The sequence below is a fragment of the Phaethon aethereus genome (assembly GCF_964289735.1).
Source record: "Phaethon aethereus genome assembly, chromosome: 10".
Taxonomy (NCBI): Eukaryota; Metazoa; Chordata; class Aves; order Phaethontiformes; family Phaethontidae; genus Phaethon; species Phaethon aethereus.
This window is the reverse complement of record NC_138586.1, coordinates 8,646,791-8,717,794: the sequence shown is the minus strand read 5'-3', so window position 1 is coordinate 8,717,794 and position 71,004 is coordinate 8,646,791. Positions and strand designations below refer to the sequence as shown.

The following is a 71,004-nucleotide window of genomic DNA, read 5'->3' as shown; positions in this document are numbered from 1 at the left end:
GAGCTTGGCTTTGAATTAACTGCTAGTGAGCTGAGCCCCTGTTGATAGTGTTAGCAAATAAGAACTAGAGCTGACACCTCTTTGTCTTCGTTATATTGGAAAACTATTGAGTTGCAGGGCTTGATTAAGGTCTTGGACCTTACGGTGTGCTACCCAGTCCTGCTCTGCAAATTCCTAAAATACAGCATGCCTCAGGGGTGCTGTTCAATACAATCCTAGTGCAGGACTCTGGGGACTCAAATTTGGATGTTGCAGATGTAGTGATGGTGTTTCTTCCCCCAGTGCTCTGCCATTGAGAAATACCATAGTGTGGATATATATAAATAGCACATGATTCCTCCCCGTCCTGGTTTTTGTGTTCTGAGATGTCATCTCAAATGTGGGGAACTGCTTAATGTCACCCAGCTCCATTTTTTTGATAGAATACCCTCTGACTGCTCTTTTTCTCTGCTTTGAAATGCTTGTGGTGTTTCAGAGCAGACATTTCTGCTTTGGGCTGTGGCACAGCTAAAACTTCTAGTTCGACTTTAGTCCCAAGCCAAGCGCAGTAAGTATGTCTCTTATTAACTCCATTATATGTAGGGAAGCGTATTGATAAAATAGATTTGGGGAAAGGGAGGGATGAGGAGAGGCTCCTTCTTGTGTGAACTGGACAGAGCTGACTGCGAGATCGTTTGTGTTCCCAAAACGCAAGATGGAATTTGTTGCATCCCCCCGCTGAAGTCGGGCTGTGAGGATGAGGGGCTCGGTTAAGAAGGGCTGGTGCCGGTGCCGCAGCTGTTGAAGCCTGCTCGCTGCTCTGGGGAGGCAGAGGAGGGCTGGGCTGGGCGGGGTGGGGTGGCAGAGGTGTGAGAGCTTTCACTCAAGGGAAAGCATCTGCTGGTGCTGATGGGGGGCAGATGCTGGGTGTGGGGCAGAGATGGGTGGAGGCAGGCAGGGTGCTGCCCGGCAGTACTGACCCATACCATGGAGGTCATTTCCCATGGTTGGTACCGTTCACTTTGCACTCAGGACTATATGTAGCCTTGAGAACACGGTCGCTACCAAAATGCACCGCATCCCCCCAAAATCAAGCCCACGGGGAGGGTGATGGGGTGAGCAGGGCTGCCGAGGGGCTCTGTGCAGGCCAGCTTGCTGCTGCTGAAAATGAGCCCGGCAGCCTGTTAGCACGACCTGGGGAGGCAGAGGAGCGATGCTCTCCTGCTGCGCTGTAGCCTGTACATGTCTAAGCTCAGCTGAAAGGTGGTGAATGTGAGCCCTTCGACTAGAGGGGGGGGCTCTGAGAAAGGGACTGCATCGCGAAGGCCCCGCTGCTGGTGTGGGGTTATCTCCCCACGAGCAGTCGCAAGGAAAACTGCGCTGCAGGACAGTTTCCTACTGCTCGTGTCGGTATTCTAATGCATCTGTGGGGAAGCAGTGCATTAATTTTTCTGTAATAAAATTAATTAAAAATCCTAGTCCAAATGCATATTGAATCAATTAGCAGTGAACGGCTGCAGCTCAAACAGAGGTCCATGGGAAGGTGGGAGTCTGCTTTGGGGATCGTACTGGGGATACCGGCAGAGTTGAGACACCTCTCTTATCTGCTCCCTTTGAACAGCTGATTTTTATATAGTTTTATTCACTCCTAATAAACCCTGCAGGAGCAGCAGCAAGGTGCGAGGGCTTCTGTTAGCTCTGGCTCCGGCGGTGGCAGGTGAACGACTTTTCGCTTCCAGCCTCCAGCACAATTCTGGCGGCCGCCTTGAGTTTATGTTTTCCTTCTGCTCGCTCAGGCTGTTGTCCCAAGTAAGCTGTCTTCTGATGAGGGTTTTGGGGAGCAGGGCTCGGACCAGAGAAGCGGCTGGGATGGGACCTCCCCCCGGCTTTGCTGGGGTGAGAGCAGGACGCTGCATTTACGGCTGTGCTGCCGTTCGCTTTCTGGCAAGCCCCATGCTCCCCTCTATGAACATGAGCCCGAGCTCGCCCTCCTCTAAGGGATGATGGGAGGAACTGTGACAAGTGACACATTTATTTATTTCTGCTAGGGCTGCACCAGATTTTAATGCAATAAATGGAATTGAAGTTACACCTGTGCTGCAAAGCAAAGTGTGCTGGAGACCCTGTTACCAGTTGATTGCTCTCTAAACACGTTTCATCTTGCAGTGGAGAACAGACCGGGTAACCCCATGCCTGATGGGGTTTCATGCCTTTTGAGGTGTCTTCATCCCTTTTGGGAGGCTGGGCTCTGGTGGGAGCACGGTGTGTGCCTGCCCCTGCTTGGGCAATGTTTGGCAACCTGTGTCTGAAGCGCTCTGCAAACATCTCATCCTTCTGGTAGGCCTGATGCATACATGCTAAAGCAGGATGTGGATGAGGCTCCTTGCCTGTGCTAAAGACCTTGATTGGAATTGTCTGCTGCTAAAAGCTTTTCCCCGAGTACCCTCCTGCACCTGCATCCCTAAATGAGGCAGGAGACAACAGCTACAGCCCTACTAAAGCTGAGGGCTATGTCTCCTGGGTGGTGAGCACCTGCTTCTCTTGTACCTGGGTGTGATATGGCCTCACAGAAACACCTATGAAGTAGTGAAACCAGGGTTAGCCTTTCTGTGAAGCCAGGGCGGAGAGGACAAGTGACCTGCCCGGGACTAGGGAGCCTGGGTGCTGTGTGGAGCAGCAGTCCCGGTGCTGCGGTGGGGCTGAGAGCTTTGGAGGCTGGGGTGCATGAAAGCACATCCTTGTCTCATTGATGTTAAGAGGTGGAACTGCATTAACTGCGGTAAGGAGATGCCTGTCCTGTAACTGTGTCCCCTGGCACGGGTGACTTTATGTCCCTGACTGAATCTGTCAGCCAAGAAAATCACAGCTGGGAACTGAGCCTTGCTGTGGGACTGTGTGTTTTGATGGTGTTTGCTGTCTTGACTTTTGGGTCCCTGAAGTGCAGTGCTGCTGCTCTGCTCCTGGACCTGCCACCTCATCTTGCTTCTGCCTGGCTGCTCCGCACCAAGACACCCGAGGAGCAGGAGCAGCCCCTCTGCATGAGTGTCGCACGCCTGTGCACGCCGCTGTGGTTGAGCTGTGTAAGCAGAGAGGCAGGTAGGATGCTACGAGTGATAGAGTTGCTTTTTCTTCCCGACATCTCCCCTTGTAAAGCTCTTTTGGGTATTTCAAGTCAGAAAAATGCTCTTTTTTCAAAAATATTTATCAGACGTGGCCTGGCTTTGTATTAGTAAGAGCTTATTACTTGCAAATGTTATTAACTGCTTCTTTGTGAAGCTTAATATTTGTTTTATGTTAGTTTAAAAAATTAATATGTGTAGAAGGGTGAAGTGGTTGGAGGGATTGCTTGAGACTAATGTCTTGCCTGTTACTGATTACTGTGTGATTGCTCTTTTACTACATGTTAGTTGGGATGTACCAGCAATAATTCATGCAAAAGAGGCTTGAGAAGGTGGGAGCGGGGGCAATTTGGTCTCCAGTTTTCTTAAAAAATATGTTGGTCAAGTTTTGTTCTCTTTAGCTTTGGAGTTCATGCTGGGGATCTTCCCTGGGTTTGGCTTCTGCAGTTGTTTAAGGTACTGCTACCTGCAGCTCCTGGCGAAGGTCGCTCCCCGGTAGCAGAGAGAGCAAAAGAAAACGTGCTGGGTCATCTATTGCTTTATTTCATTGCTTCATATAATAACTTAATTTTTGCAAGCTGCTGGGGGGGGTTTCAAACCAAGCTCAAAGATCGAGGTGTCAGTAAAAGTTTTAAAGAGAACGCTCTCTTCCAAGGGCTTGTCTGGAAGTGGAATAAACCCTGACCAAATAGCATTAAACTAATTAAAGATCTCTTGCTCCTCACTGTCACTCGTGTTTTATTCGTTGGTGATTCCCTACCAGAGAGAGCTTGCAAAAAAATCGGCTAGAGCAGACCTGGTATTTTGAACCTTGAGGGTGACTTGCAAAAGGTCTTTGATGGTTTCGAACGTAGGAGGACTTGGCCTCGTCTGTGTTCTTCTATTCCCCGTGCGTCTCCGCAGTGTGTGGCCGTCTCCTGAGCACTTTGCCTGGGGAGAAAGCGAAGGCGACTCCCTTACAGGCTCAGGCCTTTGCCATGAACGTGTGATTGCTCATCTGTGGGCAGCACCCAGAAATTCTCCTGCAGACCCAGGGAAGAGAGCCCCTGATGGTCCTCATTTACTGGAAGGTGACATCTTAAAAAAACAACTCTTCAGCAGCGGTTCAGGCCAATCTTTCCAAGTGTGAGGTATAAAAAAGCCCCCAAACCCTCCAAATAAAAGACCCACCAATGCTTATTTCCAGGTGCCATTTCACAGATCTCTCAGCTTTTCAAGACCCGTTTCTTCCCATTTCATGTCCTTCTCTCATCCTGTTCCCTGCCCCAGCTCTCCTGCTGCCCAGCGAGATGATGGCCGCAGTCAGCAAACTGGACCCAACGGCTTCTTTGAGGTGGTCTAACTCCTGAATTTCGAGAGTGGGCTCGGCCTGTGCTTTCGGGAACGTCTTCAGCTGGTGTGGGCTGTTGCTCTGTGTCCGCTCGGGCCACCCGCCGGCGCTGTTCCCCGGAGGTTTTGTGCTCATGCCAGCATCGGGGCGAGGGCGGACGCCATCACGATGCCTGAGCCGCTGCCGGCTGGGAGCACGCCGGACCGGCCGGTGTGCATGGAGCCCTGCGGTCACGGCGGAGGTGGGGAATGGGAGCGGGAGGCAGCTGAGGGGTGCGGGTCTCGGGGTCTTGAGCAGACGGCATCCAGCCCGCAGGGTCTCTCTCTGTGCCGGGCGCCATATGGTGCTGTGTTTCGCGGGCGTCCCTGTGCGAGAAGGTTCGGCAGCTAGTACAGATGAAAGGGAGCGGGTGGTCTCAAAAACGTTTGCTGTTACTTGTGCTCAGGCCTCTCGTGGAGACGCTTACGGCTGACGTTCGTTAGGCTGTACCGTGGCCGTGCTGGGTTTCTGTAGCGTGCTTGTCGGGCTGGGAACACCTTCTCACGGCAGGGAGCAGAAATAGGCTGCTGCGGGGTGAGATAAGGTGTTAATTAACGTGGGGAGGGGAAGCATCTTCGCATGTGTTCTCGTCCTGCTGACGATGAGTTTCTTTCCCCTCAGAGGTGCTCTGGTAGGGCTTCTTCGCCGCTTACCCCCCCGCAGGCCGCGCTCGGGCCCCGGCTCCCGCAGGAGGAGCGGGGCTGTGCCGGAGCACGTTGCAGAGCTGCAGGCGACGGCCTCTCCCAAAGCAGAGCCGCAAATCCCCGCGAGCCTCCGGCTGCTCAACGCGGGTGCTCAGGCGGCCCTGGGGAGGGTCCCGTGGGGGCAGCCCAGCCTGACCGGGGCTCTGGGTGTCCGTGGCAGGAGAGGGGATCCTGCCGGAGGAGCTGCCGGTTCGCTGGGAGCTGTCTCCTAAATAAATAATCACATCCGTATTTATTTGCTTGCTCTGGAATCTTTGCATTTTCCCCCTAATCCTGGAGGAAAATCAGCGGCGCTCTGCGTGCATGTGACATGGCTGCGCACAAACTCCCTTTGTGACTTCTTTCTTTCACGGGGGAGAAACGCACTCAGGAAAAAGCAGGGCGCTGACAACAGGAATCAAGTGTTTCTAAATATGGACATCCCTTTTTGGACTAAAAAGTCTTTTTTGTAGCATGCATATTTCCCCTGTTAATCATTTCCTTTTGTTCCTCGCAAACTTTGGTCCTCCAATGTTATAGAAGGAATTATAGCCGCTCTGTTTGTAAACTTGCCGTTAGAATACATGAACTGGCTTGTATGTTAGACGAGTTTGCTGGGTTTTCTTTTTAATGCGGTTGGAAAGGCCAGCACTCTGGTTACTCACTCCTCCCTTTTTTTTTTTTTTTTTAATAAAACCAGTCATATTTGGCCTCAGCCCATCCCCAAATATTGGGGATTTTACAGGCCATTGAGCTTTGCTTGGTCCTATTCACTGCTTTTGTGTTACACTAATTGGCTTGATAAAGAAGGGCCTGGGCTCTGTAAAGTGCTTCTCCTCCAAGGTGAAATGTGAGATGGAGTGGGGAAAATATTCAGATGTTCACTAGCAGTTATGCTTGCTGGATAATCTGAATGCATCAGAAATCAGTTAGAGCTCAGACAAAGTAGGGGATTAGGAGTCTGAGATGGGTGAGCGGGGTGGACATCTGGAAGCCTGCTGTTTAGCTTGTCTGCTGGGGTGGGTTGTGTCTTCATTATATGGGTTATACGCGCCGAAAACGACCGGCGCGCTGGGGTCGCGTTTGCTCTCTGCAGATAGATACATTCTGAAATAACAAATTCTGCCAATTTACGGAGCACCCCGCCCTGCCCAGCAGAGCTGTGTGCTTTCAGCGCAAACCCGACCACCAGTGCAAGCAGAGCAGGAGAAGACCACCCGCTGAAGCTGGAGGGACACGCTCGGGTTCCGTGGCACTGTTTGCACGCACCACCTCTGCCTGCTGCTTCGAGGTTTTGGGGAGAATCATCCCACGTGCTCGCGGCCGGTGTTACGCAGGTGGCGGATGCTCGGGCCCTCCCGGGCACGGTGCTCCCTGCGTTTTTGGGTTGGTGCAGCTCTGCAGAACCCAATAGAAAAGCGAATGCGTGGGAGAGGAGGAGAGAAACCATGCTCGGGGCTTCTGAACCCCTCCTGTGTGCAGTGCCTGGCTCTCCTAAAGTTGAGCCCATCGTTACAGCACAGGGCTGCTTCTGCTGCTGCCGGCATCTGCCATGGGCAGCACCGTCTGTCTGGGGTCGGCTTCATCTGCCCTGTCCCACTGCCACCTCGTCCTGTCCCCCTGCGGGCATGAGGACGGGGCTCAGGGCACAGAGCTGTGGGTGCAGCGGGGACGGATGTGTGGGGTTTTTTTTTGTTTGATGATGAAATATGAGTTGAAAAATGCTTTTGCCCTTTTGAAAACACAATATTGGAGAAGGAATTCCAAATATGTTGTGAACAGAAATAGCCAAATTGTGGTTTGTTTTGCTTTTGTTTTTTCCCCAAAAGTCATTTATTTACCAGCCTCTTGGCATGTGCTCCATTTCTCTTCCTCAGTCTCCAACGCTTTGCTTTGCTCGTGTTTCTGTCCCCTTCGTGGACAACCTGTCTTTAAAGGTTCAATTTTGGCCACAGCTGTAACCTGCCAAAACATGGCCGTGTGCCGCTGGAGCCTTGCAGCACTCCCACCAAATACCTGCTGCTGCCCGAGCAGCATCACGCCTGCTCCTGGGTGGGGAATGTCATGCCAAGCAAGCTGGCACTGAGAGTTTTGGGATGGGTGCCTTGTTTGGGTGGGCAGTGTAATTCCCACCTTGCCCCATCTCTGGCAAAGCCAAAGCGAAGCGGTTTAGGGGGAGATAAAGAGGGGACCTCCAGCCACAAATGCATCACCCTAAAGCCGATGCAGGAGCTCGGCGGTACTTTGGGTCATGCCGGGGATGATAAAAGCAAGGAGATTTTTAATTAAAAAAATAATCAATGCTGCAGGAGAGAGGCAGGGACCCCGGCAGGGCATTAATAGAGGATGGTCAAAGGACATGTGCCAGTAGCTGCCGGACACGATGCCCCAGGGAATTAAAAGCGCGACTGAGGAGGGAGCCTGATGCAGCCATGTGGCAGCATCTGCTGACTCGGTGGAACGTGCCTGTGTCATGTCAAAGAAGTGCAAAATTTAGGGAGAGAAGGAAAGGATCAAGCTTCCATTTTTTGTATGTTGTGTGGGATGTTCTTGTTTTACCTGTTAGCTATGCACATGCTAATCCAGCCCGTGGGCCTCAGTGCGGTACCGGTGGCCAGCAGCTCCTGCTGCGCTGCCTTGTTCTATCATCTATTTTTGTCAAAATTGCTTTTTCTTTTTCTGGGGTGACCTGATGGGGGAGCAGAGCTGAGTCCTGGCAGGTACTGGCAGTGTTTTTACTTTTTGGCTGCCTTTGTGCCCTGCTGGGCTTGAAACGATGTCCTTATGTTTTCTCTGTGTGAGCTGAGGGAGCTGCTGCTGAGGGTGGCTTGTGAGCGCTGGGCAGCGTGCGGACACTCAGGTAAGCCGGCTCCTTTGCTCGGTGCCGGCGTACTGGAGAGCCTGCGTCTTGGTTTGTATTAGCAGCAGTTTTTGGCTGGAGAGGAGGAGGTCTGGAGAAGTGGTACAACTCCCCTGGGTCACCTGTGGGCCCTCTGGTTGCCAAACCTCTGGAAGCTGGATACAAAATCCACCTTTTCCTCCAGGGTGGGAGGAGCGCGTTTCTCCCTAAAAGCAAGGCCAGAAAAGCATTTGCGCTCTGTGGAGGGATGCTGGGTCAGGAGACGTGTGTGATTTTACACAGAGCAAGTGCAGTTAAGCATTATGGCCCCAATTCTTGCTCCATTTTAATGTCATTTTCCAGAAGCACTGTCAGCGCAGTGTGTTGGAACTGCCCCATGCTGGGGTGAGAGCCTGAGAGGCTACCCGGGGGCTTTAGGAGACCCCATGGCAGGGACAGGGCACACTGCAGCTCCTTGCTGCCCTTCTGGGCTGCCAAAGCCTTTTCTGCGAGGTAGAGGAGTCCCGGCTTGGGGGAGGCAGCCCTGAGCCCTGGGTCAGTCCTGATGGCTTCAGCAGGGGATGCTCCTGCAAACAGGAGCCACTGCAAGTTTGCATTCCCCTTGGCCTCAGCCTCGAAGAAAGCCTAAAGCCTTGGTCAATAATAAGCTTATAAGACAGTAAATCTTGGTAATGAGGAAAACCAGAAGATGGCATCTGCTCAACATGATGGTACTGTGTATGGTCTGGTAAACAGCTACTGAAATGAGTTGCCCGTTATTGCAGGGGTTACAGCTGAAAAGCCCAATTTCCCTGCAGGATCAGCAGGTTTCACTGCCCCCAGCCCTTTGGAGCAGCTGCTGGAATTCCGCTGAGGCTAAGCATGGGGAGAGGTGACCCGTTGCCCGCAAAGGACGGGTGCTTGCCCACAGGAATGGCAGCCCCCGCCGTGAAACCAGTGGCGAGCTGCTGTCGTCCTGCGTGTGTGGAGCCCAAGACGGGCCATGAGGCGGGACCACCACAGCACTTGTCTTCTCCTGTGCCCCCTCCAACACCTCCTTGCAACAGCCACGCTCAGAGTTGTATGTGCCTTGGAGGGTGTTCTGCAGCAAATGGCGGTTGGGGTAAAAATGGGAAAACAGTTTCTTCTGTATCATAGTTTCAGAGGTGCCGTAATTAGATGGGCTGATGGGTGACAGGCACTTGGGAATAAGTGAGTTGTGCAGGGGGGCAGAAGGAAGAGGAAGGTGCTGGATCCTCATCTGACATCCACTTGGATGAGCCTGGTGCCCATGGGGTGGGAGCTGGCAGCGGTCCCGGTCCCGCTTAAACTGTGTGAAGCTGGGTCTGCAAAATGGGGAGGAAGAGGAGGGGAGAGTTCAGCGGAAGGAATCTGCATATGGTGTGGAATGCTTTTATGAATTGGGTCTTTAATAATTTACATTACCAGTTTAATACTTTGAATACAAATTATCTTGCCCATATGCTGTGCTGACAAACATAAAAATGGAGTAATCAAAGCTGTAATAGCACTACAGCAAAAAGACATAAAATGCCACTAGAAGGCTTAGGATAAATTATTGCATGCACACACTAGCTCTATGGCTCCCTGGTGCCAAAGGATGCATTGCAATTTCTTCCTCAGACTTTGCATTTGGGCTTGAGGACTGGTGCAGTACCAGCACTACTGCTCGATATTCTGTGAGACAGGCAGCGTTTAACAAAGAGGAGGAAAGAAAAAAGGCGCAGACCTGTTTGATAAACACCGCAATTTAAATTCTGCTCTGGCATTACATGGGCTGCCAAGAAAATATAGCCCTCTTATTTATAGGGAGCCCCTTTCTTCCTCCAGCGGGGCTATTTGCATGTATTATAAACTGCAGTGTTGGCTTGCCATCTTCAGGCAGCCGCCACGCACTGCACAGCATCCCTGTGCGTCCCTGTGCACCCCTCCGCTGGCTGGAGGTGCCAGGTCCAGCCTGGGTGCCGCAGGGGATGCCCCAGGAAGGATGCTCGCCGCAGCCTGGCACTGGCTGACCCAGGCAAGGGGCAGCACCAGTCCAGGGAAAACACGAGTTTCGCCTCATCCCCCTTCATACCTGTGCTTGCTCCCCGCTACGGCCTGAGCTGGGGGACTGGGGGAGGTGGGAGAGGATGAAACAGCCCCAAACCCTTGGTGCTCCCTCCTGGCTGCCCTCAGGCCGCAGTTTAGGTCCGAGGGAACAGTGTGAGGGGGCCGGGGAGCTCGTGGGTGCTGCAGGTGACCTGGCTGTTTGCTTTGAGCAGCCTGGCATCTCCTGGTGCCTGTGTGCTGGTAAACTGGGCAGCCTGAAGGGCATGGGGCGAAACGGGCGGCTTTGCAGAGCGGAGTCGCAAGCTGTGCTCGCAGGGAAAGCTGCTGTTTGTAGATGTCTGCAGACCGTGTCTTGTGGCTTGTGGCAAAGTCCCTGCTTTTAAATGCCAGTCTGTTCACTGGTGCCATATCACAAAGATATCCCCCCTACAAGCTAATCTTTCATAGAATGAGCCATTTAAGGCTCACATTTGCATACACTGAATTTCTCAGCTATCAAGGTTACTCCATGCTGTAAACCATTCAGTGCTTCTGGTATGATCCATGAAAAATGAGGCTTCTTCCCAAATAAATCATGAACAATGGAGGGAATAGTGCTTTTGTGGAAGGTGTGAGGCTCTGGCGATAGCAACGTCTTTTCCAAAAGGCAGAGGAAGCAGGGTGGGCTTGTTCTGTGCTGCTGTGCTGCCTGAACCTGTTGCCAGTCGCCCCGAGACCCAAACCCCTTGTACATGAATGCGTTTTTCCTGCCTTTGCCCCTCCCAGGCTCTGCTGCTGGCTGTGTCCTCAGGCTGCGGTGCCAGCAGCTGGGGCGCAGTGCACCCCGAGGGCGAGGGTCACCCATCTGTGGCTGGTCCACTAACGCCCGTATCGGTGCACACACACATCTCTAAGGGGCTGAGGGGTGAGGAGCGGCTGCCAGTGTTTGGGATCCCGTGTCCTGGGGAGTCGGGGCATGCAGGGCTGCAGAAGGAGAGCACCCTGCTCCTGCCCACCCTGCCTGTCCCTGTGTTCCACCTTGCTCCTCTCCTCATGCACCCTGAACCCAGCTCCCTGGGCTCATGACCGAACCCCCTGAAGCCTGGTTTTGCCTGTGAACAGAGGGTTTTGGAGGAGCCTCAGGTGCTGTAGCTCTGCTCCATCCTCTGGCCCCAGGGAGCAGCCATGGGGCAGAGCGACCTTGTTCCTGCAGCCGGACGTCCCAAACCCTCCGTGCAAAGAGGTACCCAGAACCTCTCCTGCCAGGGGCACTGGGAGCTGCCTGGGTGAGCGAAGGCGAGACCTGCGCAAGCTGGGGTGCGGAGGCACGAGCCCATGTCCAGCCCCCGCTGCAAGAACTTTTCCCATTGCCAGATCTTCAGGAGAATAAGGCCCTAACTGATCCTTTGGCTTGGCAAATAAATTGAGTGGATCAAGACCACAATGAGAAATATCCCCATCCTCATCCAGAGAGGAATTTTCAGCATAAAAGGCTTTATATGACTCATAAGCTATAACATTTATTTCTGCACGCGAGGTAAATATTTCCCCCTCCGAACGTCTAAGCAATGCAATTTTGTTTGAAGCCTCCATTTGTTTAAGTCTGGAGGTGACAATAATTTCCCTTCCCACGATTCCCCAAGTAATGGCGTAAGCCAAAACAGAGCAAGCTCAGCTCCGGCTGTTTGTTGCTTGCCAGCTCCCTCCTTCAAATACGCTCAGATGAGCTTTGTCCTGGAGTTTATGTTCGGGCACCTTTTGATCTCTAGCTGTTGGTAAATGGCCCCATGTTTTCCTGTTTAGAGGAAGAAATACAGCACACCTGTATGCAGCCGCTGCCAGGGCAGGCAGGGAAGAGCGACATAACTTAATTTAACTCCAGATAAATCATGATTTCACAGCGATTTGCCTGCCACAGGCAGTTGAGAGTCCCATCTCCTTGGCACTGTAACAATACTTGTCACTCAGTGTCCCAAAGAGACCCGCTCACGGCCAGAGATCACAGATGACTGAGAAGATGCCTGAAGTTGTAAACACCATCAATCTGGAGAAAACAAACGCACCCGGGAGCCGATGTCAGGTGAGGATGTTCGAAGGCGGCGCTTGCCTCTGCAGCGCGTGGGACGTGTCCGCACACCGCGTGGGTCCCCAACCTCGCACCTCCCCTGGGTCTGTCGCCGCCCGAAGCTCCGGCAAACCCAGGGTGGCAAAGCACTGCCTCCCCTCTTCCCCTGGGAGGGCTCAGGTCCCCGGCTTTGGGAGGCCGGTAGTGCCCTGTGCAGCCCCAGCCCCTCTCAGGAGCGGGGGAACCCAGGTAGGGGTTCGCTGCCGTGAGCAGCGGCGTCGGGGTAGCCTTGATGCACCACCTGCTTCTGCTCCTTGAGGGAGACGAAAGAAGGATGCTCCTATGTCGCCGTTAGGTGCGGCTGCCGGGTGCTTTCTGCTGGGGATTTTCACTACCGCCGTGAAGCTGTTCAGCTCCTGCTGAGGGGCCGGAGAGCTCCGGACATGGCCACGTCGACGCTTAAAGATGTCTTGTGTGAGCGCAATGGGTGGTCGCGTGCCCCAAGCGCGGCCGTGCTGTTCTCCGGCGGCGTGGCTGTGTGGAGCTGGTGGGGGTGCAGCCAGCATCTGCGCTGGGTGTCCCCTCGCCACCCCCCGATGCGCTGGGCTCCTACAGGAGAGGGGGGCTGTTTTGAGCAAAGTGTTTGAATTTTGGCTTTAGTTCCCTGCCGGGCAGGTGGAGACCCTTGTCCTGGGCAGAAAGCCCCCGTCACACGCTGGCACATCAGGTTTCGGAGAAGCCTCCCACCACAGCACGGGCAGCATGTTCACAGCGCTGCAGTCTCACTTTTCTTTCCCTCCTTTTTGGTACCTCTGCGCCTTCGCCAGCTTTGTTGGAGTCACTTCTGATTTATAGCTGGTGTCACATGGAATCTGAAGCAGGCACTGCAGCTCCTGGCCCCTGCTCGGCTGCTCCCACCCAGGGCACCCGTGCTCCATCCCACTCCTCCGGCAGCTCCCAACGCTGCTCCCTGGGTCCCTGCCCGTCCTCGGGGTCGTGTCCACATCCAAGCCTAGACTCAGTGCTAACAAGCACAGACAGCTTCTTTTTCCATCTGCCTCTTTCTTGCTTCTCCTTTTTTTTTGTTAAAGGAAACTGAATCCAAGGCTGCCATGTAGCAATGATGGTATTATTGTTAGTAGTTATTTCTACTTCCATACCTCCAAGAGGCAGCGAACAGGGCTAAATGCAGCACACGCTATAACAAAAAGAGTCTGGGTGCCAAACAACTTGCAATCTTCTTCTTAATGTAAGGAATGTAAAATTAAGATTACTATAGCAACATCTTCCTCACATTGCATACAGATAGGATTTGTTGGTCTTTATATATATACGCACATACACACATATATGTAATATAACACACGCATACAAACCCTAAATAGCTCTGGCAACTTTTTCCATTGTTGAATTTATATTTAATTCCAAGCTGCCTGGCTGCATCTCAGATCTGTATTGCTCCTTAAGATTTGCATCCAGCTTTGCTTCGGCAAGCCCTGCCTTCTCCTTTGGGCTCTTCTCTGCACGCTGCGTGCCAGGCTCGGGTCCCTCTGCTTGGGACGAGCGCTCGGCCCCTGACCAGGAGCAGGGGCAAACCGTGGCCGGAGGGTTCATCTCACCTACCGGGAGTTTTGTTTTAAATGGATACAACCCTGTTAAACTTCATGACGGACTTAACATCTCCAAATTTGCTTTCTTCAGTCAGATTTTAGGAGAGTGGGGCGAACCTGAGACATGCAGATCCCTCTTTTCTCTTCCCATCTCTCTTCTCTCAAGTTGTTAGTTCACCTTTAAGTGAAATTTCGTGTGAGCTATGAACCCAAGCTCTCAGTTCTCCATGACTGAATAAAAGCTGGGCCCAGAAATGCCTATGGGAAGGGCAGAGCACACCCAGGAGTGGGGAGCTGAGGGAAACGCAGCAGGAGGATGGGTACATCTACAGTTCAGCATCGCTTAAATTCTCCAGGAAAGCGGCAGAAACTCAAGTACAATTTTCACCTTGTTGCAGAGGTAAGTGGAGTTACTGATAAGGCAGAGTTTTAACACTGCCATATCTGTGGGGCTGTCTTTGCTGACCAGCCTACAATCGGGTAGGAGGGGAAAACCAGGCACCAAGCTGTGCTAAAGAGATCTGAAGGGTATTGCTCTCTGCCAAAGAAAGACGTGTCGGAGGGATACCTGTTCCTCGTGGGAAGTGGGAGGAACTTGCGGCTCGTTTGTAACAGCTTTGAGGCTGTGGAGTCGAACGTGCACAGTTGGAGGGCTGGTGGATTTGCTGTTTTGAGACCAGACTGCGTTGGAGATCTGAGAACCAAAGCTGAAAAAGTCTGCTGGCAGGCCTGGATGGAGGAGCTGGAAGGCAGCCTGAAGTTGCCAGCTGCAGATTTCTGGTGCCTCTGACTTAGCAGTATTAAACACAAGGAAATAAATCATAGGCAGCTCTGCCTGCAGGGTCTAGAAGGAAAGCAAGGGGGCTGGGGTGAGGTGGGTGAACAAACCCTGCTTCCCAGTGGGTCTGTGGAGAGACAGAAGTGGAAAGGTGAAAAAGGGATCTGCGCGGCATCAAGGGACCAGCTTTCAAAGCCCACCCAGGCAAACGCAATGGCTTTTCTTCAGACAGAGCAGGAATCAATACCCTTCTGCAGAGCCTGCAAAAATGCTGACGGGCATGAGTGTGCAGAGCTGGTGCCAAGGAGATTTCTGTATGGAGCTACTGAAGAGATGGGCAGGGTGTGAGTGACGTTTCACACGTACGTGGGGTGTTGTCGTGGACCCTACAGTGACGGGCTGAAGGTCTGGGGACAGCTGAAGGTCAGACCAGGCGCTGTGGAGTGGGTTGAAGACCAGTGCAAGTTCATGAGTGACAATGTGTTAGAGGGCAGAGCAAAGTGAACATCGCAGGACGGGCACTCGGCCTGTTTGCTGCCAGCAACAGGCAGGAAAGCTATCCCGTGGCTGAACCGGCCCCGAACCAGGGCTGACCTACAGGCAGAAGAGACATTGCTACCTCCTTCCCCAAAGGAAGGAGTAAAGGCAGACTTTGGGGGTCAGGCGGGGCAGCGGGGGCTGTGAACCTGGCCTGGGGGAGCCAGCAAAGTCTGCAGGGCTGAAGAAACCATCTCCGAGACGTTCGGCTAAAATGCACACACGCCTTCCCATCCTTTGGAATGGGAACCTACCACCGATCAGGACAAGGGTCTATTCATGATGCTCAGCTGAAATTCAACCACCCTGGACTTGCCCGGGTAAGGGCAGTTGCTGTTGGCAGCGTGAGCACCGGTGCTGTGCGCCGGGTAAGGGTTTGGTGTGTAACCTCAGCCAGGAGACCTGGTTGCTCACTCCATAGAAATGCCGCAGGGCTTTGCAGGTGTGATGGAGTGTCTGGGGAAATCGGGGCTTTTGGTGGGAGTATGGCGAGAGGGGGGCATCATTCCCCTTTCCCCAAGGGGTGCCGAGTTTCCCAACTGTGGGATGCACACTGCTGATACAGACCAAAGCGATAGCCTGGGAAAAAGCAATCTCTTCACTGGGGAAAAAACCTGTGGCTTTGGAGTCAACTTGCTGTAGCCCCTCTGCTAACCCCTGCTGCACCACCGCTGCGGACGGCTGCGCTTCTGCAGGGGCAGGCGGGGGCCATGACTCCTCCACGGCACTGCCGTGCCAGCCATCATCGCCATCACCTCTACGCTTTTTATTTCTCTTGACCTCTGTGTTTCCATCAGCCGTTTTTAAGTCAGGCCTGCCACGAAGACTGTAATCGGTTCCTGTGTACTCCTATTTATGCTTTCACCCAGCAATTTGCTCAGGGCTGTCGAACTCTCTGCTCATAATCGACAGGAGAAAGCAATCTGCTTCACGAGAGGAAACATCTCCACCGGCTGCTGGATCCAACAGGCTATTTCCCATAATGAGGATGAAGCAAAACAGGACCCCGCTAACAGCCGCGGGTGTAGCTGAGTCCCCATTACTGCAGGTGCAGAGATGCTGCTTGGGATGTCATTAAGAGCGCAATATTTGGAGTACGGCGTGTCGCGCTGCCCTTCCTGCGCCGCCGGCTCGCGGCGAGGCGGTTAGTGCCAAGCGCTCCTGAGGGTTGCTCGAGCGGCAGCTCCAGCGAGTCGGGCTGCAGGAGGGAGAGGGAAGTCTCCGTGTGTTCTTTAAGACAGTTGTTCCTCCCCTCGCAGAGGACGACCACGGCAATTTCAGCCTTGGCACTGGAAAGCAGATACCAACAGCAATGGAGTGGCCTTGACAAGAGAGTGGCATCAACTGTGAGTGTCTCCACAGTGACGGTGTGGCTGGGCGGGTCACACAGGGGCCAGCGAGCCACGATTGCTCCGTGCCCTGCCGGGCTCGTGCCGGCCCCAGCTGGAAAAGCAGCTTGGACGTGGTGCTGGGCAGCAGAGTGGGCGCAGGCAAAATGCCTGCAGGTGGGTGTGCATCCTGAACTGCCATGCAAACTGGGAATGGGGAGGGGGGAATGTGGAGGAGGGATTCCCTCGGGGGTAGCCTGTCTTGCCTCCCTGCGAAGTGCTAGCTAGCCCATTTTGTTGGGATTGAAGCACAGCCAGAGGATAAGCTTAGGTCCCTTCTCCGCATACAGGCAGAGGTAAATGGGCTAATTCCCTGGTGTGTCTGCAAGATGAGCCTGATCCCCCCCAGCTGACCCCTAACTGGGACAGACCTGGGCTTTTGGGGTGAGAAAAGGAGGCGAGAGGTTCCAAGAGCCACACTGGGAAAACAGAGAGCAAGCCAGCTAGCATCCCTGAGGGCGCCGAGGCGGGAGGCTGCAGGAGCAGCGGGATTCCTGTGTGCACGGCGTGTCGGGGCAGCTGGGATGGGCCGGAAAGGGACTGGCAAAAGGAGACCTGTAAGGAGCAGGAGTGGGTTTGATGTTGGTTTTCACTGGTAGAAAAAAGAACTGGATGAGGAATCTCAATGGGAAAAATAGGAACTGCTGTTTTGGGGGGTTTTTTCCCTCTTCCTGCCACCCCAGGCAATGTCGGTGTAAGGGGAAAGCCTTGCCCACACTCGCTTAAGCACACGCTCTGTAGGGATGGTCCTTCTTTTGCGTGAGGTAAAAGCAGATCTTGAAGACAAATAGGGTCCCTGTCCCACCTCCCCAAGGACTGGTCTGTCATGAGCCAGCTTTCCTTTCTTTGCTTTTCTTTTTTTCAGATTCACTGCCTTGTTGGCAGGGACTGAGCTAGCAGCACCTTGGGTAACTTGCCTGTTGTTGGGTGATGTAGGAGCTTCTTACTCAGATACTAAAACACTTAAAATTTTTTAGGATTTTTAGCCATGAAATACATTAATTGAATCTTCCTGGCTTAATGGCATAAAACAGTTGTGGTCTTCCCCGAGTTTCTTTTCCCAGTTCACTGCAACGAACCCCACCAGCCTGATCGCATCCACGTATTTCCTTCAGCACGACCATCACTCGGGCAGAGTCCTGCGCTACCCCTCAGTGTCATCCCAGCAGCGCCGGCATCCCCCACAGCAACCAGGCGGCCTTCGCTGGGAGCAGGCCAGCTTGATCTGACTTGGGATCTTTTGGGTGGGGTTCAACAAGGTCATTGAAAAAACCCACATTTTGTCCTACCAGTTTGAGACCTGCAACAAGACCGGCTCCAGCCTGGTACAGCGTGGGATGCTACCTGACGGGGCTGGTGGCGAGGGCTACCCCGACGTCCCAGCACGACGTGTCCCCCCCAGGGTTGCAGAGCTGGGTTCAAGCCAGTGAAGATGCTGCAGGGAAGAGCTTGGGTTTCTTTGCATGTGTCGGAAGGGCTGGAGTTATCTGCTAGCAGAGGCCATACAAATCCTATGCATAATTCAGCTACTGCTGTACAAATCATCCTGCTAGTAAAAGCCTTTTCAGAAAGCACAATTTGATCGTAACAAACTTTGACCTAAATGTGTCGCAGCCGACAGCCCTGTATGCGGTTTTTAAATTTTTGCCATCACTTCCTTCTGAGAGCATATTGGGTTTGTGTGGCGAGGTTTTGGTAGAGGGGTCACTGCAGGGGCGGCTTCTGTGAGAAGCTGCTAGAAGCTTCCCCTGTGTCCGATAGAGCCAGTGCCAGCAGCTCCGAGATGGTCCCACCGCTGGCCAAGGCTGAGCCCATCAGTGACGGTGGCAGCACCTCTGCGAGAACAGAGTTAAAAAGGGGAAAAAAAAATGCTGCATAACAGCAGCCAGGAGAGAGGAGTGAGAATATGTGAGAGCAACAACCCTGCAGACCCCCAGCCCAGGGCAGGAGGGGCTCCAGGTGCCGGGGCAGAGGGTCCCCGGCAGCCCCTGGGGAAGCCCACGGGGAGGCCGGCTGTGCCCCTGCGGCCATGGAGCTCCACGGGGGAGCAGATCTGCACCCGCACCCGGGGAGGGCCCCACGCCGGGGCAGGGGGATGCCCGAAGGAGGCCGTGACCCCGTGGGCAGCCCGCGCTGGGGCCGGCTCCTGGCAGGGCCTGTGGCCCCGTGGGGAGAGAGAGGAGCCCCGGCTGGAGCAGGTTTGCTGGCAGGACCTGGGACCCCGCGGGCGCCTGGGCTGGAGCAGCCTGTTCCTGAAGGACGGCACCCGTGGGGGGACCCAGGCTGGAGCAGTTCATGAAGAACTGCAGCCCGTGGGAAGGACCCACGTTGGAGAAGTTTGTGAAGAACTCTCTCCAGTGGGAGGGACCCCAGGCTGGAGCAGGGCAGAGTGTGAGGGGTCCTCCCCCTGAGGAGGAAGGAGCGGCAGAGACAAGGTGTGATGAACTGACCACAACCCCCATTCCCTGTCCCTCTGTGCTGCTGCCAGGGAGGAGGGAGAGAAAATCAGGAGCAAAGTTGAGCCTGGAAAGAAGGGAGGGGTGGGGGGAAGGTGTTTTCAGATTTGGTTTTATTTCTCATTACCCTACTCTGATTTGATTGGTAAAAAATTAAATTAATTTCCCCAAGTCTGAGTCTGTTTTGCCCATGATGGTAATTCCTGAGTGATCTCCCTGTCCTTATCTCGACCCATGAAGTTTTCATTATATTTTCTCTCCCGTGTCCCACTGAGGAGGGGAGTGATAGAGCAGCTTGGTGGGCACCTGGTGTCCAGCCAGGGTCAACCCACCAGAAAGTCAAAGTGAATCTAGGTCACCCCCCTTGCTTGTTTGTAACGAGGCTAATTCTGATTTCATTCATGTTGCATCCTCAAGTTTGAGATGGGGGAAAAATGGGAGATTTGAAACATCAGGTCAGCCTCAAGGTCATTCTTCTTAAATCCCATCTTGCAGCAAAGGAAGTGGCTTGATGTTGCATCCCAAGGCAACATTGATGGTGTCATTTAATATTCAGGGTACGAAAGGAATACAAAGTTTTCCTTCTTTCCCTTTTTATTTAGATTGCAGTGTTAAGCAGTTGAGCTGAATGAACAGCCCTGTGTCCGCGGCTTTTTGAGCGATTAACAAAAAAGCCTATTCTGAGTGAGTGAGCTGTGCGCGCTGCGTGAGGCTGCTGCTTCAGGGACAAAGAGGGGAAGTGGCTGAACACGAGGTTATTAGTTTGTCGGGAGTTTCTATGCAAGCACGATGGCATAAATAGAGCCGCTTGTTTGCTGATCTCTTCTGCCATGGCAGCTCAGGGTGAGCTGCTGTATTCATCTATTTATTGCTGAAGCAACTAGTGCTTTTTTTCCCCAAGACTGGGGTTCTCTTACGCCGTGCATGGTACAGCTGTGTTGCCTTTGTGGCAAATAGCCGCATGGTCCAAATGGACAAGAAAAAAGTCTGGGAGAGAGGAACTGCTGCTCTGTGTGTTTGGCTAGAGAGTTGCGGGCGGATAATGGTGATTCCCCCTTTGGAAATGGCTTGGAAATAACTCTGCCTCCTGGCCACGTGCTGGATTTAAGGACAGAACTGAGACAAGGAGGGTGGGAAAAAGGTGTTGGTCCGTGTTTTGAAGGTAATGGCCATGATGCACGGAGGGACTAAATGGCTTATTTTAGCCATGTTTGACAGCTCAAGGAGTCTAAGACTGTGCCAAGGAATGAACCTCTGTGGTCTGTGGTCTAGACCAGAATCTTAAACAAGAAAACCAGACCGTGCTGGAAAGGCACATGTTGAAGCTCTCCAGCGGCCGAGCACCACATCCTCGTGGCATTAAACCAGCAGGCTGCCGGTATCGACACAGGAGGCAGGAGAGACCTCTAAACCCTCATCTGGTCTGCTCAGGGGTGGAGGAAACCTGCTCTGCCCATCACCAGGAGCAGCCCTGCAGGGCTCCTGTGGGGCTAAACAGCGTGGGAGCAGCCCACGTGGCAAAGGATTTATTAACCCCGTTTCTGTGTCTGCTTATGTGTCTCTCCCAAAGGCTGTTGCTTGAGTCAAAAGGCCCACTTGTTGAGAAATTACAACTTGTATTGCCCGTTGTTCTCGCTGGAAATAAATACGAGTACTGAGCCAGGCTGGTGTGGCAGGAGGGGAGGGATTCAGCTTCATTCATCATCCTCGTGCTGCGTGTGAGGATCCAGGGAACGGAGCAGGTGCTTGGTGGGACACAGGCAGGGGAGACCACTGAGCCTTTCTGCTTGGGGACCTCCGTGTTAGGAACGACTTGATGCTGCCAAATTGCCTTTGCAGCTCACTGGGAGTTATTTGTGGCGGGGAAACCCCTAATGTACCCCATGGTCCTGCCTGGTGTCTGTTCTTGCAGGGAGGGAGTTACTGTTCAAAGAAAACTTGCCTGCACCCTGTCTGCAACGGAGACAGAAGTTCAGGGGAAGGTTTCCCAGTGCCCTGTTTTTCTCTGTTTCTCCTTCCTTCTCACATCTCTTCCCTCCTTTGAAGGCGGACACCAAAACACCTCTGAGCTCATGTTGGGATTCCGAATTTCCAGCGCTGACCTACCTTTTCCTGGGGATGCCCAGAGGACCGCTAATTATTTTGGTAAGCACAAAGAGTTCTCTGGGTCTGGCTAAAGGGAATTGGGTATGTCACTGTCGCTAGGCAGGCTCAGTCAAAACAACAGGGCAAATTTGCCTTAAATATGATGAATTCAGTACAGTAGTATTTGTGGAGAACAGACATTATCTTTCATATATTTGACAAAAGTTAGTTGTCTCTTTGACAAAATCAGTGTAGTAGTCAACCTGTCCCTGTAAGGGGGCGGGGGGGGAAATCCTTCATTTATAAGCGATTCATTAAGTAGCATTAAAGCTGTCTCTGAAGACAAAATAATCTTTGTAAAGAGGACTCAAGGTACCGAGAAGGAAGATTAATGCCTCAGCTATTTTTCAATTATGCAAGCTTTCATTTATTATAGTATACCTGGATTAACTCTTACTAAGCTGCGTACTTTGGTAGGTAGGGCTGGGAACCGGCGTGTTTCCTGCCACTGGATGAGCCCCGTGCTCAGCGAGGGACGAGCAATTCTCGGCTGTGATGGGTGCGAGCGGCATGGCTGGAGGGTGCCAGGCGCTGCCCCCCTGAGCCTCGCTGTTAGCAAAGCTATTACATTTTTGCAAAAGGAGTGTTTGAAAAGCATTTAAGGTGCTTGAATATTTTGCACCGACTGCATTCTGCTTGGTGTTCCTGTTTGTGTAAATGTACATACCCTCCCCAGGGTGGTTTGGGTACTGAAGGGCTCTGGTTTCTGACCCTAATTCAGTTGCATTCTCCTGTGATCATGTTCATGGTCCTTGCACAATCAAATTAGCCTAAATTCTTAGAATTCACTGGGGATATTTTTATTTCTGTATGATTTACGTCAAAGGTTCCTGTAAAGCGTAATTAAAAAGGTCTCATTGATATCTCTACCCTCATTTTTTTTTTTCCTTGCCACTGCTTCCTAGAGTGCTAGCCTTTCCTTAATTGAAGCAGTGAAGAGTCCATTTAGCAGGAAGGGGGGAGGAAACAGCCTGAAAATCATTCATCTAAATCACTCCAGCGATGAAAACAGTTGCTCACTACATCTATCATAATTTCTTCTAAGTGTCTTACGAGAGATTAGTTGCTATAACTATGCAGATGCACACATGCCCGGTAGAGCTATGCGGACCTTTCATCTAGGGCAGTCGCACCGGGCCGTGGAAAAGGACTGCTTTTTGCAGGAATAAATTATGCACCAAAAGAAGTTACCAGATGAAAAACCCTTTTTGTCTTTTTCCAGTTGTAGCAGTTTCATAAAATGCAACACACCCCTGCCCCGCACTGCTGTGCTAGCAGGTTTGTTTGTTTTTTTAAAGTATAAGTGAAGCCAAAATAGTCATTGGGCTGCTTTGGTGCTCCCATTGGTGCTCTTGTCTGGGATGGCACCAGCACGACCGCCCCTACCCTACAGCTGGTGTAGGGTCAGCGGGGTGCAGCAGAGTTTGCATTAATACTCTTCCCATTTTTCAGCGATCAACCGCAGTTCGTTACCACTAGGCAAAACTAGTTCCCTGCGGGATGCCCAAGCTTGATGGCCTCCACGATGGAGGGAACTGGAAGACAGCACTAGCAGGTTTGGCGCTAGCAGAAGATAATTGTACTGGGTACAGATTTGTTGGGGGTCTTGAAAGCCTCCAGAGCCAGGGGAGAAGCGACAGTGCTGCGCCCATTGTCGTGGTTTAGCCCCAGCCGGCAACCAAGCCCCACGCAGCCGCTCACTCCCCCCTCCCGGTGGGATGGGGGAGAGAATTGGAAAAGTGAGAAAACTCACACGCTGAGATAAAGACAGTTCAATAGGCAAAGCAAAAGCCACGCATGTAAGCAAAGCCAAGCAAGGAATTCATTCACCACTCCCCATGGGCAGGCAGGTGTTCAGCCATCTCCAGGAGATCAGGGCTCCATCACGCGTAACCGTCACTTGGGAAGACAGACACCGTCACCCCAAACATCCCCCCCCTTCCTCCTTCTTCGCCCCCAGCTTTACATGATGAGCGTGACATCACATGGTCTGGAATATCCCTTTGGTCAGTCGGGGTCAGTTGTTGTCCTGGTTTGACTTGAAAGGGATAGAGTTGATTTTCTTCCTGATAGCTGGTATAGTGCTGTGTTTTGGATTTGGGATGAGAATAACGCTGATAACGTGCTGATGTTTTCAGTTGTTGCGGAGCAGTCAAGGACAGTCCAGCTTCTCATGCCGGGCTGCCAGTGAGCGAGCTGGGGGTGCACGGGGAGCTGGGAGGGGGCACAGCCGGCACAGCGGACCCAGGCTGGCCAAAGGGATGTTCCATACCATCCAATGTCATGCTGGATGGAATAATATATATTAATATATACATAAACTGGAAGACTTGGCTGCGGAGGGCTGCTGCTCAGGTATGGCAATTGCATTGTGTATCACTTATTTTGTATATTTTTTTTCCCCCCTTCCTTTTCTGTCCTATTAAACTGCCTTTATCTTAATCAACAATTTTTACCACCCCCCCCGCCCTTCTCTCCTCCATCCCACTGAACGGGGGAGTGAGCGAATGGCTGTGTGGTGTTCAGCTGCCTGCTGGGTTAAACCACACTGGCTGTCCCGGCTGTATCCCCTCCCAGCGTCTTGTGCACCCCCAGCCTCCTCAGTGGCGGGGTGGGGTGAGGAGCAGAAAAGTCCTTGACTCAGTGTAAGCACTGCTCAGCAGTAATGAAAACATCCCTGAATTATCAGTGCTGTTTTCAGCACAAACCCAAAACATCGCCCCATACTAGCTACTGTGAAGAAAATTAACTCTATCGCAGCCAAAACCAGCACATTCTCCACCCCTTATTCCATACCATTTATGTCACGCTCAGGTACCGCGCTATCCAATACAACCTCATTAACTGCCCCCCCCTTCCCCATCCTTTGATATCATACACAGATATCATTCCCTTAGTCCACGGACCACCCTTTTAAAATGTCTGCAAATGTCCATTGAGTTCATTTAGTCCATGGCGTTGGGCTCCATCCGTTACAATGGTCAGTGAGGACAGGTGAGGTGGTGTGTTGCGGGGAGTTACTGGGCACCAAAGCCAGCTCAGGTCAGGTCACTGCTGCACTTGTGCTATTTCTCGCACGGCTTGTCCTCTGTTGGCTCAGGTGGTTCCTGCTGTAGAAATTCCCATAACATTCAACTCAAATGATGGGTTACAATAATTGAAGGGTATTTCCATTACAGTCTCTACCCCTGGGCCCTTTGGACCAGACCACTGGGTTTAACATTGCAATGGACTCCTCCCCTTGCCCCTGCTCCAGCTTGGGCTTCTCCACAGCCACAGGTGCTTTGAGGTGTACCTTCTCCAGCATGGACTTATCCTTGGGCCGCAATCCCTTCAGTGGTGTACCTGCTGCAGCATAGACATAACCACGGCCACAGATGCTTCAGGACATCCTGCTCCCACATGGGCTCATCCACAGGTCACAGTCCCTTCGGCTCAAGTTCACACCTGAGTTCCAGCCTGTCCAGTACAGCAGCACAGACACAGCAGTGATGTCCGGGCCACCTGCCAGCCCAGGCACAGCGCCGTTGCTGTTGTCAGAGTGTTGGCAGGCACGGCGCAGTAAGATGATCAGCAGTACAGCACGACGGCACGCAGCGAAAGCAAAAGGCAACCGCTAACGAGCACCAGAGTCTAATATACAGTAAGGCAAGCAAGTCCCATGGCAAGAACAAGAGCCTGCCCATTAATAGCTAAACAGCAATAACAGCTATAAATTCGATCCAGCACACTCCAATCAAACCTGCCATTATCTTGAACCTTTCGAGTCCCATGTTGGGCACCAAAAAAGACTGATGGCGTTAAACCCCAGCCGGCAACCAAGCCCCACACAGCTGCTCGCTCACTCCCTCCACAATGGGATGGAGGAGAGAATCAGAAGGGCAAAAGTGAGAAAACTCGTGGGCTGAGATGAAGATAGTTTAGTAGGTAAAGCAAAAGCTGCACGCACAAGCAAAGAAAAACAAGGAATTCATTCACCACTTCCCATCGGCAGGCAGGTGTTCAGCCATCTCCAGGAAAGCAGGGCTCCATCACGTGTAACGGTGAGTTGGGAAGACAAACAGCATCACTCCAAACATCCCTCACTTCCTTCTTCTTCCTCCAGCTTCATATGCTAGGCATGACATCATAGGGTCTGCAATATCCCCTTGGTCAGTCAGAGTCAGCTGTCCCAGCTGTGTCCCCTCCCAAAGTCTTGTGCACCCCCAGCCTCCTCACTGGTGGGGTGGGGTGAGGAGCAGAAAAGGCCTTGACTCTGTGTAAGCACTGCTCAGCAAAAATGAAAACGTCCCTAAGTTATCAATGCTGTTTTCAGCACAACCCCAAAATATTGCCCCATACTAGCCACTGTGAAGAAAATTAACTCTATCCCAACCAAAACCAGCACACCCATCTTTAAGCAATGCACTCAGAAAAGCAGCTTTTCCCTTGATTTCAAAAACCATCTTCATTAGTTTCAAACCATGTTTCTTCTAGCAAGTCCAAGGCACCTGCATATCAAGTTCAGGTCCTCCAAAGTCACGTCCCAGTTCTTGACATCTGAAATACATCTGAAAGCCTCTTTAAAAATGGTGCAAACAGCTGCCAGAGCAGAGCGGCATGAAGGTGAAAGGTGCCAAAAGGATCCGTCCACATGAGCTGCTCTTGTACCACGGGTAGGACCTGAATGTAGGTCAGCCAAAAGTCTGTGAAAAAAATTGGTATACACGGGGAAAATATTTGCCAAACTATGCAGAATTCAATGCAGTGTCAACCAAGAAGCCCAAAGAACCCAAACTTAAAGCCAGACCTTCTTTTTGACAGTTTAAAAATGCAGGATTTTGATAACTATCTTCAAAAATACATTTTGCTTCAAAATTGAGTGCTCTCCAGTCAGGGGGAAAGGGTAAAAGGCCACTTTTAAAGTGGCACCTTGGCTCAGCCTGAGTGCAGATGTGGGGCTGGCTTTGACCCCGTGCCACCAGGCTGGGGCAGACCCTGTTTGCTGTTCGTTTCGGCTGTACCTCACTGCTGCTCGTGCACTGCTGGCAGGGAATAAACCATCAAAGCATTTGCTTTTAGCTTCGTTATTGACTCACTCAACCGGGTAGTTGTAAAATCCTCTGGCTGGGCTGTGACACAGGCCTTTACGTTAGCTTGGGCACTTTGACCTGCACACGGAGAAGTGGCTTTGGGCCAAAGCCAGGGGAGGTGGGCTGCCTTGGTGTGCCCCTGCCCCCTCTCCTGCCCCAACCCAGGCCCTAGCACAGCATCACGGCTGATCTCCACAGCCCGTAAAACCTATTTTCTGAGTTTATTTGCTCAATAAAGCTGAGAATTTATGTGGCTGCTGTATTGCAGCAGCAATCTAACCACAGAGGCTTGGTCTCTTCTTGCTCATGCTGGTGTGGAGTAAAGCTCAGAAGGTGCTTTACCCCGCGAGGCTGGGCTGCGGGGGGTGGACATCCCTGCTGAGCACCGCTTTCCTGCGGCTGAAAAGCGTGCGAGTTGTTGCTGGGGCTTCGGCATTGCACACAGGAGAATCAGTGAAAAGCGTTAAACCGAAGGCGGATGGTTTTGTTCTGGTACAGTTGGTTGATAAAGTTCTGGTGAGGGTGAGTCTGGCTGGGGGGGCGGGAGGCTGCGGAGCCGCGGGCAGCGTTTGCAGCGGGCAACAAAGGCAAAAAAACCTTTCTGCGACACGGGAAATATGGAAAACTTCACCCGGTGGCTTCTTCCCTTCCCGGTAGTCCTGTCCGAGGGCAGAAGCCGTGCGAGCCCCCCGCAGCTGCGCAGGCGGGAGGGGCTGCGGGCGCGGCGCGGCCCCTCTGCCCTGCCGGGGCGGCTGCGGGGCAGCGAGGGCACTCGCCTCCGGCTGCCTCCCTCGGGGGCCGCCTCAGCGCACCGCGTCGTGCCGGCGGAGGCCGGAGGAGCCGGCACCGCTGCCCGGCGCCTCTTCCTCGGGCCGAAATCACAGCCCTCCCCTAGACCCTTCCCGCCGCGCGCAGCGCTGCGGGCTGCAGCCAGAGAGTTAAGAGCCGGCAGAGCGGGCGGGGATGGGCGGGCGGCGCAGGCGAGCGGGCGGCTACCAGCGCGCTGGGCTGCTTGCCACCAGCGCGCGCTCCGGCCCGGCCCCGCCCCGCTGCTCCCCGCCGCCGCCGCGCGGTGGCGCCATCGGACCGGAGAGCGCAGCGTGTGCCCCGGGCAGCCCAGTCCCGGGCAGCCGCGCCCCGGGCAACCCCGCCCTGCCCCGGGCAGCCGCGCCCTGGGCAGCCCCGCCCCCGGCAGCCCCGCCCCGCCCCGGGCAGCCCCGCCCCGGGCAGCCGCGCCCCGGACAGCCCCGCCCCCGGCAGCCCCGCCCCGTCCCGAGCAGCCCCGCCCCTCCCCGGGGAGGGCGGCAGCGCCGGGGGAGGGGGCGGCGTGCGCCCCCGGGACGGGTGCCGGGGCGCGCTTTTCCCCGGGGCGCAGCCGCCCGGGGGGCTGCCGTCGGGGTAGGAGAAGAAGGAGGAGGAGGAGGAGGAGGAGGAGGGGCCCGGGCCCGGGCCCGGGCCCGGGCGGCAGCGGGCAGAGGCGCGCATGGAGCGGCCGGAGAGCAACGGGAGCTGCCCGGGCTGCCGGCTGGAGGGGGGTCCGTCGGCGCGGGCCGCCTCCGCCTTGGCGGCCGTGCTCATCGTTACCATCGTGGTGGATGTGCTGGGCAACGCGCTGGTCATCCTCTCGGTGCTGAGGAACAAGAAGCTCCGCAACGCCGGTGAGCGCAGGGCGGGCGCGGGGCGGGCGCGGGCGACAGCGCGGCCGCGCCGCCAACTTGCCGGCGGCGGGCGGAGCGGCACCGCGCCGCGCCCGGGGCTCCGCCACCCCCGGCCCCACACAGCAGCGCTCCCCGCCCGCAGCGGGGCAGGAACCCTCGGGGTTCGCGGGCGAGAGCCGAGGCCAGCACCGCAGCCCCTCTCCTCGGCACCGGAGCGGCAAAGGGCACCGCTGCCTCGGCAGCCGGCCCGGGTGAGAGGGAGTCCCCCTCCTCTCCGGGGACCCGAGTTACCGCCGCTGCCGGCTCGCTGTCTGTCTGTCCCGTGCCGCTACTTCTGCCCTCCAGCTTCTCGGGACTCCGGTCTCCCAGAGGCAGCTGCAAATCGAGGAGCCCGAACTCACGTCGCGACTCAGGTAAAACCCGCGATCCCCGCAACCAGCAGCGTGCTGGGAACATGCAGGGGGAGCGGGCGCCGGCCGGGAGCGCTGCGGGTGCCGCAGTCAGGGACAGAGGAGCCCGTTACACCGCGGAGCGCGGTGTAACAGGGCTGTTATGTCCCAGCCCTGCGTAGATTTTAGCGCTTTCATCCCAAAGCTGCCCTGCCTTAGGTGACCAACTGAAAGCAGAGTGAAGATTTTTCCAGGTTTTTCCCCTGGTTAATTTGAAAGCCTGCCTTGGAGCCTCAGGTATGGACCTCCCTAATGAATTAATCTAGGAAAATTGTTAAGTTGGTATTGATAATAACCGTTTTTAAGAGGGCTGTGGTTTTTTTGAGGGTGTACTTTTTTTCACCTTCAGCGTCTTGTTATTCTAGCAAAGAAATAGCACTGGATATATATTGCTCTGTAAGGAGTTTAAAGTGTCCTGTGTAGTGCTGCTTAAAAAGTACTGTGGAGTATGTTTTGCTAAGGACTACACTGCTGTCTGCTTTTACAGTGAAAAACATAAAATGACCTTCAGTTTCATAGCTTGTAAAATGGTTTTAATAAAATATCTCTAGTGTTTATAATGTGTAAGACAAAGTTGTAAGCAGTTTGGAGATGCTAATCTCTTTCTGTCTCTCTCTCAATCTTCTGTAAATATGGAGCAACTCTACAGGGTTCAGTAAAAGTAGTTGATGGGTAAGGCTGACGGGACAATTTCCCCCCAGTGCCTTTAATTTGATTTATTAATGATAGCACACAAATGGCTATTGGCTTGGGCAGGCGCTGGCTGCAGTGACCTCAACCAGTTGCTCTCTAACTGGTACACGAAACACATTCCATAGTATACACGCTACACGAATGTACTGTATGCTGTACTGGGTTTATGAGAACTTTAATGCAGTTGGGAATGGTATTTTCCATTCTCTTCAGCTTTGCTTTAAAATGTGAGCACTGTGAGCTTGTGATCAGTGGTTCTGGGAGAGAAAAATAGAGACATCTTTCCCTTCTCCTCAAGATAACTAGTGGTTTATGTTATCTGGCTGGTTGGGCAGCAAGCAGGTTTGAAACTATTTAGCTGCTTTTATCACCTTTCAAATTGTTAATCACTAGAATGCATTTCATGTCTTAAGACTGCCTCTGCTGTGAGTTGAGTTAAAGTTCCTGCAAAAGTGAAAAAGAACAGCTTTCCCTTGAAGTGACCATGGAGGTATTTTCCAAATCTCAATCCTTGTCAGCAGCCCGTTATCTGCTTTACACACAAGCTATTGGGATGTATGAGTAAAACCAACACAAGCGAAATTTTTGTTAATCTCCCTGATTTGAGGGGAGGTGGCTCTCATTGCACACAGAACCTGAGCATGACGAGTGGGGAATTCAGTTTTACATGCTTCAAGGCAGTGGTGGGTCTCAAGAGACCCATCCTGCTTTGTCAACCTGCGCATCATTCCTCCTTCAGTCAACAGTCTAAACTGGGTTTAGTTTAGGCTAAAACCCCCTTTGCCAAGTCACTAGAGGGGTTCAGCAGCAGGAAGGTGAGGTGGTCAGACCGATGGTGATGGTCTGAAGTTCAGTAAGGTAAAACACCTAACCAGCATCTAACTGTTGTCATCTGTTTTTGATGGAAAGTGTTTAGGATGTTCAGACAATATCCTGCACCCATCCGTACTGGGAAGCAAGCAGACTGTCTGCCTCCCTGGACGCAAAACGAGAAGTCAGGGATCTCGGCTCAGTTCCTGACACGTGAGCAACACCATGAATGAGAGGGGCTCAGCTGGAGTGCAGCAGCCCGGTTGAGTCCTTTGGACAAAGAGTTTCTCTGCTCACGTTCAAACCCACCCTAAGCCAGTCCAATAAACGAAAGGGGCACCTGCCTGTTATGGATGTGTCAGTTCTTGCCAAATCCTGGAAGCACCAAGCCCCCCGTTTCTGGAGCAAGCTCCCAGGGAAGCTAGCAAGAGCCCAGCTACAAGGTCATCCAGCTGGAGCTAAAACTGTATCACCAGGATAAGCTGGATTCAGGCTGGGATGTGAAACTGGCACTGCTTCAGTAGCTGTGGTGGGTGATCACTCTTGTGGGGATTGGTCTGTCCCCCTGGACCTCTCTGCAGTACTTGGCGCACGTCAGCACCTCTGCGCAGCCTGTAGCTACAACGGGCAGAGAGTGCGAGTGTGGCCATCAAGTAGGGTCTCACAAGGGATACCCTCACCGGTGTGGTCACCTGCCTGGAGAACATCAGCAGTTGCCTGGAGCCGAATGAGCAGAAGCAGGTGAGTGATGCCTATGCCCAGGCTTCCTCTGTGGTGGACAGTTCACATCCACAGGTGGTTATTCAGTCATGCTGGAGAACTGCTGGCGTTAAGCTTTCCTACAGTAACACCCAGCTACCTGGACACTTGGAGCTGCTTGTGTGGTCCAAGAGCTTCAAACAAAGCTCCAGGCTTTGGTTCGTATGTCCACAGTGCAGGACATTTAGAGGGCTGAGGGAGAAAGGTGTGGGGAATAACTCTGCTCTTCTGGCAGGAGAGATGTCTGTCTGTCTTTATGGGAGGCAGGTGAGAAGGGGTGAACTTTTTTGTTCAGCCTTCACAAACCTGGCCACCCTGCTATCCCTGCACCGGTGGAGTTTAAAAGCAAAAGACCTGACCTCTGAAACTTTCCAAAAGAAATCACTCCATTCCTCTTTCCCTCTGGGAAGGTGTAACGTATGTCGGGTGGGTGTTGGTGTGTCCTGTGTTGTTACTGGAAGGTGCTCAGAGTGCTGAGCACAGATTAAGGCCCATGTAGGAAAAAAATCAGTGAGCCGTGTACTACACGGCATGTGCAGAAGCATGACCGACCGGTGCTGGCATGGCTGAGTTCATGGTTTTTCATTTGTGGGTCCCGCTAGCTTTACAAGCGTGAAAATCTGCTCTACAGCCAGCCAATCTTTTTCAATGAGTTAGCCTGCTCTCTGGTAGAGGCTCTGGAAATACCCTTCTCTAGCTCTCCTGAACTTGCTGCAAACTTAGGCACGCAGCCAAAATGTGCATTCCCTAAAAACCCACGTCTGCCACCAGTTCTGCCTGGAGCTTGGCGGGCAGAGAGCGATTTCTGCTGCCTCGTGGGCTCTTTGCCCTGATGGAAATGTCTCTCCATGGAGCCGAAACCCCCGTGGGAGTGGGCAGCACAGGTATAACTCTAATGAGGTCACTGGGCTCAACCGGCTTTTAATCCTCTGGATATACACTACATGCTGATGTTTGCATAGCGCTGGGGATTTTCTTCTTAGACTGTCACACCGGCCAAAGTCAAGCATCACACACAAGTCTGCGTGTGTTATGTCAGCACGGTTACCTTTGTCAGCCAAATGTGTACTCTTAGAAGAAATACAAGATCAGTTTGACAAGTGGTCCGACCAGAAAACTGTGGTGACTAGCACTAATTGTGTTTCCATCCCCAAATAGTGCCCGTTCCCTGCCTCTGCCGGGGACCGCAGGCAGGGTAACCTGCCTGCACTTCCAGGGTCGGGCCATTTGTCCTCTGAAAATATTGGCACAATGCTAAGTTTTTGTTTGCTTGAGTGGGGCTTTTTATTTATTGTTCCAAGAACTCTGGAACTTCCTGGCTGGCCTGGGACATGTTTTCTGTTCATTGTTTTATTTGAAAGCCAGTGTTAGGGATTTGGGGAGCTCCTTTATACGCTCTGAAGTGCAGGTTTTCTGGTTACAGATGTGAGAAGTGGTTAACAGATGGTGGCGGGTATCTTCTCAACTTGCTTCTGGAATTCAGAAAATTTTGTTATACTGGACTTATAAGTCATCCTTTTCGGCAAAGACAAAAAGCAATGCTTATATTTTCGACATTTTCTGTATCAGGATAATTTCACTGTACTTTTTTAGCATCAAGCCTATTGTATTGATTGATTGTTGCTTTTTTCCCCACATACCTATTGCCATTAGTTTTGTGATCTCTTTTAGCTTTCTGTATAAAATGTGTTGATTTCCAGCTACTAATTTTGTAGTGCATTTCTATTTGTCACATATTTATTTCTTAATAAATTGTCTTAAAACCTCTTACTTTAAACACAATAAACTTTTTTGAATTTTGAATTGTTTTTTTTGGAGGGGAAAGGAGGTTCTGCTAAGGCGTCTTTAAACACCTCCCAATGAGCACTGTCCAATTTGCTTATATTTAGGTGTTTTCTCTCAGTTATTTTAGTGTCTGATTGTTTCTAGTTTTGGGAAACTGACCTTTTAGAGCCGTTATGTTGGACCATGTTGTGTTTCCTTATCTCAGATGCAGCTGAGAGCTGTGATTGGTTTTCTTCCAGCTATTGCAGGATTTCCTTGTTCTAGAAAGCTAGCTATTATATGTAGGTGTGTTGAGATTGGTTTTTTTTTTTAATTTATTTTTAGCACCGCAAACCATCCAGCATCTGCCACAAGCCTGAAATTACATCTTTTCTTTCTGTACATTGCGGGTAGATGCTTCAGGAGCTGCTCGTCTGTTCCACTGATTCATTTGTCTAGAGCACACTCCCACCGGCGCTTCTGATTTATCCAGCCCGTGACTCTCTGAGATGTCTCTTGGTTTTCTGTGGGCTCTGCTGGGGGAAGCACGCTGTTTGTCACTAAAACAGCTTGAAGGTAGCTGGGACTCCAGGGGAGCCTGGAGCTGCACCCCTTCCCCTGCTCCCTGGGTCCTCTAAGGCGGGAGGGTGGCACCCGCCACCCCCTCGCTCTTCAGCGGCGATGGGCGCCTGCGACACCAAATGGGTGAACTGCTGACAAATGGTCTCGCCGTCGCTTCCCCGCCGTCGGTGGGGAATGATCCGTGCCAGCGTTTGCTTTTAGCTTCATTATTGACCCACTCAACAGGACGGTGATGAATTTGCCGTATCGAGCCGACAGCCAGTGATGCTCCCGGCGCCATCGACCGTGGGATGTCAACTGCAGCGACGGGGCTGCTCCGGCGGAGCCTGGCTGGGGTGGCTGCGTGGGCTGCGTGGCTGGTGCAGAGGAGTTGTTGGAAGGGATCGGTTGCGTGAGCAGCGGGGCTGTACCCGCGTGCGCCCAGCAGGCTCCGGGCGCGGTGGAGCAGCCGTGCCGGTGGGGATGTGTCGGTCCCTCCCTGTGTCCCTCCTCCGCAGCCCCCCGCCCCTGCGGCTCTGCAGGCGGCTGCTGGGGTGGGGCCACCAGCCGTAGGAGGTGGGAAAAGCGGGAGTGACAGCGGGATAAAACCTGTGAGAAAATTAATTTGGATTAAGGTAAAGCGCGAGCTTTAAGTGTAAAAGCAGTGTAACGTGAAGAACAGTCTTAACCTGTGTTTTCCTAGAAGGTGACTTGCATACGAGGACAGAGGAATGGCGCTTTGCTTGGTCCGTGTCGCAGCGCAGGGCGCAGCCCCACGGCCGAGCTGGCTGGGAGAGGTGTCTGACAGCGTCACCTTCGTGAGCTCCAGCTTCGGGGGGCGCAGGTTGGGTTCCCACCCGGGCCCTTGGACGTCTCGTCCCGGCAGCGCTGCGCTGGGCTGCTCCGGGGCTGCGGGAGCAGCGGCGTGCCCGGAGTGCCGCGGAGGAGGCTCAGAGCCGCGGTCCTGCTCGGAGAGGCGTTCGTGACCCCGCGCTCTGCCGCTCCGCTCTGTGCTCTGCGAGCTCCGGAGGAGTGTGAGCCGCCCGGAAGTTTTTTTGGAACGCGGTAGCTTCAGAAATATTTATAAACTAGTCCTTCATACAGCTCCATAGGGGATTCCAAGGGGATTCCACCCCATCAACTGTGTCAGGTCAAAGCCACCAATTTTTGCCTTTGTTTTTTTCTATTTTTGCAGGACAATCCCCCTCCCCCCATTACAGTTCATGTAGATGGGAGTATTTTTAGGAGTGCTGGATCTCAGGAGCCCCTTTGTGGATCTTTGCGGAACTTCCAGCAGAAATCTCTATTCCTCCCCCTCCCATGACATGCTGGGTTTCAGGACAAACCCCTCTCTGGAGCAGGACTTGAACACAGCACCGTAAGTTGTGATGTGCAGCTGGGAACGGAGTTAAAACACTGTTGGTCACTCGGTAAGTCAGCAGTGCTCAGCATGCGCTTCAGGGGTACCGGTGGTTTGATAGCCAGATGGTATGTAGTCAAGCAAGTGATTATATGACAGATAAATGATTTGAGAGAAATGAAACGAGTTTCCACAGTAATTCTGGCATTTCTGAACTGAGGCATATTTGTCTTTGCAAAGTGTTCAACAAAACTTTTGTTACGTGTTGGTGCAGGTCTCCATACAGTTAGTGGAAACTAAATCCCTCTGATTAGGAAGATCTGCATCTGGTACCTGGCAAAATAACACCCTGCCTCCCCAGGAGGGCCACCCCATGGACCTCGCAACAAGAGTTAGCGAGCCAGGTTCAGCCCCGTGCGGACCTCCCTTTCTCCCTCTCTGAATCCTTCTGACCCCTCTGGCCTTCCTTGCCTCTAGCAAAGGCTTTTCTCTTTTTCCTTTCAGCTCCAAAAAGCATTACTGCCCCGGGACTTGACATTCCTCAAAGATTTGGGGAGCCAAGTACTGGCTTAGATAATAGCAAATAATTAATTACCTTGCAGACAGTCCTTCAACACAAACTGGAATGTGTGTCGGGAAGAGGGAAGGTGAGCATACGTGCTCAAAGTAGCTGTTCCCTGTGTGACTTGTGGAATGGTTAGTTAAAAGGCTTAAAACCACAACTATCATGTGATGGCCTATAAATAAAATGGAAATTAATTGAGATTTTTTCTTTTTCTTTTTGCATTTTCATTGCATTTTGTTTGCTTTTCTTTGTGCAGGATGTTTAATCCCTTCCAAGTCTGTCCCACAGCAGAGAGCAGGGGTGGAGCAGAATGGGACTGTCCTTTGGGCTGGTTGGCAAGGAGAAGGCTGGGCCACAGTCCCAGACAGCCCCAGTCTGATAGGACTGTTCCTTGTGGAAGATGTGGAGGGAGACCCATGGCATAGCTTTCTCAAGTTTAATTGTTCTCATTCCTGAAAGTTGGAGTGAGGACCAGTGAGTCCCTGTCTTCTGAGACTGTCCACTTGCTGTCTTCTGTTGAGACACCTCAGATCTTTCTTGAACAATCCCCAGCGTCACCTTCAGATGTGATGTTGACAAATGCAGCGATGGCTGCGGGGGACTGAGGTCCAGCAGCCCAGGGCCCTGAATCCCTGCTTGTCCTTTGACTTAGACGCCTAGGCTTGGTCCTGGGTGAATTTCAGGCACAAGTGAGCTGGGTGCCGGAGCTGCTGGGCAATAAGCATGTCACAGCTGTGGATCCCGGGCCAGCATAAAGAAGGGATCCAGGCAGAGACGGGTTCAGCGAGGCCTGGGCAGGGCGATGCACAGAATGTGAGAGAGGAGGAGGAGAAGTAGGAATGCTGATGGAGTGGTGAGAACCAGCCACAGCAGGAGGAGTAGTGGCAGGATGTGCTGGCCACAGCCAAAGCGCACAAGGCTGGACGGGAGGGTGCTCAGCCTAACCGAGCTGCACCTCTTCCCCATCCCGAGGAGAAAGGTGGGGAGAACTTGCAGCTCTGCCTATTGCAGACGTTCGTGTTTGATGGTGAGGGTAGGTGGGCTCAAGGGACCCTGATGCCTTCTGGGAGGGAACGTAGCAGGCCCCGTGGGTGCTGAGCAGGCACGCAGCCTGCAGTTCCCATGGGCTCTACGAGCCAGAATTTAAATGGAGTCCAAGATATTTCCTCTTCCTCCTAGCCCTGTGTCTGGCCTTCAGATCTCAGCTGTGGGTTTTATTTCTGCAGATATTGCAGTAGAAAGTAGAGCAAATTGAATCCTAATGAGGTGGGTGAAATCCACAGCAGAGTCATATTTGGCTGCAGTAGGAACCGGAGCCCTGGCCCGTGGCTGCCAGAGGGAAACGCTGCCCGACATCAGGTGGGGGGGAGCAGCCTTCCCGGTGTGCCCACATGTGAGACGTGGGATGCCTGCGTGAGGCAAGGTGGTGGCACAAGGCTCTCCTGTGGCTCCAGTTCTGTCCTACTTGTGGGGAGATTCACAAGGAGGGATTTAGGGCATGGAGAGATTCTCCAGGTGGTCCAGAATTTTCCAATGACTTTTGCAGGGTGACTAACTTGCTTTCCTATGTGCTGTGGGGTGAGGAGGGCCTATTGATTTAGGTGACCACAGCAGCTTAAGCCAACCATGGGACTTGCATATGAAGGGTTTGTGGAGTGGGGCAGCAGGTAGAGAAGATAAGAGGGAGTAAAAGACTGGCGTTCTGGTGCATGGGAAGGGGTTTGGGCTCTGCTTTTAGGGTGGAACTGCTGGAGACCGGGGGGAGATGATCTGTGCTCAGGACTGGTTCTTCTGTACCTACCCAACGCACCTACTTATTCTCCTACTTGTGTCTGCTGTCCAGTTTCAATGGCAGGAGCCATTCAGATCTCACTGTCCTCCTACTTCTTTAGCCCTGAGCCTCATCTGCAGGCTGCTGAAATACTCCTGCCTGGCCTTTTCGGTGTTGTGCATTTGCCCTCCTACTGTATTTGTCAGCACTCAGCTTTGGGGCTTCCTGGGGCCAATGGAGAGTCCCCAGCTTGGAGGAGAGCAGAGTCAGGCCAGCACCGGCAGGAGGAATCGGGGCTTGCCCGTGTGGCAGGTGAGGGAAGAGCTGATGGGAGCTGTGTTTCGAGGCACACTGACAGAGGAGGGCAGGGTTGGGGATGTCAGTGGTGGCATGTGGGGCTCCTGCTCATGTCCCCAGGGGAACGATGAGGCTAGGATGGCAGTGTGGTGGCACTTGCCCTGCACTGCTGTCGGATTCCAAGCAAAACCTAGTGTTGTTCTTGGCTGGCTCCTAGGAAAATGGATTATACCATATTCAAAATATTCACTCCTGGATTTAATAATATTGTGAAAATAACTTAAATGTATTTCTTTCAGAACCTTATGGTATTCCACGGAAATGCTGTCTGTTTATCTGCTGGGGTTGCTAAGCACGTACTTTAAAGCCAAGGTTCATGCAAGTCATCGCTCTTCTAAACAGAAGGGAGAACAATAGTCCGTGTCGGTAGCTTTGGCCCCGTGCTGCCTGAGCACAATGGCTGTGCATTGTACCATTGTACCTGCAGCTTTTCACCAAAGTTTCCTGGTTTCTCTGTGTTGACATCGCTAGAGGCATCTTGGGGAGCAGAGCCAGGGCTGAGCGGTTGGGTAGCCTTCCTCTATGATTATGTCTTTTCTAGGTTAATTTGTTCTTCAGTCTCTGCGACCTGTAGAGATTGTTCTTCAGTCTCTACATGCCAAGATCCTCCCTCCTCGTCCTTTACTTTGAGATGCTCTAGAACTTTTTGGAAGTTGCCTCTGTTGTGGAGGAGCTGGGAGGGCAGTGGAGGCCTCTTGACACTGGCCTGGTGTCTTCTCTGCAGAGCTGATGCGAGCCAGCCCAAACAAAAGCAAAACCCAGCCCCTGCGATTGATTCCCCAGCCAAGTGAGGTAGCCCAGCACCTCCAGGCCAAGCCTGTGGCTTTTCTGTGTGGTCGGGGAGGAGGTCAGAACTGAAATTCAGGAAGAGTCTGGCCAACGGTGCCACGAGGACATGGACGTAAGGTGCGCTAACTTTATCTCAAGTGTAGTAAACACCCGTTCCAGTTCCTGGTACGGAGACTAAAAGCAAGACATGACAACATAAAATATCCCTGGAAGAGGCTTCCAGTAGCATTTGGAGTAGTCTGGAGCTGCCAAAATTCATCTTCCTGCTTTTCTCTCATGCTTTCCATCATCCTCTCACATGGTCTCCTCCGACCTGCACTCATCTGACTCCTGGTGGTGGGCAGATCATGCTCACACTAACAGTATCTGTTAATATCTGACGGAAAAGGTATCTGTCTCTTCTGAGGTTTGCACCATTAGCATATTTCCAAATGGCCAGTATGATCTCAGCATCTCAATAAGCAGCAGCAAAGACAAAGATGAGTTAAAAAGTTAGCTGTCCTCTGCTTTCCACCACTAGTTCTGCCTGTTTTCTTCCTGGCCTTTCAAAAAATATTGGCACCATCACTGGACTTCTCAGTGCTCTGCTTTGCAGGGAGAAATTAAGCTAGAATAAAGTATACTGTTCCCTTTTATGCAGAAGTAGATGTTGTAAAGTCAGAGATTATATCTTGGCTTTTCCAAGGGGTGACTAGAAATGAAGGAAACCTTTTCTACCATACCTAAGATGTGAGTGTTAAGTCATCAGCAAGCTCTGCTTTTATGTCTTAGGTCTTATGTCTTAAACAGTCTTTCTACTAATCCAAACTGATTAGGCAAAATTAATTGGACTAAGTTGAAAGCTTGCTGATAAAACCCTTTAAAAGCAGGTGTAGTTGATAGGCACAGAGATGATCATATATTGCAGCATGGATTGCAAGCTCCATCTCTCCCGGGCTCATCCATGGGAGTTTCTGTAGGGAAGGCAGAAGTATGGTGCGAGGACTTGCAGAAAAGGGCATGTGTGATGGGAGAAGGAAGGACTTGCTTAGCGAGAAGCTGTCAGGCTAATCTCTGCCTTCAGACAGGCAGTCCTGCCTGCCGAGAGCTCTCGTGGCCAGCAGTTAGGTCGAAGAGGAGCAGTGGGAGTCGCAGCTCTGTGCTGGTCTAGACGAGACGCCAGCTCGCAGCTCCCGCAGGGGATCTGCTTGCATTTCTTGCTGCGATGCGTCTGGGTGCCTGGGGCGCAGAGCGGTGCCTTTCTGCACGGGCCAGCTGTGTCCTTGCACAGCACCCTGTGTTTTAAGGGTTCAACAAACCCAGCCTGTTGCAAGGTGCCATCTTTCAGGGCACTTCTCACCCAGGTTAGGAGTGGACTGAACATCTAGGTACATACAGTGGTCTTCTGGTCCTTCGGAGATAAACCAGCTTTATCCTCATAGGAAAACAGAGAACTTGTTAGGCAATGTACTCATGTTGTTCCTGACAGATGCTGACCAGCCAATTCTTGATGATCCAGGACCTCGCTGGGGACTTCAGAGGGCTTTGCCTTCAGGAGGACAGCTGCAGTAAACCAAACATTCCCAGCCTGGTCTAGATTAGCATTGGAAGGTGGGGGGATGCTGTCTGCCACTGCCTAGCTAAGCCCTTCTAAAAGGCAAGTCAGGACAGAGGAGCTGGGAACTGACTTGAGGGAAGACCTAGGTGGGAAAACTAGGGCTTCCTGTGCAGGCAATGAGGGAGTAAAACTGGCTTGCCCTACCTAATTAGGACAATAGACTAGCTAATGAGAGAAGCCTTCCCAGTGTGGATGTACCATCAGAAGCCATTAATTAAAGCCTTGCTAAATCTTGGGCTAGACAAAGCCTTTGATATGAGTGTGGGAGCAAGAAATAACCATTGGACGAACACCAGCATTGTGTCCCTTAGCAGACACACAGCCTTCTCTGTCTTCCCCAGGGAGTCTTTAAAATAATAAATTTGCTTTGGAATAAATTATGCAGATATGGAAACAGAGCAGTGGGCAAGTAGCAAAGAGGGCTTACAAGAAGGTAGACTGTTTCAGCCTTCCTGTGGCAGTGTTTCTTCTTCCTTGCTGGTATTTCAACTGCAGTTCTCTCATTTGTTATTTCTTTTTCGAGACAAACTTCTCCCAGGAGAGGCTGGATTTCTTCTGATTGACCATTATCTTTACAAAACCAGTTGTTGCTGCTGGACTGCTCCCATTGCTTTGATGAATCGGTCTTTCACAGTTTTTTCTTACCTTTGAAAGTGATTCTTTCGAAAGAAAGAATCCACAAATGTGGAAAGATACACACTTTTCCTCCCATGTGGAATGAAGACAAATGATCAAACTGTGACCTGTTTTCCTGGAATGTGATCTTGGTTCGTAATCAACCCTTCTATTTTCCTCTCCCCTGTTTTTAAATGAATTTCAGTTCCAAGCAATCAACAAAACTTTCTAATGCACCCCTCCAAGCAGATTTTACCTCACAGTTTAATAATGGATGTGCCCCTGGGTATATATCTCACTGGTGAGGTTTGTTCATGAGGTTTTGATGGTTTGTACTCACAGAAGATAGAAGTTGGCAGAGAGGTGGCTGGCATGAAGGTAGTTCTCGGGTGAAGGGGAGGGTGGTTGTGCTGCAAAGTTGTCGTGCACTGTGGTCCTGTGTGTGTTGCATATGGCTGTGGGACTTGGGTGATACCCCCATGTTGTAAGGGTCCTTACTGCAAAGCTGGCGAGTTGTTGGGCCAAGCCCTTAGCTGCAAGCTGTCCTTAGCTGTGGTAAAATCATCCCCAACCTGGATACGTCACATCAATGAAAAGGAATTGCTGAGCAGCCCTTTGCCTGGTTTAGCTTTCTGACATGGACATCTAAGACAAGTTCATTTTGAAATAGAAAGCCGACTGGTTATTCTGTACCATGTCACCCAAGAAAAGCACTTATTTTTTTAAAGAACAAGAAGCCAATTCCTGCAAAGCATTAATTTTGTGTGTGTCCTTCCACATACCCTTGCTTCTCTAATTCTGCTGAGACTGTTTGTTCAGTGGGGAAGCGAGGAAAGGAGGGGAAAAGTGCTGTGTCCGGGCCATCTAAACGCGCTTGGTTGCTGACAGCCGGATGAGGATGCCAGCGTGGGTGGGCGCCTGGCAGTGTATCGCACTTCTGTCTTTGGAAACCCAGCGGCCCTTTTTGTTTTGATGGGTCTGTTTTACCTCTTGGGTTTTCCTCAAATTGGGGTTCTCAGTGGGTGCTGAATCCTTTTTAAAGTAATCGGGTGGGACCTGAACTGGCAGCCCACTAAGAACCGCCTGTAACTGGTGGCACAGCTGCGTTTGCTGTGGCATCCTGGCTGCAGTGCGGCTAGCAGAGCACAGAGGTGTTCCCCTGTGCATTAGAGGAACAGATGGTTTCCTGTGGGTCTTGAGCAAGAACGTTGGTGTTTTCATTCTAATAATTGTAATAGTTATTAGCAGTTGGAGTGGGTGCTGGTCCCAGGACGCCTCCGTCCCTGCTGTATTACCTGCACTGGTCTTGCGGAGGGGAGATGGTCCTGGCCACGCGTGCTGCCGGACGCTGCCCACGGCGGATGCCGGCCGCCCTACGGCCCCTGCTGAAGGCTGGAGCACCGCTGGGCTGGAGCGCTGGCGTACGAGCTGCCACACCGATGTGGAGTCCGGAGCTTGGCACATCGCTGTCAGGAGCAAAAGTTGATGGCACAACGTGTGTGACGTCTGTGTACGGCGTATCGAGCGCCCGTCCCGCTGTCCTGCTGCGCCGTGCGTTCCTGGGGGGAGGAGAGTAGGGGAAAACAGGGTGGATGCAGGAGAGAGAATGGCTGTCTCCTTCCTGGGCATCCTAGGGCTCAAAATACTTGAACATCTCTGCTGTAATTGGAAGACAGGTACTTTGCAATCGTACTAAAAAGATACTGCATAAAAGATTTCTGATTTGGCACCTTTTGTCCTTTTGACTGGTGTGACTTTAAAGCAGGCGACGTATCTGCTGGAGTGGCCTTGAAGTGGCACAGGAATAGCAATAGGGGAAACTGGAGTGGAAATTCCCTGCAAAGTTGGTAAAAGGACAGCCTGAAAGCTGAAATTCATTCCGTCGCAAAAGAGATGAAAGTAGCTTTTGCTGGAATACAGCCCCTTTCTTACACCTCCTCCTGTGATCTCTGTGTAGTAAAAAGTAGTTAGAAAGCCCTTGTGCCGGCTTTCTGGGCAGCTGGGAGTAAAACCCGACGCTATCGATACCCCTGCTGCCAAACGGGGCCGGCAGCTTTTGTTCTTGTCCTTCACCCTTAGGCAAGTAAGACAGGAGATGCGATTTCTCTAGCACGGTGACGAGCTGCGGACTGTAGCCGGACTGTAACCCTTTCCAGGGGAGGGCTGCCGCGTGGATGCGTTTCAGACCCGCTTTGTGCTGCTTTCTCTGTCCGAGAGAAGGAGATCTAGAGCTGTGGTTCCTGGAGGAAGCTAAGATGTGTTTGTATCCGTCCCATCATCAGGTTTACCTTATTTCTGTCTGAAGTGCCTAGTTTGCATTTTAACAGATGCATGGGGGATAACGCTTCCTCCTCAGTATTGCTGGTGGTAGGATGTGAGACCTATAGATCAGCTCTCTGTGGAGCTATAGTTTCACTCACATTGTATTAGTTTCTCTGCCTCATTTCTTCTCCCCGCTTTTAAAATTATTTTGCTTTTAAGTGCTTTTCCAAACTGTGGAAAGCTACTGGCATTCAGAAGCTCTCAACCTCCACCACAGAGCACACAATTCTGCATTCTCTATCAGCAAGCGTTTTATAATTCGTTATTCCAGTAACACTTTAGTTTTCAATCAGTTACGGGTTGCTTAAATATATTAATTCTATGAATTCAGAATGTACATGTCTGATAATGCATCAGATCTGTTCCTCGTGCCTCTTGTATTTCCCTGTCTTCCTCACAATCATGCTGTATTAATTCTTTCAGTGATTAACAGCGTCTGCCTAGAATTGTGTTGGAAGTACTTTGAGAAGCAAGAAGCCAGCTAAAATTCAAAGCAGCACAAGGCAATCTTGACATGGAACTTGACAGTGCTCCAAAATTACACCTAAAGAGAACAAGCACCTCCATTTCAAACCCTTCCCTCCAAGCAGTAAATGATCTGTATTAAAACAGTTTAGGTGAGCAACAAAACGCATTTAAATGTAAGCAGCAAAAAGACAGAAATAGAGCAAGATGAGTCCAAAATGTTTTGTAAAGCAGCTGGGAGCCTTCTAACTTAAGATCTGTGTTCTGAATCATTGTGCAGAAAAATAACCCTTTGTCCATGTGAATGGATTCGGATAGGCTTTGAAAGGAAAGGGTGACATGAAGCCAGTTGCTTGGGTGCTTGGGTTTTCTTTGTGGTGAGGACATTCTATTTTGGGGTCACCTCTACTGCTGTCCTCTCAGTCCCCCCTTTCCTGTGACGCTGCCTTGGGAGTGGGCCAAGACAGTTTCACACTGGGAAGCGATGTAAAGCCAATGAGCAGGGTTTCATGTCATGGAAAATATTTGCTCTCTTCTACCAGTCTTCTCCTTCCTTTTTCTTAATCTCTGAACATCTCCTTGCATAATCTCTCCTATAATTATAACCACATTGGAACCAAGAGTGTGGTACCTCATAACTACTTTATTAATTAGTATCTCTTTGCTCATATGATTTTTTTTATTCTCTTTCAATTACCTTAAAAAAAGGATCTTTATTTGCCATTTTTAGAAGTCAAGACTGTAGTGGGTTTTGAAAAAACACACATAAACCCAACCCTTTTTCTGTTTGGGGAAAAAAAAAAAATCCCAACTACAACCCGTGTTCCAGACTTCCCAAGTATTTAAACAAAAGTAGTAATTGTCTTTAAGGAGTTAAATTTGCGGAGTTTTATCTGAGAACTACACAACCTTTTTAGGTAGTTGTGGAAAGATCTGGTTTGTGTGTCCAATATCCAGTCCAGCTCTGGGACGTCTGTTTTGCAAAGCTGCACCCGGGGAGGTTTAAGTAGCTGGAAAGGAGTAACAGGAGTGACTTTGTGTTGCGTCCGTCCCCTTTGCCCGTCCCGTGCCGGGCCTGCTGGAACAGAGCCTGTGTGCTGAGCTGCTGCTCCGCTTTGCTCGGGCACTCGTACACCGACATGAGTGACTCGCGTGCTTTGCCGTCGTACCGAAAGTGGCAGCTTCTATTAAAAAAAAAAGTTTTATCAGTGACTGGCAGCTCAGGGATTTGTACGAACAGCTTCCTTAAAGGTTAAAGGGACTGAACAGCCTGTTTTACACTGCTGTTCTGAGAGAATGGAGACGAGCCTTCAAAGCTGGCTTGTGCTGGCAGACACAACCAACCAAGGTGTTCGAGCTGAACACTGGACTTCTGGCACGTTAATTGATATGAAGATGTTTTCTTGAAATGTGGTGGTCAAAGAAAAAAATATTATTGCATCCGTAGGATACCAATACATCATCCTAGGTCATGGGCTTATCTAATTCAACTTTTGATTTAGATTCTAATTTTTCACACCATTCAGAAAACTTCCCTGAACAAGGAGCAGGAAAGACTATGGAAAGCTGAGGACTTGTTGACTCTAGCAGCCCAGTCTTCTGCAATCTTATTCCTCATTTAATTAGCAAAGCAAGATAACTAGAGGGTAGCATTTTGTATAAACTCATTTGCTCAGAGCAGGTTGTAAATCGGGCAATGCCTCCTAACTCACATGTGGCTTCATCTCCTGCTCCGAGTAGATAAAAGGAGTATAACAGGGAGCAGGTATTACTCATGCCAACTTTACACATACTTGGCTATGATGCTCCTTTTAGGAATGTTTCCTTCTCCAAAGAGCCAAATAAGAACTGTCAACCTGAAAATGATGGCCCATTAAGAAACTGCAACATGGAAATATTAGGAGAGGGAACAGTATGTGGCCTTTATAAAGGGCTGTAGCAACTATGGAGAACAAAACAACTGGACTTGGTTCCTGGGGATATCTTTAAAAATTAAACGTGAAGTAACCCAAGAGGAGCTGGTTGTACAGCTGTGTACATCATTGATGGTGTAGTGTGGTTTTGCTCAAGCATCCAACACCTTCAAGCTAAAACTTTGGGGGGGTTTCAGAAAGAAAAGTACGTTGTAATTACACACTGGTTAAAAAAGTATCATTTCTTGTCAGAAGCGTATCTTGCCAGATTGTAAAGGCTTTTTTCTCTTCTTCCATGGCTGGTTTTGTTTAAGACCTGCTTTGCAACAACGCTGGTAAAGCCAGGCTTCTTTAGTTCAGAGAGTGGAAGAAGGTACTGCAGATTAATCAAACAAGGCTGGAGGTATTTTATTAACACCACCATGGGGCAAGCCTGATTCTGATTTATTTGCAGAAATTTCTCAATTTGGCAGTGCTGTCTGGCAGATTTCCTCTTGATTTTCAAATGACTGGATATTAGGATCAGTCCAAGTAGAAAGCTTTGTTTGAATGTGAACTTCAACTAGATATTACCTGTGAACTTTCTTGAGATCTTAGCGTACACACAAAAATCTTAAGAGTTTAGAAGAAACCAGTAATTACTGATCAATGTAGTTAGTGTTTTAATTCACGTATCTGTTCTAAATAGAACTTTTCCAAAAGCTTCTGTCTAAATTTAAATGGACTGTTTATAGCAACCAGCCAGTAATACAATATACTGAGCAAAATGTGCTGAGCATATGAAACAAGCAGGGTCATTAAGCCATGAATAAATCATTGGTTCAAATCAGCTTGCACTGATAGTTCCCATTTAAAGAAAATGTACCATATAATTAAAAGTTTTTCAAAATTAATAATAATAATAATTACATTCTTAATCACCAGGAGGCAATGTTTCTTTCCCTTGCAGCCGAGGAAACCTTAGTAATGCAGGATTTATACTTCTCAAGATGTAAGCCTCTAATTTTTCCATAGCACTCACATTGGACACGTGCCGTTGTATGGGATTATTCCCCTCTGACAAATGGGGAAAGTAAAAGAAAGATTACAAATTTAGCCTTGTATTGTTTTAGGAAGAGAATGGCTTTGACTCTTAATTTCGTTTCTGGAGAGAATGGGGAATCGCCATGTCCAGATTTGGGTTTTGGTGTTTGGAGTTGGAATAAAAAGCCAGAATTCTCTGCAGATTGAAGGAGGTTGATTCCAGCTTGTCAAAACCCTTTGTTACTACTTGACACATGAAAGCATGTAAATGTGCTTATAAGGTAAAGTTGAGTATTTGCATACAGATAGGTTGAAATGGAGTAAGCTGAAGCACATTTACCTACCAAGCGAATTCATTTAGTCATTTGCTCTGCCTGTGGGGTCACAGCTCCTTCAGCCCATAGGCAGCCATGCCTCAGGGATGCAAAGCCCACCCGTGGGAGGAGCAGCTGGCTGGGATTTGGCAGGAAACACAGAGGTGACCTTTTTTCTTCTATAATATCTTGTACAGTTAATCATTGTATAAATTGTGGAGGCTTTACTTTAGACAAGAAGTACATCTCATCTGGGTAACCAGGTCATCTTCAAGTACGGGTGTCATCTTCCACTCGTTGTGCTATTTGTCACCTGTGGGAGCCTCGTGCCCGGTGCAGCTCTCGCCCAGGCAGCATGGTTTGGCTTTCTTGGAGATCACTGAACTAACTGGGAAGTTCAGCTTAAATGATGCAGGCTTATCTTGGAGGACACTTGTAAAGATCTGTCAGATTTGCAAGCATGCATTTTCTGTGATTATGTCCTAAATCTTGTGTGGCCACTGTTCAAGCATGGGCTCCTATAGCATCAGCTCACGCCAGGCACAGCATCTTCCCTCCCTGCCTAGCCTCAGCCGCTGCTCTCTGGTGTATGTTCTTCTCCAGTTAGGTAACTTGTTCAGTGAAAGCTTTGTGCTTGAACTGTCTTGTAAGATTTTCTTACATATTCACTGTAGTAGAGTTTAAAAATGAGCTCTCATATTACAAAAGCTGTTATGTTTTATTACTATTCCATATGACTCTGGTGTGCTTGGCTGTGTGTCAGGGAGGAGCACTCCCCTAAGGCACATTATCTCCCTGGTGCCCAATATGCGTTTCCCTGAACTTTTCTGCGACGCAGCTCCTTCTGGCAGCTGTTGGCAACGGGGCACGGGAGCAGATGATCCTCAGGTCTGCTTTGATGTGGCTGTTCTCACGCTGAGAGCATTCGTCGACCCTCTGGTGTCCATGAGGTATGAGAAAGCATTACCTTAACAGGCCTCTATAGAGTAATTCAATGGGGTAAATATTGATTTTATTTACCTGGTTTTCTGAACGCTTTTTGCTTCTAGTGGCACTCAGAAAGTCCAAGGCATTATTTATATAGAGAGCTGAAAACACAGGGAGATGAAGCAAAAGAAAAACAATCAAAATGTAAGCTTTCTACTGCTTGTCCGAGACACCATATATTGCGACCCCTTGCCTTAGCGCTCTGTGTCATTTCTGGGGAAGCCTGTTATTTATTATGTTGGAAATAACTGTTTGAATTCATCCATTGTAGATGTATACGAGTATATTTCCAGTCAAGAGAGAGAATTTAAAGTTACTTTATGAGCAAGTACTTTCTGCAGTTTTAATTTTTGTGCTCTTTATCCTCCTAAAACTTGAAAACAGGACAGTTCATGCCTTGGGATGGGATGAGGCAGAGTTTGAAGAACAGAAGAGCACCAGAAACAAGTTCTTAACTTGCAATGTTGCTTACAAACCCCTGTTAAATACATCCTTCAAAACTATTTTTTAAAGTGATGCTCCTGATGTTATTGCCACAGAAGCTGTGAGAGCATTCATGCTCGCTTCAGTACGCCAGGATCAGCCCTGTCAGGAATGTCCCAAGTAGTAAAAAAAGGTGAAAGAGCCTTGTCAGTACTGAGAAGAGAAGTACAAAGTGGGTGGGTTTGCCTACCACCAGGTGTGCCACCATGCTTGCTTTTCCTTGTCCTTTGCTGAAAAATAGAAGAAAGCACCAAGGGGGTGGGACAGAAATGAGGAGAGAGGAATGGTAAGGACATGAAGGATTCCCTAGGCTGTGGGATGTAGATTTATGGGTCTCTTAATAGGACTCATGTTTGCAAATGTTTTTCTGCTTTTCCTAGTGAGAAACAGTAGTCCAATTCTGTTCTCTTTAAGAGAAGGATCATTTATGCTCTCAGCATGGATGCTATTTCCAATTTTCCACATCCTTTCAGTGCCTCAACAATCTCTTGTGAAGATAAGGTGTGTTTGCTGGTTTTTATTTTCTAGATGAGGTTATGTGATGTCCTCCATTAAGGCCTCTGTGACTCTCTATTTCTGGGAAATGAGTAATCAAAAATTGAATAGGTAATCATTCCCACGATTCCTGTGCCAGAGTCGAAATCTGTGTTATTATCTAAAAGACTGCGCACCCCGTGAGCTGCAGTGTTGAAGAAATTTGTGGCTTCTAACCTGGACTTTATCTAATATCTAGTTTTGTCTTGGATATTATGTGGGTAATGAAAAATACTTCACATTATGTCACTCAAGTTTACGAAATACATCTCCAGACTACTGGTGAATACTGAATTCTATTTTGACATGTATTTGTGATTCGAAGAGTTCTTGGATGCTTTTGTAACGAACATTAATCGTAATTATAGATGTGCCATTTTCTGAGCTTTTGAATTTGTGTTCTCTCAATGTTTGTGTGACTGTTGCAGCAGACCACACATCCATGGAAAGAAATCTGTAAATGATCAGAAGACTTTGATGCACACTGAAGTAGGGCTTTCCCTCCCTGGACTTCAAGTAGCATCAGCAGAACTGATACCTTCCCAACGCATTTTCACTTTTCTTCATAATACGGAGAAGAGCCAGCTTTGCCTTTCTTTACAACAAAACCCTGTACATGGACAATAATCCCACGAAATCCCAGTATCATCTTTTTAAACCATTTGCACGTTGCAAGAGAATGTACAAGTGAGGAAGGGTAAATCTTTAGAGAAGAAAAAGGTACTCTTGTAGCCTGAAGCTAGTGGGTATGTGATATGGACATATCACCATGAACGTGTCTTAGGATGCACGGTGGTGCGCAAAACGTCTTTCTCATCGTGTGCCCAAAGGCGCTAGACCTGACACTTCCAAGAAACGGGAAGCTTGGGTTTGTTTGCAGAGGGCTTGCTCCCACACAGTCTCTAGCATGCCACCCTGGCTCAGGGCTGCGTGTTGTGAACAGAGCAGTTTAATTTCCAGCTTTGCCCTATGGGGAAATGAAGTAGCATATGTGTGACCTTGCAGAGGTCACACTGATTCAGTGAGAACTGGCTTTGGCTTCCTACGACACAACAATCTGAGGGGGACAAAAGTCTGTGAACCCTGGCTTAAATGTATAATGTGAAATGCAGATGTGTCATTCTGCCTTGCCCAGATGTCCACAGGGGCAGGGCTGAGCCTTCTGCTGCTGCTGGCATGGGTCTTGTGTTGTTTCTTGAACGTGTCAGAAGTGGAAAGCAAGGTGCACCTCTTGAGTCCCTAAGTGGAGTGTGCAGTGCCGGGACCCCCCAGCTTCCCCAGTGTTCCCTTCCTCACTCACAACCTGTCTCCTGGTTTTGCTCTTCCCTCAGCCCAATGCTATATGCAAACAACGGGGAGGGAAATGGGAGGGCGTGTTGTTTTCCTTCTTCTAGCTCTGCAGGCTGGACCCATCCCAGGAGGGCGGGAGCACTGTGCTCCTGCTGCGACAGAATGAATTTGAGGGTGGCTTCTGAATTTAAAATGAACTAGCAGCAGTTCTAAGCATCGGCCTGCATGTCCTGCTCCTGCTTCTGGTTCGTCTCTATTCACCGAAACACAACCTCCTGTTAGAGAGGGAATTGTCCTGCTGGCTCTGCAGCAGGAAGGCAGGACAGCAGGAGGGGACACTTCACCCGTCAGCTCCCATCGCTTCCGTCTGTGATGCCAGCCTTTGCAGTCACATCTGTGAGTACCGCAAGAGAGTAGGAAATCCCCTCAGATGATTGTATTGCTGTAGGTGCGTTGTGCATCCTAGCAGTAGTGTTTTTCTCGGGCTTTTTCTCACTTAAACCCCTTATGTCGTCTTGTTATTCTTGAATGTGTTTCCTCCTGCCCTACTTCATCTCCCAAGAATGAAAAAGTTAAAAATCAACATTGAGGGTTTTACAGATAACTGATTAGTTTTACTATTTCCTGCAGGCAGAGCTCAAAGATTTGAGAGGAAAGATGTACCAAACTGCAGTTCTACCTGAGAAGGCTTCCTTCTTGATGGAGCTTTCTGGCTCCAGCCAATTCTTTAGCCAAATTTTCTTTCTCAACCTGCATTTTGGATTATGACCAATTGATACTGGAAGAAAATATGGCCTTCAGTTCTTAGTCTTAGGCTTTTTCCTGTTGGCTTTCAAACCTGTGAGGTTCTGGAATGTTGAAGTGCAGGTGTTTCTGTGTTCCCTTCCAGGGAGTGGGCAGTGGACGGCATGTCCTCAAGTGAGTGCAAGATGGTAATGTTTTACAGTAGAAGCCCTTGTTGATGAAAAGTGAAGTCATAGATTTCCTAGATTAGTTTTGCAAAAAGCAATTCTTTTGTGTTATATGGAAGAATAAAATAATGGTTTTATTCCCATAAATAAATCTTCAGAAAAGATTTCCATGTGAAACTTTGTTGGGAAAAAAACCTTCAGTTTTATTAAGAAAGTAAAAGAGCTTGAAATCACAGTGAAATATTCTGCTCCCATTTTGTTAATTCAGAAATTTCTTCTTGGTTGATGGCAGTAGAAGTTACGTTTTCTGAAGTACTGAAGAACAAATTGTGTTGTAGCAGGAGCCAAATGCTCTTATTCCAAACAAAAGGTTGTTCGTACAACCTGTGTACTGGAGTGTGCCGAGCAGCCAGAGAGCATGCGAGAAAAGAGCAGCAAGGCTCCAGATGTGATACTTTGCCAATCCTCCCTTTTTCAGTTTTTTAAATTACAAAGTTTCTCTTGTTTCTTGGATGAAATAACACAGATCCAGATCCAAGAAGCAGTCTGCCTTCAGTGGCCTGATAAATTGTTCTTAATTTTCTGGAATAGGTTAATTTCATTTAGGTAAGGGAAGGCAAAAAGAGCAATCTTTTCGGGGCAATGCCAAGTAAGAAGATTAAGTCAGCATCAAATCCATTAGTGAACTGATTTATGTATGTTGGCTAACACCATTTCAATCTCTTTGTCTTGCCTTTTTTTTATTTGTGCTGCAGTTCAGCATTTCTCATCTAAACCCCCTTTGGCTTGGGTGACTGAAAGGAATGCCAGGACAGGTAAATAGGGCTGCGATTCTGCCGGCTGTATCCCGCTTCTTTCAGTTGCTTTTGCGTATTGCAGGCTCCTGAGACTGGTCTGCATAGGGCTCTTCTGTTTGGGAGAGCTGCCTGAGGTCCAAAAGGTGAGCATGTCAGAAGTATTTTAATTTCTATTTTGCCTTCCACTGAAGGACATCCTTATACTTTTACACACCAGTGAATGCAAGGAAGGCAGATCTGCTGCTGGCAGAACAGGAAACTGAACACGGCAATTAACTGGGAAAATCCTAGCTTGAAACAAGAACGGGTCTCTTCTTTGTCCCTACAGTCAGTGCTCCAATATGAGACTAGCTCTGGCTAATAAAATGCAGAATGATGCAGTGCTATCACCTCCTGCCCTCTAAAGAAATACATAACAAAACCTGACAGCGCTGCACCCTCACACTGTGGGATAATCTGGGGTTAGGTAATTAATTTGTTTGGATTTTCAATGCTTATTTTGGGCTTGATTGAAGCAGAATCATCCTATCCCCTCTGGAATCAGCATCCTTCAGGCAAAATTTGTATCTTGGATTGCAGGATACTTTTCAGTCCCAGGCATTTCTCAGTGGCTGTGGTGGTACCTCTACAAAATCAACTCTAGGTGTGGCTTGTGTAAGACTTGTGCACTCCTGTTACCTGCTGGCAATCCCAGCAGCCTTCGTGGGTGGAACAAGTGCCTAGTGGTATAGAGAATTTGGGCGTGCTGATACTCAGGGGCAGGTATGGCCTCAACCTCTCCAGGAAGAAGGAAACATGTGGTCTGGTCCAGGACTGCATTGATATTGATGCTACAGATCCATCAACATCCTCCATGTTGAATGCTTGCATATTTTTAAGGAATATTGTAACATCAGGTGAATAACAGTAAAATTCAATCTGGTAAGATTTGTTGCTTTAATATCGGAGGGTTCCAGCTGATACCTGATTAACATATTCATAAGGATCTGCCTGGGTATTAACGGTTACCTTTTAATCTGAAATCTTTGCAAGGGTCTCATGTCACTTCTGTGCTAATGACTCAGCCTGTCTTTGTAAGAGATTGAATTTCTTTACATGGTGTTTTGAGACTAAATATGAAAGGGGGAAAATGGCCCTTAATTTTAACAAGTTCCCATTTGGTTTAACAGCTGCTGTGAGTTCTGTCTTTTCGGTTGTATTTGCCACTTGGGCAGTGTGTTTCTGGTTGTCAGAGTTCTAATGAAGTGCAACACTTTTTTCTTTTCCCCGCAGCTGTTATTTGTCATTTGATATAACTCTGTCTTGTTACAGTTTTATTCCTGAATAAATAATAAAAGGGCAGTTAGTATCAGAGGGCAGTGCTGGCACGGGAGTTCCCGCTTTGTTGCTAATGTAGAAGAAGCCATCGCTCTCTTTTTAAAGGATGTGTTATCTAGCTGAATTTGAGAAAGACTTGGAACTCCTGAGGAAACCAAAGCCGACCTCTTCCCCTTTTCTGCCCTTTGCCACTGCCTCGTCCTAATTAGCAGTTAAACTCCACGCCCTGCACTCCTGGTGCTGAGCGCCGGCTTCTGGCAGCCGCTCTGGGTTTGTTTTCCATTGTGGTGCGGCCGACACGGTGTGTTTCTCCACTGTGGTCCCGGATGAAGGCTCTTACATCTACTGATTTAGCAAACATGGGTCCATGCTCCCTGGGGTGCACCTTCCCCAGGCTGGAGCCAGGGAGATGTGGCAGCCAGAGCTGGGTGACGTGATAGCCCGGGCAGGGTGTGCCCCCGGGGAGGTTCTTGGGTGGTTCAGGCTGGGGAGTTTGCTGCAAGAGCTGGTCTCTGTTATTTTGCGTGAATCTGTTACTGGAGCTGCAAATCCTGGTTCCTTCTAGCTCTAATGTTACAAATAACTCCCTGGATTCCTCAGAGTATACACAGATGCTTGACTGAGCTTTCTGAGTCTGTTTAAAACTTCACGTGGGTGTGCAAGGGTGGCCCTGCCTGACTGGAGATCCCCGCCCTGCTCTCAGAGGTGTTTCTTGAGCTGCGTAAATGAATGTACAACTAATGTCGGTGTGTTCACATGCCTGACAGGGAAATGCATGCCGTATCACGCCGTGCTGCCAGCTCTGCGCAGAAGGCAGAGAGCGTTTGCTGGACGCCTCTCAGTTTCTCATTAATGTGCAAAGCTCTCATCCGTTTCCGGCAATGTGCCAAGAAAATTTTTTAACAGAATTTCTGCAAAGCTCTTTGCAGTGCACAGTGAGCTCCCCTTAGATCTCCTTGTCCTGTCTGTGTTTCTAACAGCTTGCCTTGGGGCTCCCGGTGAAGGTGGGCAACGCGCTTGTGAGTTTTTGTTGCCTACCTTGATACACGTGTGTTACGTTCCTGCTGAGGACTAGAAATTCTTGTCCTTTCTAACCCTGTCAAACCAAACCCCTCTCAGGAAGGTATTTTGGATGATATTGCAAATACCCTTAAGATTTCAGGATGAATCTATGATGATGAATGTATGACATCTGTGTTTGCACTTGGACACAAGGACTTTCATTAGAAGCCCCTGTATTAAGCCCATGCTTCATTTCATCCTTATGCACCTCCTCAAATTTCTGTTACTTTGGAGTTTGTTGATAAATAAAAATACTTCACTGGGGAGAGATAACAACATGGGATTTCAGCAATTAAATGAAAAGTATCAGTGAATCCTACTAAGGTGAGGAAATGGAGGGTCACAAATGGTTATGAAGAGACCGGGAGGCAGGATGTTATTACATTTTATATGTTAGATGTTCAGATGTAATAACATCTTATGCTTAATGAACGACAGCTCTTTAAAAAATGCTGCTGTTAGATAAAGTCTAGGAGTGGAGAAGAGGGCTTTTCTGAAATTGCTTAGAGTGAGCGAGGTTGTTATAGAAATTTAGGATCTTGATCATTTCTTTTGTGTTTGGAGAGGATGGCAAATGAAAGTGTATCCTCTCAAACTGATAGAAATTCCAACACTTCAGGAGCAAACAGCAGTGTGAAAAGCTATAGCTCTTCCTCTATTTTGCCCCTGCCCTGGGGTAAGTGTCATGCTGACTTAAGGTGCTGTTGAGTTACTCCTTTGTTTCTGAGCTTGCTCAACCAGCACATGTCTAAAACCTCTTTTTGTAGCAAGCAGGGTAGAAGGCAGCTTAGATTTGAGTAAGACCGAGAAATGCTGCTTCTTGTCAGTAATTTTTAGGAGGAGATGCTGTGCCTGAGGGGGGTGGTCAAAAAACCCTTCCAGCTGTGTTGTCCCTGATGGGTTTCATAGTCATACACTTGGCCATACAAACACTGAAGAGGGGAGCAGAGTCTCCCCTACCAACCACCAACTGGCTTAAAAGGTCCACCCAGGGTTATCATTTAAAGGGTTGCATGCAGTCCTCTCTAAGCCTCCCTGGCAAGTAACGGGTGTCATAAGGCTCAAGTTGCATGTTACCACTTTGAAGTATCCTGGTATGGATGTTAAGTAGTTTCAGAGAGAAGAAATCTCTGTGATTTATTTCTTGCTGAGAAAAGTTCAACAGAGATAAAGACGGGAAGGGGGGGGAGTTTAAGGGAACACTAAAAGCACCATCACCTGATGGTGATTATATACAACTCTAAAAGTAGGCCTGCCCCTTATCACTACAGATGGGGAAGTAGGACTTGGGGATATTTCAGCATTAGGCGATTGAGGCAAGTGCCTCAGAGTTTCTTTGGCTTACATGGATGGCTTTTTTTTTCAGCATCTTTTATTCTTTCTGGTGTTTTTTGCTGAGGGAAAAACATTATTTGTGTAAGAGCAGAATCCAGCGATGCTCTTGTGCTGAAAACTGTCGATAGCAGAGGCATCTTCCAGCCTCATCAGTTATGAACCACAAGTGCAAGATCTCCCTTTTGCTGTGCATATTGCTGCCTACAAGTATGACTACTTACTTCAAGAGGTTCCTCTAGTAATTTAGGTGTCATAGTCCCATGAAATCTTATTCTCCTTCAAGCCAGTTGGATATTGGCCACCATCAGACTCCCTATCAAGATCAATGTTAGAGCACACCCATATGAAGCATTTGTTCACACGGGCTCATGTTGGAACATGTTTACTGTGGACTTTACTGCAAAAAATGTCTTTTCTCTTTTAATATACCCACAGATTGCACCTCAAAGATGATTAAGTTTCATAAGTCATTAGGGAAAAAAACAGAAGCAGATACCTTCCAGCAATACATTTGAGACGCCCTAGTCTGAGTTTCTCATATCATCAATTGTTCCTTGTTGCCCATCTTGTACCCAGCCTTGACATGAGTCCTGTAAACCCTGTGGAATATCTGGAGTGAAACTTTTGCTGATGTTCTGGGAAACACTGTTTTTTGGAATCAGTTCTGGGAAAATGGAAAAGATCCTTTAGGATGTGCGTTGTTTTTTTGAGGTAATTTTTTCCAGTATCATTACTATTCTTATTGAATCAACTTTAACTATTTGCATAGGGCTTTTGCCGATGCAATAATATCAGAGTCCCTAAAGTGTTCCCAGGTGAAAGTAACTCTCCATTTCCAATGGGATTAGTAAATAGTTATGGATGAACCAGGAGGTCCAGAATGGATTTTCTTCTGCTTTCTAGTCTTCTACTTACATGCACTACTTCTCTCACAGGTCACATAGTCATGATGAAGCCATCAAACCTTGGGTCTCTTTCTTTCCCTACCTTTTCCAGCAGGAAAGTTAAGGACCTGTTAAGCCACCTGGATACCCACAAGTCTATGGGGCCTGATGGGATCCACCCAAGAGTACTGAGGGAGCTGGTGGAGGAGCTTGCCAAGCCACTCTCCATCATTTATCAGCAGTGCTGGTTAACAGGGGAAGTCCCAGATGACTGGAGGCTTGCCAATGTGATGCCCATCTACAAGAAAGGCCAGAAGGAGGATCCTGGGAACTACAGGCCTGTCAATCTGACCTTGGTACTGGGGAAGATTATGGAGCGGTTCATCTTGAGAGTGCTTACAGGGCATGTGCAGGACAACCAAGGGATCAGGCCCAGCCAGCATGGGTTCATGAAAGGCAGGTCCTGCTTGACCAACCTGATCTCCTTCTATGACCAGGTGACCAGCTTAGTGGATGAGGGAAAGGCTGTGGATGTTGTCTACCTGGACTTTAGTAAAGCCTTTGACAGCGTCTCCCACAGCATTCTCCTGGAGAAACTGGCGGCTCGTGGCTTAGACAGGTGCACTCTTCACTGGGTAAAGAACTGGCTGGACGACCGAGCGCAGAGAGTTGTGGTGAATGGTGTTAAATCCAGCTGGTGGCCAGTCACAAGTGGTGTTCTTCAGGGCTCAGTTTTGGGGCCGGTCTTGTTCAATATCTTTATTGATGACCTGGATGAGGGGATAGAGTACTCCCTCAGTAAGTTTGCAGATGACACCAAGTTGGGTGGGAGTGTTGATCTGCTGGAGGGTAGGAGGGCTCTGCAGAAGGATCTGGACAGGTGGGATCGGTGGGCTGAGGTCAGCTGTATGAGGTTTAATAAGGCCAAGTGCGGGGTCCTGCACTTGGGTCACAACAACCCCATGCAACGCTACAGGGGAGGAGTGGCTAGAGAGCAGCCCAGCAAAAAAGCACCTGGGGATGCTGGTTGACAGCTGGCTGAACATGAGCCGGCAGTGTGCCCAGGTGGCCAAGAAGGTCAACAGCGTCCTGGCCTGTCTCAGAAATAAAGTGGCCAGCAGGAGTAGGGAAGTGATTGTGCCCCTGTACTTGGCACTGGGGACGCCGCACCTCGAATACTGCGTTCAGTTTTGGGCCCCTCACTACAAAGAGAATGTTGAGTTGCTGGAGTGTGTCCAGAGAAGGGCAATGAAACTAGTGAGGGATCTGGAGAACAAGTCTTACGAGGAGCAGCTGAGGGAACTGGGGTTGTTCAGTCTGGAGAAGAAGAGGCTGCGGGGAAACCTTATCGCTCTCTACAACTACCTGAAAGGGGGTTGTGGAGTGGTGGGTGTTGGTCTCTTCTCCCAAGTAACTAGCGCTAGAACGAGAGGAAATGGCCTCAAGTTGCACCAGGGGAGGTTTAGATTGGATATTAGGAGAAATTTCTTTCATGAGAGTGGTCAAGCATTGGGATAGGCTGCCCAGGGAGATGGTGGAGTCACCATCACTGGAAGTGTTCAAGAAACGTGTGGATGTGGCACTTTAGGACATGGTTTAGGAGGCATGGTGGTGTTCGGTTAACGGTTGGACTTGATGATCTTGAAGGTCCTTTCCAACCTTAATGATTCTGTGATTCTGTGCTGTGAGGAATCTTACTCTTCTTCCTAGCTGGTTGTGAAGGCTGGTTGAACAGTAATTCAGGTAGCTCAACCTTTTTCCTTGCCATGGGGCAGGGTGCTGGGTTTTGAGAACTGACTATGCACAGGAATGTAAGCAGCTCTGCACAGAGATGCTACGTTCCTGTCCCTCATGGTACAGTTTCTCTTCCATCCTCATCTTCACCGCATGTGCTTACTGTGGCAGTACCTGCTTCATTGCCAGGTCCAGTATGAGACTGCAGGAGAAAAAAATGTGGGCTGGAAGAAATTCTGTGGACTAAATCTGTCCCCCTTTTTTTTTTTTTAATAACCTGCTTTTATAACATCGACCACCAAATGCTTGGAAAAATATATTAAGATCATCAGAAGAAAAGTCAATCAATTGCAGCGCATCACTGTAAGGCATACCAGGACCATGCTGTAGCCTACAATGAGGCTATCACCTTGGAGATAAATGGGATCCCAATTATGTTTCTTTTTCCTAACTCTAGTGGCAACTGCTGTGCAGAAGCAGAATAAATATCCTAGCCCATCAGGATAGGATAGTAGCCTATCACCCTGCTACTGCACTAACACCAGAGCCTTCATTTAGGTAACCTCTATTTTTATTACTTAGCTAGCAGCCCTTCTGTTTTCAGTGATGGAAAGATGAGCAGAAAGGAGCTGGTTTGTTACAGTGATCTGTGAAAAAGCCATTTATGAGAAATGTGGTATGTGCTCAGCACATCTCCATTGACACCAGGGTGTACTGGCCCCTGCCCACAAGTCATCATCAGTGAAGTCATTGCTTGGCCAGTGAATTCCTCACCCCAAGCACAAATCAGGGAGGGACTTTAGAAGGCCAGCTTTGGTTTAGGAAGGCATCCAGGTTTTGACTGATCAGGTCCTGGGGCGTCAGGGTGCAAACTTGGTGCGTAAGAGAGAAAGCCCCAAGCATGTTAAGTCCAGAGAATATCTAAGAGCACCAAGAGAAGAGTAAAAATGGAGAGAGGCCTGCTTGCCCTCCATCTCCTGCTAGCCACGCTTTCAGCATGTTTACTCAATGCAATGTTTATAGCAAGAGGGTACCTTGTAATTACAGTGAGGACAGATCTAACAGCTAAGGCAAATTAAATGCAGCTCTCTTACGGCAGACTGCAGTATTCATTTGCCTGTGAGCAAGTCTGCTTTTCCCCTGCAAGTTCTGCATCCTGCGGCTCTCTGCATGATGCCTCACTTCCCTGCATTCCCCTTTCTTTGGGCTTTGACACCTTCTTGCAGAATGTTTTTTTCTTAATTAATAAACCTGAGATTTGCCCTGTAATACTGTAAGGAAAGTGCAAGCTGGTACAGCTTCAATTTCATGCTTTTCAAGACAGCTTGCAAAGGTACCAGATTGACGAGTCTGCTTGCACTGGGTTTGTTTCAGATTTGCTCTACCTATGTGAGATCAGATTCTGGTTCAAGGAATGGCATTTGTTTACCCTCTCCAAAAGAGATGAGAAAGGATCTTCAGCTAAATAATCTCTCTGGGCAGTGGAGAACAGGAATTCATTAAGTTCTTGAGGAGGCAAGATTTGCTGGGAAGGGAAACAACCCTTCTTAGACCAACTCAGAACGGGAAAAACAGATAAGCTTCCTCTGGGCACCTGAGCCCTTCTCAGCATCCCTGAACTGAGGTTGCTCAGAGCACGGGTGCTCTATCTTAGCGTGCGTACCTAGCATAACTCTGTTCTGTTAACTCAAGCTCTTCTATTGCTATTCCTCTAATTATTGATTTAGGCTTAGTTACTTCATATGTTGATTACTTTTTTGTTTAAAAATTACGTCTATTTCTATATGACAACTGACTTCTCTTTATGTTAGTCTCTTGTTCTTGTTGGACAGAGTGCTAGAGGAGATACTGATGCCAGAATCAGTATGTATTGGAGGTCTGTCCTGAGCCTCTCTCAGAAAGTGAGGCTGGGTTTGCGGCAGCTTTTTGTGTCATGCTGGTCTCTGTCCAGACTGAGTTTTTTCTCTATGGTCTAAGCTCATCTTGCTCTCTCCTGAAGATAAGTACTGTACAATACTACTTTGTTTCAAGTCTGAATCTTTAAGAAGGATATTAAGGTGTATCTCGAAAAGGGCATCTGAATTTGGTATTACAGCATCTAATGCAGCCCAAAAGTGAACCTATGTGTGCACAAACAACCCTTATGAAAAGCACCTTTTAAGTCTTCATAGCTAGCTATGAAGCTAGCCAGCTGCTTTGAGTGCCACCTCTTTGCTTTGGACAGTCCTCACCTCACACAACTTCTTTGGTGGTCTTAAGGCTCAACCAACAGACCAGCCACAGTCTAAAAAGGTGCTGCCTGTAGCAGACTTGGACAAGATTTGGTCCAGAATGAGCTAAAGGCTAAATGTCCTTCACTGACAGAAACATTATGTGTGGCGATTTTTTTTTTTAATAGCTTCATCATTTCTGTATATAACTCAAAAGACTTACAAGGAAAGAAAAAAATTGCCTCCCATCCCCACTAACTAACAAGAAAGAGCTGGGAATGGAGAGAGACTCATCCCTGGGACTGCAAGGCTGGGAGGCCAAAACGAGCTGTGAGTTGACAGATTTTATTTTAGAATAGTAACAGACGGCAAATAGTGGTGGTACAGCTGCCAGGACTGGGAGAGGATGGATGCTGGTTTGCCATTTCTATTGATGTTGGCAATAATTCACATTTATATTTATACAGGGCCTTTCCAGTTTCAGAGCACTTTGCAGACCAGTTGATAAATCATGGACTTGGAGTTACCATGGGCTGGTAGAGCTCACCTCTGTGCTTGTGTGGCCAGTGTGTGAGGGTTAAACATAAGGGCATCAGCCTGCATTCCCTACGCAGCCTGGACGGGGATTAGGCAGCTGCTTAAAATCACATAGTACCACTCAGCAGGGATTTCAGGCAGAAAACGAGGGTAAACAGCTGGAATCCAGAGGGAGGCACTGGTAGCCAGGGTGTCAAGTGGGAGTTTGGGTACATGGACTCACTCTCCTATAGCTGCAACAGGTTGTTTAGACTCTTCCCAAAGACCTGCAGTCTCCCACCAGAAGCGGCCGTGGGCAATAGGTAGCCGTCAGCCACGCTGTCCTTGCAGAGTCAGATACTGCAGCCAGAGCCGCGCGGGCTCAGCTGGCACCGACGGAGGTGCTGAGGCTTCCTCCCGCTCGGTGCAAGTTAGAGGGTGGCCCCAAGAGCTTCCTGCCTCCAACACTCGTGCTCCATCAGATGTGCTGTGAAGGCAGGTGGTGTTTCCGAGCCCGCCCTTACCCCAAGCATTTGGAAGTAATACAGGAAGGAACCGAGTTTTTAAGCTGGTGGGATTGCTGTCTCGTAACCTTACTGCAGGCTATAAGTTTGGTGGATATAACCAGCTAAATGACAGCAGTCTGGGGCACCTAACCAGAGTGGGGACTTTTTAGCATTTTTTTGGTATATATTAAGAGCCTTCTCCATTACTAGCAGGTTCAGTTGCCGTTATTGCATCCAGGAAAAACATCACACTAACCAGAGCTAACTTTAGAAATCCGGAAGAATTGCAGTATCGTGGTTTCCCCTCATGCGAAGGGTCAGAACTTCCAGGAAAACACGGGAAGAAATCATTAAAAGGCACAGAAATGAACAGAAAATGGTATTTTTAAAAAGTTGAAAGTTGTTGGAGGTAGGTAAAACATGAACTTTACATGGTTGCCTGCCTTTGTAATATCTTCAGGTCACCTTTTCGGGAAGGCATGCCTAAGCTGAGCAGGGCGTGTTAGGATTAATGTGGAGTAATGGGAGGAAGCTTTCCAAACAGTGTTCCGCTGGGATGGTCTAAAAAATTCTTTTTAGTTTTTAAAATATCTGAAGCCCTGAAAATGGGCAAGTCGCACTGCACCGATACCAAAAGTGGCCTGACCCCTTCTTAAAGGTCCACAAGAAGATGTAATTAAATTAATTTTTAATCAGTTGAGAGTGAATGTCCAGCTACCATCTGCACCACATCAAGGGAAAAATCACCTCCTTTTACATTTTTTCCAAGGTAGTGGTAAGTGATATAAGGAAAGATACGAAATCACGCGAGCAGGGCTGGTCTCTAGTTTCCAGCCCATTTTCACAGACTTCTGAGCTCACATGCGACTTTGAATCTGGCTGGCCTTAGCCAAGTGAAAGTTATGAATCTCTGGGGTGTAAACACTGCAAATTCACTTCGCTGCATTCAGTTAGAGAAGCTGAAGGCATGGCCCAAGTGTGTTTTTGACAGTCAATGAAAAGGTCATGACCTAAAAGTAAGGCTAAAATACAGTAATCCAGTCCTTCACCTGGCAGTGTAAGAAATTCCCTTCTTTAACGATCAGCCAAAATAAGATATAATGCATAACAATATAAATGTAATTGAAGTGCTGGAGAGCTGGTCCTTTCTCCTTCAGTAAATACTGTGAGGCCTTTCTCCTCCTCCTGGAAGCAAGTCTTTCCCACAGGTCCAGAGGGAAAAGTAGCTGTCACGCAACCATTGCGAGATACTGATGAGATGGCTAACGAAGCTTGCGGTTGTGATGCCAAAGTGATGCTGAAACGTCTGGTCGTGGGAGGGCTCAGGAGGAGGCCGAGAGCTCGCTTTGCAGACTGCCTCCTGCTCTGCCTTGGCCTTGCTCCTGCATGGATGCAGGGCTGGCACAAGGTGGGGAGCAGCACAAAGAGCCCATGGTTTTCCCGTAGGGAAGCCAGGTAACGGTTGGTAGCCCAGAGCGTACTGCTGTTCTCTGGCTTCACAATTGTGCTGCGAGATCTCAAAGGACATTTGCCTGGAAAAAGTTAAATTCTGGAGTTTTATGCTTTTGTCTAGGACTTTGATGGTGTCCTTAGATTGGATATTTCCATGTTCTCTAACCTTACATCCTAAGGATGCTGTGGGCTGGCAATACCTCCTGTCCTGTCTGTTCATTACCCTCTGTATTGTTTTATGCAGCACAGTCAGAATTTGAGACCAGCTGGCAGCCCAACTGCATTGTCTGTTTAACTGCAGGAAACCATGCTTTATCCCCCTCTGAATCCTGATGGTGTAATGATAACAGATAATTGTCTGAATGCTTTTTTCTTTCTTTTGTTTATTCCTCTCTTTGAACAGACTCCCTAAATACACAAATAAAATCCTGAATTAAAATTTGTGGATTAATGAATTGAATAACAGATTTTTAAATTTTTTTTTTCCTGTTGCCTGGATCTCAGGGAGAGTTTCTCTGATTTTTCACTTGTGTTCCCCTGTCAAACATCTTCAGTTGTCAAAATGGGTGGTCACACGCTGGGCTGTTGTACAGGCACGTCAGATGCATCAGTGCTTATCAGAATGCTGAAAAGAGACAACAATTAACAGTCTGGGATTTCTCATGTGCCATTTTGGTGCTGTGTGCGTGGTGTACAGAGTGCCCTGGAAGCCAAGAGCTTGCATGGAGCAGGGACATGGGCCATAGACCCCTATAGAAGGATGGTTCTTAATGCTCTTTGATGGGGCAAACACTGTATTCCCAGGAGTGATCCTTTAGAGTTTGTCATGCAAGAAATGCCTGTCAGAGTGAGGGCTGCAGGGTCAGGATCCCCCAGCACCGCAGTATTATTATCCATCTAAGTTACAGCAGTATGCGATCAATACGATTGCACATGCTCAATGGTAGCTTTATATTATAAAAAGAACAAAATTGGTCTGAAAGTGTTTTCTATGAACTGCCACTTAGTTTGCAGAACCAAGCATGCACTTCACATCTGCAGACTGGAGGTTAGTGAAATACAAGCAAACGCACAGCAAGTGGCAGGTAAAAACTATCAAGAAAAGAAGGCTATCACAGCTAATAGAAAGTCATGTTGAATAAAGCTTTTATGACTTTATCTTTTTGCCTGGGGCAAACAGTACATTTTGTTTCTGTTTTGCAGTGAGCGTAAGCTTTGGAAGGTTAAATAGAGAGTATTAGGTTATGGTAAGTGGTCATCAGAGGCTTGCTTTACAGTCACGGCCTGTTAAATTGTTTACTGAACCTTATTATATATATCTCTCTGAGGTTGATGTGAGTCTTAATTCCAGTTTATCTCCTTGTAGACATGAGTCTGAGTTTTTCATAAAACCTGAAGGGACAAACATAAAGTTTAAGCTGCTTCTTATTATAAGCCACAAATAGTAAGGTGTCACCACAAACATACCAGTCACCCCAATGAACTTTTAACATCATGTCATTGTGTATCTTAGCACATTTTCCTCTGCATAGGTTTCTATACCTGTTGTTCCACAACTGTCAGTTATTCTGGCTGCAGCCAGACAGATGCCAGGATCTCATCTGACTTCTGGGAAGAGGTTGGGACAGTGCGGGTGACTGGTCATGCAGTGAGCCCCCATGGCACTCATGTCCATCATGCCCATGGGTGAGCTTCTCACCTGCTGGCCTTGAGGCTGTTGTATGTGGGTTTGTTTGCCTCAAAATGCTGTTCTGGGCACCGGTTGTTTGGGAGCAACTCAGATGCCTGCAAGGTGGCTGGCAGGAAGGGGCAACCTGGACAGCAAAGCCCTCTTTCCTCCTCAGGTGGAGCTGGACTCTGCGAGTGAGTGGAAGTTCGTCTGCAAAACTGTCTCTTTGCTTTGGTGCAACTCCTGTCATGTTGCACCAAATGTCCAAATGCTCAGGATATTTCAATTTACAGATAACAGTGTTAACTTCAGGCTCCATTGAGCATCTGTATCTTGGTAACCTGAAGCAAACTGTTCTGTAATGTTTCAGCAAGAAATGTGAGTGTGAGAAAGCTTTATACAGATAACAGAGAACAAAAGTTTTGGGTGCTTGCTTTGGACATTTTGAGACGTGGAAAAATAGCCAGTTTTCAGAAAAATATTTTCCCTCCTTCCCCCTCCCCTCTGCCTTTTAACCCTGCTTCTAGGTTCAGGATACCTAAAACACAGCTCGTGTACTAAAGGACAGCCCACAGCTGCTGTGTGGGAACGGCGGGGAGAGGCTAGATCTCTGCAACTGGAGCCTGTGCACCGAGGGATTTCCAACAGCCTCATGAGGCAGGCAGGGCCAATGACCCTGGTATTTGTACAGCGATGCTCAGTTAATCTCTGTAGAAGACTGATGTCCTTTTGTATGAAAGTCAGGTGCTGTTCGGGCAGCCTGCCATTGAAGACCTTTACATATGTTGTTTATTGATTTGCAGAACTCGCTGCGGTATTTCCATGTTTCCCAGCACCAGGACTTGATAATAAGTCCTCAGATAACCTGTGTTGTTGGATAAGTAAGGCAAAATGAGAGGCAGGGCCAGTGAACTGCTGGAAGGAGCAGGCTGTTGGAGTGAGCAGAAATAGGATTACAGGAATATGGGAGGGAGACGGGGAGCTCAAAGGCAGGAATATTAGGGCAGAAGATGTCCTAGGGAAGAGGAGGGATAAATTCCTTTTTGTATTACTTGCACATGCTTATAATCTGCTCTGCTGCTGGGCTTCAGGTTGTTTTGTGTTGTTTTTTTTCCTCAAACACTTTGTGGATTACACTGTGAACAGTGTATCATACCTCTGTAAGCTTTGTGTTGGACCTCTGTAACGTAAAAGGATTTAAAGTTTCTCTGAAAAGATGGCCAAGTCTGTATTACCAGCATGCTTGTGACAGACTTGCTTTTCTTCACCATTCATGCTACTTCATGTATCACTCCGTAACTGAGAGATAGAGCACAGTGGCACACCAACCAATTTATACTAAGTAAAAGTTAAAAACAGGATGGAAAATGTGAAAGCTAATAAGGAAATACAGTCACATGCCAGCAAAGAGAAAAAGATACATCTGAAAATAGTGTCACAGAAGCAGATAATTTTAAATTTGAGATAAAGTCCTGCTAGTATTATTTATGGGCAGGACTCCTTTGTTTTAGAGTGGAAAAATGTAAAAAAATACAGTAGTGAAGATCTTTGGCAGGAGACTGGTCTTTACCTTCCCTAAAAGCTACACATTAGATGGCTTCCCATTCTGCAGTGGTTTTGGGAGTGAGGGTCCCATCTCATCCCACAGAGGACAAGGACATGAGCCTTTGACCACAGGACCCAGCACACAGTGGTCTCATAGCAAGCCAGGGATTGTGAGGCTGAAAGTTTAACTCAAGTTACTCTTATTTTAATAATTAGCCAGCAACCAGTTCCCATACTGTGACGGGCATGCTCTGCTTTGGAGGCATGCAATGTTCCCCCTCTTTTCAGTGCTCAGTCATTAAAAATGCACTGATTCTCAGGACTGACTGGCAAATAGCTATTATATGGGTCTGACCTTCATGTTCATCTCACCAGAAGAGAAATATAAAGTTGACCACATTTCCAAATAAAATGGGAGATGAGTTCATTTCTGTGAAATAGTACTGTGTGAACTTTTCTGGCCTTATTTTCAGGGACCCGACAGCCTGCCGGGGAGATAGGCATTCTAACTGATAGGAGAGCCAAGACTGCAAGGTGAAAGCACAGAGCAGAGGATGACAGGTTTGCTCTCCAAGTAAAGGAGGAGATTATTCTTGTCTTGACAAAACCGTCTTATTTTATCCCTGCTGGAGCAGCATGCAATGAAGTGGTGTAAAATAATACACCCAATACTGTGCTCTTGGATTGAATCCAAATTACTAAGTCCATCCTGTGAATGTTATTTTTATAGATTCCCTCCCCCCCATACTTTTACTTCCTCCCAACTATTCAACTTAGTGAAGAAAGACTGACAGCTACTGCTCATTTCTCCCAGCAGCTGGCAGAAATGTGTGGCTGATAATTTTCCCTATGATTTTGCTAAGTTTTGGATTAAATCCACTGATGTGCTGTCTTACGTAGGGAATATCCAGCTTTATTCTGCTTTTCCTGATTCAGAACTGGATGTTGAATGTGGCTGTCTTTCATCCCCAGCAAATGCAGAGGCTTGCTCTCTGACCGCCTGTGTACAAAAATGTGTATCTGAGTGGGACAGGCCCAGTGAAGAGGAAAGGTTGTGGTCCCATTGGTGGAGTTTGTCTCCAGTATCCTCTGGAAGTCTCCTAAACTGGGTAGCTGATAGCTCTGTTTTGCTGTCTTGAAAACTGATTTTTCAAATCCCTTTCCAAAGGGAAATTCTGGTGCTGGGGACACAATTTGCTTTTTGTTGAAGTGCATATTTTTGATCAAATGAATGAAAGTTTTGCTGCAAAAGAGCATTCCCTCTCTACTGTACCTGTGTGAGCACTAAGCCAGACCACAGGTGGTTCTGCCCTTGATAGTAGGCACAAATAGAGCTAATTATATGGGGACCAGGTTCAGTGACTGCGTTTTAAAAAGCTCTAAGATGTTAAATAAGTAAAAAAGCACCACTGAGGCACAGCAGCCACAGTAGTTGTGTGCTGTGGTAAACCTGTGTATGTGAAATCTCTCTCTAAAAAGATTTCAACAATTCATATGACCTCTGCTAATATTTATTTTCAAATGATGCTTTGTGTCAGCTGTCTCAGCTCCATGCTGCCATGGGCTATTCTGAAGTCTGGACTGTTTTCCAGTCAGCGTGAAGTGGGCTCTGCTGCCTGATATGAACTGTTGACTTGTCCTGATAGTTTTTGTTGGCAACAAACATAGCAATGAGCCAACTGCAATGGCAATGCGGCTGTAATTTCTGCCAGCCCTTGGGTGTATTTTCCGAATGCTGAAGCCAGTGACCTAGCTGAACTGAGATCTCAGAGAGTCCTTTCATGGATGCTACAGAAAAAGACCTCTCTTTTAGCGGTTTGTTTTTTTGTTTTTTGGTTTTTTTTTATAATCTGATAGACAGCAGGATATGAGGCTTTGAAGAGAAGGTGCAAGTGTGATCAGTTGGCAGGGATGTTGCCTGCAGCACATGGGGGCATAGGTGTTAACACCTTAAATGTGTTAAATGTAACCTTTACTGCTACTCTAGTAATATTTTCCCTCCTGCCACTGCAGATATGCCTGAAGGTAGTAGAGTTAGGAAAAACAACTACTTTTTGTAGCGTGCTGTCTTCTAACTGCAATGTTGAGCTCCTCCTGAAATGACAATTTGCCTAGTCATCAAAAGCTGAATATTGACAGATGTCCTTTTCAACGTTATAGCTGGTCCTGTGGTTACACCGGTTCCCAAAAGACCTTAAGGTCCCTTTCTTAATGCACTCCTCTACTCTGACTGGCAAACTGGATAGAAAGGCTTTATGCCTACCTAAAAATACACCAGACTCATAACATGAGCAGTAACTGCTGTTAGGAAGTCACTGGTTGCCCAGGTCATTGGAGGCTGCTCCACACAGTGGAGTTGACAGGCATTGTCCCATGCAGTGTGCCATTTTCAATCTAGCAAGGCTTAAATTATTTTATATTTGCACAGACTCTCAACTCTCTCTGTTTTAGAGCCTAAATGAACCCCCACAGCATATACTCTGTGGAGATGGCTGTTAGCAGCTTATTAATCATATTGCCTACCCAGGCCCAGGCAGTGTAGGAGTGACTGACCTTCCATGTTGCACTGGGCAATTTCAATATTAAAGGAACAGGAAAACATACTGAATAAGATAAGCACATAAAGGCTGGCTGCACCATGGCTCCTGGAAGAACACACAATGTTTAGCATGAACACTGCAGAAATTCTGGTGAAAATATACCTGTTCACATGCAAAAGACCAAAAAAGACCTTTCCTGTGCAACTGCTGTCAGTGCAATGAATAAACTACTGAAAACTTAACCTGCCTGTCCCAGTTCCCTAGTTGGCCCATGGTGGACAGAGCTCATGTAAAGTGTCGCTGTGTGATGTTATAGAAAGTATTCTGTCCTATATAGCACTTAAAAGAATGAAGTTCTCTGCAGGACAGCTAATGCTAGGTGGCTGTCTGTGTGACTACAGTTGTGCTGGCTGATTAATGGAGAGCAAAACCCTTCTCTCCTACACAACTTAGGGGAACGCAGGAACCTGATCTGCAGCTACAGCTGAGTTAAGGGTAACGCTTCCAGTTTAGAATTTTCTTAAGAAGGAATATGCAGGTTAATCATGCCTATTTACTCTCCATTGCCGTCACTAGTAGTGCAAAGTCTTATTTTCTAGGGTTTCAAATTCCAAATGGAGGGTAGAGTCAAGCCTGTGAGAAGAGTTAGGCCTAAAGGTGAGTTCTGAGTTGCAAGTTGTCTATCTGGACCTACACTAACCTCTTCTCCTTTTTTGTAGGCAACATCTTTGTCGTCAGTTTGTCTGTCGCAGACCTTGTAGTTGCGGTTTATCCATACCCTCTGATCTTGAGTGCCATTTTCCATAATGGATGGAGCATGGGAAATGTTCACTGTCAGATAAGCGGGTTCCTGATGGGCTTAAGTGTCATCGGGTCCATTTTCAACATCACGGCGATCGCAATCAACCGCTACTGCTACATCTGCCACAGCCTTCGGTACGATAAGCTCTTCAACCTGAAGAACACCTTCTGCTATCTCTGCCTGACCTGGATACTCACAGTGGTGGCAATTGTGCCAAACTTCTTTGTCGGCTCCTTGCAGTATGACCCCCGGATTTACTCCTGCACCTTTGCCCAGACAGTGAGTACATCATACACCATTACAGTGGTGGTGGTTCACTTCATCGTCCCACTGTCCATCGTGACGTTTTGCTACCTACGGATCTGGATTTTGGTGATTCAAGTGAAACACCGGGTGAGACAAGACTGCAAGCAGAAGCTCAGAGCAGCTGACATCCGGAATTTCTTGACTATGTTTGTGGTTTTTGTCCTTTTTGCTGTGTGCTGGGGACCATTAAACTTTATTGGCCTTGCTGTTTCGATTAATCCTTCAAAAGTGCAGCCACACATTCCAGAATGGCTTTTCGTCCTGAGCTATTTTATGGCCTATTTTAACAGCTGCCTCAATGCTGTGATCTATGGGCTGCTTAACCAGAATTTCCGGAAGGAGTACAAAAGGATACTGCTGACACTCCGGACTCCCAGGCTGCTGTTCATTGATGTGTCCAAGGGTGGGACAGAAGGGATGAAAAGCAAGCCATCTCCAGCTGTAACAAACAACAACAACCAAGCTGAAATACACTTATGAGTTGGAACAGTACTATTTATTCAGGATTACAGTTGTGTATATAATATATGAGCCTTTCTCTATGTGTGCATTTCACAGCTGGTGTTGCTGGGCCCCTCATGCAAGGAAGGAGTCTGCTTCTCATCTGAGGAAGGAGTCTTTAGCTTATTGCTGCGACATCAAGGCTTTGAGTAAGGATTTTCAGAATGGAAGCGACGGATCTTTTTTTTTTCATATGCTATTTTCACCGTGTGCCTAATTGATAGGTTTGGTTGCTTTTGCCACACATGTGACAATACCCTCGAAAAGAGTGCTTGGAGAAATACAGTTATGCTTGAAATGCAGCCTTCGAGAGCCAGCAAAATTGCCAAACAAACTTTTCTCCCGTTCCTCAGGATTCTATTTTTTTAGCATTAACATATCCCAAACTATAGCAAACAAAGTGTAAACTGCATGACTTTTTACCTTTTCGGTTAGGTAACAGTATCAGCCAGGAGGCATACATACAGGCATGATGACTTCCACTGTGTGTGTGTTTGTTTTCCTTTTTCTTTTCTCTTACAGCTTAGAAGCTAGCCTGGGCTAGATGTGAGGCAGGCAAAACCCAGACCTAGTGAGTGTCTGATGCACTTATTTTAATTGAATAGCTACAGATATTAAGTACCCTTGCACTCTCCTTCCCAGGCCGTGAGTAAGAGTAAAACATATGACATAATCTAATTGGAGGAAGATACTTGGAGCCTGATTCTAATTTAGGCAGTATCCTGTCATGGCCAGCATTCATTCCAAACATCCTTCAAAAGTCCCAGCTACATGAACATCATAAAAAAGATTAACATTACAGAGTCCCATCTGTTTAATGCAGACGCTGGCTTTCTAAGTTCCAGTAATACTTACACTTGCAGACAAAGGGAGAGAGGGAAGGAAATATTTGTTCTAAATATCTCTCCTTTTGCCCACCACATAACATGAATTTGATGGGGGGGGTGGAATGGAGATTTTTTTTCCATTCTTTTCATGTACAAAGCTGTAATTAAGTCATGGAGCTGGGAGAGGAAAGCTACTTAAGCATATTCATGCATCAATTCTCAGTTAAAGCCTGAACAGTGTTACCTTTGTCATTGGAGCCAATGTCCTGAAGTGCTGGGAAGGCCAGTATCACATTAGAAACAAGCACATAGGCAAAGATAAGGCTGTTTCTTTTTAATGGAGTGTGTGTGGGGTGACAGCAGCTTGTCTGTAAATATGACTTCTTTTTTTCCTAAGCTTCATTGTGAATTCATCTCCTTACGGTTTTAAATATGAGGATCCTGCTTTGAAACAGTCCTGTAAAATGAACGGGTAAAACTCCCCTGGTGCAAACCTGGCTTGATGCTGGTGTACCGAGAGGCACAGTGGGAGCTGTGTGATGCAGTGGAGCAGGTCAGAGCCCCATGGGTCTAGTGAGGACAGCGGTCAGCCCTGCTCCTGATCAAAGAGTGCAGTCAAAGTAGGAATAATTCCCAGGACTGAACCCTGAAACACTGAGAACCAGACTTTGCAATAGCATGTAGGTACCTAGAGATGGAGGTACGTAGGATTTACAAAAACCCTGAGCAGGCTAAGTGCCTAATCCTTAGTGAAGTTAACAAGCCACTTGTGCACTGCTTGCTGAAAGCAACTTGTTGATGAATGTCCTTCCTGCTGATTTTTGGGGGAGTTGAGAGAAATTAAATGCCTTTATGAAATGGGCCGAGAAACACTGCATGGCGCGTGGCTTCAGTGAGGACTGCAGTGTGCCTGCTGCCA

The 71,004-nt window shown here is 48.9% G+C and overlaps 1 protein-coding gene across 1 annotated transcript; it reads left to right on the top strand.

Moving 5' to 3' along the window:
- Positions 1 to 27,575: 27,575 nt before the first annotated feature.
- On the top strand, positions 27,576 to 69,237 carry GPR50 (G protein-coupled receptor 50; the record flags this gene model as incomplete). The annotated part of the gene is made up of 2 exons (XM_082004039.1): positions 27,576 to 27,750; positions 68,369 to 69,237. 2 exons carry the CDS (start codon positions 27,576 to 27,578, stop codon positions 69,235 to 69,237), a joined length of 1,044 nt encoding a protein of 347 aa, XP_081860165.1.
- Between the last annotated feature and the right edge of the window lie 1,767 nt (positions 69,238 to 71,004).